General features: G+C 34.1%; 5 protein-coding genes across 5 annotated transcripts; 2 read left to right on the plus strand and 3 right to left on the minus strand.

The window, feature by feature from the left end:
* Positions 1 to 6,370: 6,370 nt before the first annotated feature.
* LOC133306341 (NDR1/HIN1-like protein 3) lies at positions 6,371 to 6,994 on the minus strand. Its single transcript, XM_061506643.1, has one exon. It carries the CDS (start codon positions 6,992 to 6,994, stop codon positions 6,371 to 6,373), a length of 624 nt encoding a protein of 207 aa, XP_061362627.1.
* Positions 6,995 to 14,526: 7,532 nt separating this feature from the next.
* LOC133306357 (uncharacterized) lies at positions 14,527 to 21,921 on the plus strand. The gene is made up of 11 exons (XM_061506667.1): positions 14,527 to 14,882; positions 15,803 to 15,871; positions 16,185 to 16,277; positions 16,444 to 16,565; positions 18,158 to 18,353; positions 18,455 to 18,630; positions 19,300 to 19,429; positions 19,895 to 20,055; positions 20,612 to 20,694; positions 20,809 to 20,923; positions 21,185 to 21,921. Exons 1-11 carry the CDS (start codon positions 14,571 to 14,573, stop codon positions 21,396 to 21,398), a joined length of 1,671 nt encoding a protein of 556 aa, XP_061362651.1. The 5' UTR covers positions 14,527 to 14,570; the 3' UTR covers positions 21,399 to 21,921.
* An 11,561-nt stretch (positions 21,922 to 33,482) lies between these two features.
* On the plus strand, positions 33,483 to 36,309 carry LOC133306349 (probable inactive receptor kinase At1g48480). The gene is made up of 2 exons (XM_061506651.1): positions 33,483 to 35,046; positions 35,517 to 36,309. Exons 1-2 carry the CDS (start codon positions 33,681 to 33,683, stop codon positions 36,149 to 36,151), a joined length of 2,001 nt encoding a protein of 666 aa, XP_061362635.1. The 5' UTR covers positions 33,483 to 33,680; the 3' UTR covers positions 36,152 to 36,309.
* Positions 36,310 to 42,061: 5,752 nt separating this feature from the next.
* LOC133306346 (probable serine/threonine protein kinase IREH1) lies at positions 42,062 to 54,950 on the minus strand. Its single transcript, XM_061506648.1, is given in 18 exon segments — positions 42,062 to 42,177; positions 42,179 to 42,238; positions 42,578 to 42,655; positions 42,752 to 42,922; positions 43,060 to 43,116; positions 43,226 to 43,277; positions 44,137 to 44,225; positions 44,348 to 44,433; positions 44,779 to 44,983; positions 46,357 to 46,449; positions 46,535 to 46,675; positions 46,759 to 46,851; positions 47,515 to 47,761; positions 48,986 to 49,158; positions 50,302 to 51,660; positions 51,753 to 51,926; positions 52,092 to 52,156; positions 53,887 to 54,950. Coding segments are annotated over 18 exon segments (3,945 nt in total). The 5' UTR covers positions 54,620 to 54,950; the 3' UTR covers positions 42,062 to 42,108.
* A 1,559-nt stretch (positions 54,951 to 56,509) lies between these two features.
* LOC133306342 (uncharacterized) lies at positions 56,510 to 57,175 on the minus strand. The gene is made up of 2 exons (XM_061506644.1): positions 56,902 to 57,175; positions 56,510 to 56,814 (listed from the first exon to the last, which is right to left on the minus strand). The coding sequence occupies exons 1-2, from the start codon at positions 57,173 to 57,175 to the stop codon at positions 56,510 to 56,512; spliced, it is 579 nt and encodes a 192-aa protein (XP_061362628.1).
* Between the last annotated feature and the right edge of the window lie 14,914 nt (positions 57,176 to 72,089).

Raw genomic sequence — 72,089 nt, forward strand, 5'->3', positions numbered from 1 at the left:
AAAAGAATCACTACGCGAAATTTGTGATTTGCTGGCGGTTGATTTAGGTCAATTATAGATAACGCCACTGATTAAGTTTATATAAGGATGAAAACATGAGTTAACACCACAAGAAAAGCGGTCAATTTATATGCTTTAAAAATTTTAATTTTTTTATTATGCAATTAAAAATGAATAGCATCGCTAAAGGACGGAACACTTATTCTCTCGCTCTTCCTCTCTCAAATTCTCAACCCTCTTTCTTCATTCTCAAATTTTCATACAACGCATTAGCCTTTTTTAATTCTGATTTCTTCATTTTTTTTTCTTCTAGGATTCAAATTAATGTTTGATTCTAATTTCTTCATTTCTTCATCTTTCTTTCCTGCTAGGTTTGGATCTGCAGGAAGCTGAGGTGGTGGCCGCGGCACCGGTTAGGGTTGAGTTGCATGAGGCGCGTGGAGAGGCACAGAAGTTGGTTGTGTCGAGGGAGGAACTGATTTCGAAGGGTCAGGAATTGAGTCATAAGCTTCAAAGGGTTCATGTGGATGTGCAACACATTCCTGCTCTCATCTCTGAACTTGATTGTCTCAAACAGGAGTATCAACATTGCAGGTAATCTTTTTCCCCCCCTTTTATTTAGCTTTGGAATGAGGAAGGAACGGTTTCTGTTGTTGCTGTTGTATTTAATCTTTACTCTCTTCTTGTGATATTTGTTCTTCTATCAAAAAGTGAAAAAGAGAGAGGGAAATATCTTATAGTGTTTGTTTGGTTTTGCAGCTCTTTGGTGTTTTTGGTTGGAGTGAAGTGCTTTTTGTTTTTCATGGTGCTTTATTATCCCGACGACTGTTATTATGGGATAAATAATTTTTTTTATGGATTTTCTTTGCTTTCTGTCCTTGGCTTCTTTAAATGATAAGCTTGAGAGAAAAATGAAAAAAAATATGTGAAGGGACAACAATAATGCCTAAGAGATTGTACCAACAATATTTTTGTCCATATTATGCAATTTGGGCACCGTAATCGATTGATTTTGAATGCAAATTTAATTTGGTCAAATTGGGAAGAAGAAATAGAAATGCTATTGTATACATAATATAAAGAGCTTGTCTTTCAGTACTTGAAATGTAAGATCTTCTCATTCCCCTTGCCCGCCTCTATCAGTCTTGAGATCAATGTCTGCAACTACGATCCTTGGGATTTTCCAGGTACCTAACAACACCCAAAATTCACATAATATAAAAGGTTATTTATTTTATTTCAAAAATTTCAAAAAAATATTTGAAATCATAGTATAGACAAAAATGATGTTAGTAACTAATGATGGTGACATTGCAATTTGTCTCTATCAAAAGATTCTTTATTTGCTTTGTTTAAAATCATAGTATAGATAAAGCATTGGAATCTGATTGCTAATTGAAGTTAATATCTGAAGTTAGTATAGTTAAGAGTCTATTAAGTGTTGCTTCAGATGGGAGTCCGTAGGTGAGGGCAAATGTAGCAGTGGGTAGGTGATTAAGTATCTGAATTTATATATTTTTTTAGTGTTTATTGTGAAAAGATTTTATGTTCGTATGATTAATACATGAGAAACTATCTGATGTAAGTAAATCTTTTCAAATTTTGATAAAGCTTTAAATGTCCCTGTTGTCTTTCTCAGTTTCTCTTACTAGCTTTTAGATCATCTCAGGTGTGCTACTCATAGTGGGTTCTTTCTAGCCTGATTCATCTTCGAGTTAGTTGAGTGTGTTTTTGTTCCTTTTTTTCTTCAGATTTTGCAATTTTTTTAATTTATTTATATTCTTTCCTTATCCTTGCGTAATTTTGATATTGTTTCTAAATTTTACTACTTCTTTTTAATATTATAATTTTGTTCTAATTTATCTATTTGTTTCTCCTTGGATGTAGCTAATGCCTCTTCTTCATAGTTTAACTATAGCAGTGCCTTGCGGTTGGTGCGTTCTATGGTGAGTACATTATTTTTTGTAATTTTTCAATTATATAAACTCAAGGATTTTAGTGAGGTCCGTTTTCCTTTCCTTATTGAGGGGCTGAAGCTGTGAATGGTTATTGAGTTACATTACAGTATCTTTGTTTTAGTATTTTGAGAAAGTGGGTTGGGAGTTTGAATAGGAATTTGGGTTAGTGGTCTCTCTTTCTCTTATTGGAGAAGCTAGTATATTCGGTTACTTTGGATGGGTGGGATTTTTTTATAGGAATTTGGGGTAGTAGGATTTTTTTATAAAACCCATCCACGAAGATTGGTTTTTAAGTATATATATATTAATTGAGTAGCTATTGTTGTTTATTAGTCTTGGTGTCCGATAAACTCAGGTCCAGGATGCGTATCAAGATTATAGATTGCATACACCGTTCTTGGCCTTTTGTTAAACAAGTTGTTTTTGGAATATATCACTGCTACAATGAACCATTACAAACTATAATCTAGAACAGTCTTTCTGATCTCTTACAAAAGACAATATTTAGTTAAACCAATCATAGCATCTTTATGACAAAACCATGCTCACTGGCCTTGTTCATCAAAACGAATAAACTAACGAAGGTAGTGGCTAAACAAGCTGAAGAAGGGAAGGTACATTTGCTAAGTTTTTTACACTTGAGATAGTGGACTTGCTGCTGTTTCTTACTAATTTAAGGGGTTTACTTCTCCTTGGAACTTTGATGGGTCTAGCACAGGGCAAGCTCCAGGGGAAGACACTGAAGTCATCCTATAGTATGATGCCCTTCTTGCTCTTATTTGTTTTCTTAATTTTACAAATAAAATTAAAAAATTAAAAAACCAAAAGCCCACAGGCTATTTTCAGGGACCCATTTAGGAGAGGCAGAAATATTCTTGTAAGTTTTTTCATTATGATTAACTGGCTTCTAATTAAGCAAGCATTTATTAATGAGTCATCAAAATCCACTATTGTGGTTCAGCAATTCATTTTATAGTAAAAATCTATAGGTGATATGCGATACTTACACCCCTGCTGGAGAGCCAATTCCAACCAACAATAGGTACCGTGCAGCCAAAGTTTTCAGTCACCCTGAAGTAGTTGCTGAGGAACCATGGTATGCTGAATTTCTGGTTTCCTGCTTTGGTTTTTTTAACCTTTCCTCATACGCTTCCAAAGTTTTTTAAAACCATGGTAGTTTTTTGTATATTCATTTATTTGCAACAGGTTGGCATCAAAGCAGAATGGAGAGCTCATCATGGGCATCTTGTTCTTTTCTTGGGGAACAAGAATACTTATCCTCTTGTCTCTGTTCAAGCTGTAATATTGCCTCCCAATCATTTGAAGATTGAGCTCTCACTAGTACCAGAAACTATACCTCCCCGGGAACAGGTGAGAAACCATTGCTACTGTAAAGTATTTTTTTCTAATTATGTTAGATTTATATATATTTTTCCTCTCATGGTTGCATAGGTGCAATGCCCACTTGAAATCATTAATCTCCACCCGAGCAGGGATGTGGCTGTTCTTGACTTCTTCTACAAGTTTGGTAACGCTATGGTACTTCAATTTAAACCTGTGTTTTATGTTCCTAATTTGACAAATCATTGAGAGATGATGCCCAACACAGTTAATCATGTACTGCATAAAAACAAATGTATGAAAATAAAGAGTTTGGTTAATTGCAACATTATTACTTCCATAAAAACAAATTATCTTGAGAGATGTCTCTAATTAAGTCCAACATGGAATCTTAAACCTTATCATGTTGATTTTGCTTCAAAGTTCAATTGGATAGTGGGAATTATTATCGAAGTTGTGATTTAGTGCAATTTTTTAGTTTATAGAAAACATGTTCCTTATATTAAACTGATCCTTGTTATTGAAGAAATCGAAATATCACAAAAATGATTGTAATAATAAGATTTTGAATTTCAATTGTAAGTTTGGGAAAATAGAGTTAAATTTTCAACGTGCAACAATTATGATCCCTGGTACTCAATGTGTGACTGCATACTCATCTGTGTCATTTCATAGGTCAATGCCAGACTTCGCCTTCCGGCTGTCCTGAATAAATTTCTTCAATCTATATTAGTATCTGTTGTGGAGTTTTTCCCTCAATGAAGATCACTTACTGGACCACCTTTAAAGGTTCAAGAAGTCGTATGCATTCTGAATTATGTACACCTAACATGCTATTAGGTGAAGTTTGTATATTTTCCAATTAGGCTGTGTTAATTTCAGCCAAGTTAAATTCAACCCTGCACATATCTTTCGTTGATTGACTGTCCTGTTTCTGATCATTGCAGTCATGGGTTCATTTTGTTTATTTTGCAGGTTAGAGGTGTTAGACCACTTCAACTGCTTGAATTGGCAAACTTTTTCAATAGTTACTGTTTGACCATTTGCCCAGGGCTTGTATGATATTGAAGTCCCACTTTTTTGCTTTTGTTCATTTTCCTGTTAATTCGTTAACACCTATATTTATTTATAATTTTTTTCTGCTTTCTATATGCCATAGGACCCCAATCCAAACAATCTTGTTGCAACTACAACATTCTATTCAGAAAGTACAAAGGCCATGCTCTGTTTGATAAGTATATATGTTGAACAACATATCTCATTGCAGTTCCTGCTAAGAGTATAATCTAGAATTCTTTAAGTAATCTTTTAAACGAAAATGAGGGGAAATGAAAGAAGCTATTTATCGCCTGCTCCAACTTCAGGATCATAAATGATTATTTTCTTTAACTGTCAGTTTTAGTAAGTACCTACGTGCAGACAGGGATGGAGTGGGGGAACTTTTTCTTTAAAAAGCTGTTATGTTGATTGATTGTCAACACTAAACTGTGATTAAACTCTGGTTTTATTACATTTGCCATGCATTCATTATTGAACTTATGCAATTATTCTGCATTTCTAAAATCATGGAAATGATACAATTGATTATTGAAATTTGAGATAGTTGCTTTAACATTTTATTTAAATGATGTTCAGGTAAGAATTGAAATCGATCCAGCAGACAGAACCCAGCTGCAAATGATAATAGAGCATTTTTGTCATATGCAGAGGAATAGTGCAAGCATGAGAACCTTTAATGGCTAGCAAAGTTGAAAACAAAGTTTTGAATGGCTCAGGTAGCAACTTTAAAGAAGGAAGTAACACATCCATGCCTGAATTTAGAAGGAGCAGGTCTACCCCACGTGGAAAGTTTTTTGGTTTATCTTGAGGATTTCATGTTAAACAAACAGCAACAGTTTTTTTTTAATATAAATTATTTATTTTTGTATAGGAACTACCTCTAATGCTGGAGTTCCATCTCACGTAGTTTTATACAAACTTTTGAGGTCTTGAGGTTAATTTGTGCGACCATTCTCTTGTATTTAAGCATGTTTTGTAATTTAAAACTTCGTTTATCAATATATATTTCTTAAATCATTGAGTTTTCTAAGGTATTTACCATATTTTCCAAAGAAGTTGCCAGTTAAAAAATTATATTAATTGAAACCACCAAAAAAATTAATTAAAAAAAAGGGGCTATCAAAAAAGAAAGAAAAAGAATTACATGATTTAGCGGCGGTTCTAAACCGTCGCTATCAATGAAAAATTATTTATTATTTTTTTTAATTGGTGGCGGTTTCTATACATTCAGCGTCGGTTGTATATTTCGCATCGGTTATTCCGACGGTTGCAGTAAATCGTCGCTAAATTATTCTACGTCGCCAGTTTCTGAGTCGGTTTTCAATTGGCCACTGATTATTTTAGTGGCGGTCCAAACCGTCGCTAAATCCAAAAAAAACCGCCGCTAAATCCCGCTTAATGTAGTGAATAAATTATCAATAAGGGCGACTATTCATTATAAGTTCTAAAAATAAACAATTAACGTTAAACAGTTACCTTATGCTGTAATGTCATTTCAAATTGTCGATCCTTATCATGCGGAGGGTTCTCTAGTCTTATTGACGAAAATAGAACAATAATTAATTATAAAATTCAAATGAAATCATTCCAAACGATTTATAAATCCCAATTGCAAATAAATTAGTTATTTCATTTTGAGTTTTGACTTTCCAATAAATTAATGTCAACATCAAATGTTCCTCTAGCTTTGAAAACGATTCATTCTCGTACAAGGGTTGACCCGTAAATATAGCTATCAAGCACAAGAACCGCAACTTAGAATCAGCAGTATCGGGGAATATTTAGATAGATAGTGAATTGGTAGATATATAAATAAATCTTTTTTTCTTTGAATTTTCTTTTCACTAATTGCACTGAACAACAAACTGAAATAAAATAAAAACATGAGCAAATATTCCAAGTGATACATAACATGAATAGTTGTTTTTATTATACGCATATAGCCATATCCTTGTGTATAAATTCATATTTGTGAACTCACATTTCGTAAGGTACAAAGATTCATATTAGACTCATAAATTACGATATGTAAAGAAATAAGGGGTGCTACATTTGGTGACATTGAAAGGAGATGCTGATTTACCATTTGAAATCAAAGGAACACTCAATTGACGACATTGCACAGTGGGTGGATTGAAACTTTTACTCTTGAACATTCCAACATACTTGAATATAACTTCAAAATCCAAATCCACATCCAAGTCATTGTATATCCCAACACGTGTCTCCTCATTGTACTCACCAAGTTGTTTAGGTTTGAGATTGAATACTTTGTTTCCATCAAACATTGTAGTTTGAAGGAAGCTAGTCTTCTTTTTGCCTTGGTCAAAGGGTGCCAAGCTAATATTATTAGCAAAGTAGTTATGTTTGTACCAAACACTTGCTCTCATCACCCTATAATACACTATGACATTGTTGTTGGGGTTTCTCACTGTGATGTTGAGTTTGAAGTTGTAATATAAGGTGGTGTTGTTGTTGAGGTTGAACTGTGTGAGAGAGGCTTCAGTTACATAGAAATTGAGGTTTGAGGGGGCAATGATTATGAAGAAGAAGATGACAAAAATGATTGATATGAACGAAAGAGCATAGGGTGTCCAAAAGATGCAGCCGAAGTTGAAGTGGAATCTGCAACGCATGGTGAGAGGCTCTATTTGTGAGTGTGTGATAGTTGGTAGGAGAAGCTCAAGCTGTTTGATAGAATATGGTGTAACATGTATGTTTATGCCTATTTGTAGGGGTGTAAACATTTTCTTGAGGCATTGACTTTTGAAGCCAAGAACTATTCAATGGTTTGAGTAAACATGGAAAGTCAAATTTGGTTGTAGAGATAAAGAGCAAAATATTAGATTTGAAGATTTTAGAAATTATTATAATCATTGTACTCCCTTTAAAAAACTATTTGACTTCTTTCTAAAATTATTGGTTTGAGTAATAAAGGTCACAAATTTAACAATAAAAGTTATAGATTTAGTAATAAAAATCTGTAACTTTTATTGTCTAATTAGTAGTTTTTTTTAAACCTAATTTTAGTATTTGACATAAAATTTATAGTTTAAAACAAATATGACAATTTTTTATTTTTATTTTTGGAAAAGAATTACGTACCTTAGTACATCCTAATGTTTTTGTGTTGCTTTACTTCTTTCTTAAAATACTCTTCAAGCTTTGTTCAAATATGACAAATGAAATTCACATGTTTAAATTAAGAACATAAAAATTCAGTTTTGTTATAAGAAAATGGTTATATTTACAAATTTTTTGTTTACAAAGTACATTATGTACTCTTGGATGTACACTAGGTTATATACTATATACTTCCAGGAGTACGTAATGTAATTTGTAAAAGTTTATAAAAAATATTATAAACGGATCATTCCCCTTGTTATAATATATGGAGAAAGTTATACTTATAAACTTTTTGTTTACAAACTCTTATAAATTACATTATATACTACCCCTAATACATAGTGTAGTTTGTAAGAATTTGTTAAAAAAAATATAAATATAACATTTTCCATAATATATATATAACATATATTTTGGAGAAATATGCTTCCAACGGAATTCAAATCCTCTCGATACCTGTAACACCCCATTACCGGACCGGTGTGTTATCATCAAATATGATATTAAGCGCAGTTACAATCACAGTGATCAATTAAAACTACGGATAAACTTTTTCACAAAAACATTGTTGATTTACTTTTTAAAACAAAATCGTACTTAATATAACCAAAACCGTAATTGCAACCATGTAACATTCTCTAAACTGAGACCACTACACTTAACCAATAACTTTAACCTTTTCATTATGTAACAAATGGATATTACAATAACCATTTGGCTAGGTATAGCCGGAGTTATTAAACTCGCAACGTAGTTGACAAAATTGAACTTCAGGAATTGGAGCATCAACATTAATCCTAAACTGACATTGATATACTCATCCAATGGCTCTAAGATTTTACAGGGTTATAGCTCTATGTGTTAGCTTCACATAAATTCAAACCTCACTCAATTTGGAGCTCGATAGCTCGAGTTATGCCGATTTTACTAACCTACATTCGTGTTGAAAACAAGTTGCGTGCTTAAGCGCGCTCTTCGAACATTTATTTTGCCCGGTAGAGCGCTTAGCGCACTCCAATGCGCTTAAGCGCGCACAGGAAGAAGAAATTGGTCATCTACAGGTCTTTAGCACGCTTTAGCGCCATACTGGGTGCTTAAGCGCCCAGAGGCAGAGAAGTTTACTTATTTCTCGCACAAAGCGCGCTTAAGCACTCAGATCAACGCGTAAGCGCCCTCCACCTGGGGCAAACTTGGTTTTCCCTGTTTTTGGTGATTTTCTTCGGGAAGTTTCATTCCCCCTTCATTCTCCAAGGGTCATAACACCTAATTGACAAGGAAAGGCCAACCATGGTCACACACCATGTGGCACCTACATCCCACAATCACTTCACCAAATCATCATGCAAATGAGAATGATAAACATAACTTCATATTCATCAATATATTAAAGTTTCAATTACATCAATGCTCTTCCAAATTTCACATACATGCCAAAGGACTTAGCTACCAAAATAAGCATGATCAAAGCAATTAGCCATATACCAAATACCAATTACTACTACAATGATCATGCACTAAGTCCTCCGAAATACATCATATGGCCTTAAAATAAATACATATAAAACAATTCTAAATGGCATGTAACTCAAAATGTCCAACTATCAAGTACAACCTACTCCTGCTTCTTGCCTTGTTCAGTCTCACCTCTATCAATACCAGAAATGATACCCCACAACATGAGGTGAGATATACAAATATATCACAGTAAACCAGGGATCCTTGGAGATAACTCCACCATAAGGTTCACTTTCGGTGTACACATAATCATAACAGCTTAACACATTCTTATCCATACACATCACATGGACTTCCAAGAGATATCCACGAAGGGTTGTTTCTCTTAGGCTCTTACCACATAGAGATCCACATAGGGCTGTTTCTAAGGGAAGTCCCTAACCTCAATCTAAGAACCTCCAAGAGAGATCCACATAGGGCTGTTTCTCTTGGGCTCTGACCATATGGGGATCCACATAAGGCTGTTTCCAAGGGAAGTTCATACCAATCATCCTCATCATAATACTATCAATCATAACCTCAATCAATATTTACAGTCAAATGTCACCATAACAATTAATAATCAATCCGATCATTAAGAAATCATAACATTTATCAATGCATGAGCATATATTTACTATTATCATTACATATCACACCTATAAACCATTCCTCCTCCATGGAGTATGGTGGATTACTCAAGGGGATCAACCCCAAGATCCGAAGGTTTACCTTGCACTTGAACTTTCCTCAAAGCTTTCCTTTCCTCAATTGAACACAACCACAAGGATTGGTCACTCCACTTGGTCCATTTGCCTCAATCCTATCAATACCAGGGACACCATCAAACATACAACCAACCAAGGCTAATAATGCAAGAAAATCCTTAATTTCAAGTATAGATTTCTTCAAATATCAAAGTATACTAAAATGACAATCTAAACTTATTTCTATCGTTTATTTATTATTCCTAACAACATTTTCAAAGGAATTTAGCCTTAATCTTACTCAAACTCATAAAACCCACAAAACACTAATCATTGTCTTCAACCTCTAGAAAACTCCAGGAAAACTAGGTTGGAGAAGTGGAAACTTACCACAATAGGTGATAAGTCTCCAATTTACTATGTATTAAGGGTCAATATGAGCATGAAATTGATTTAAAAGTAGTTAAAAGTTATGAGAATTATAATTAAATTGTTATTTTATTCTCAATAATATTCTCATAAGATTTCTAATATTTTGCAGTAATTTCAGCTCAATAAAAAGATAAACTGGAGATATCAAGGAGAGTTGCTTTGGATTTCTGAATCATTCAAGATCTTATCAAATCTTTGTTGAATATTTTTAAGTAAAATTTTTCATTAAATAAAAGGGGAAGATTTGAAGGATTTAATCAAAGATATGATTAGAGATTCTAGTGAAGATTCTATTGAAGATATGATCAAGATTTCTAAGCAAGGGTACAAACTCTATAAATAGAGACTCAGACCCCAGAAGAAACAATCTTTGGCTGAAGAGAATTCTTGGAGGCTCACGCTGGAGATCAGGATTCCGACGGAGTTGAAGAACGAAGACCATTGATCCTTCATCTTCTTTTTCTTCTTTTTCTTTATTGTTTTATGACTACTTTTTATTTCTTTAATTGGTTTAAGCCAGCTATGTCTGGCTAGTTTGTTTTTGTAGTTGGGATCACGGACCCAATGTGAATCCTTTATAATTTCTATATTGTTTTTATAAGTTAATTAGTTAGTTTGTTTTATTCTGCCTGTGTTAATTTTTTCATATCCTTGTTAGAACTGATCACTCTAATTATAAGACTTTGAGGGTTAGGACTCACAATAGACATATTGAGGTTTTAATCTAGACAAGGGTATAATAACAATTTGTGCATGACCTAGACACAGGCTTATATAGATTGCAGACTTTTAATTCATTTTCTTAATGCTTAATTCAAGATGGATTACTAAGACATTAGAATTCTGATTGGGTTAAAGGGTTGAAATCACTAAGATATTAGGGTTCAACTATTTTATAGGGAAATAATGAATTGTTTGAGCAAACCAATTAGTTAATTATAAAATACAATATAGGAATATAAGGGAGGATCGGAGGTGAAGTGCATCCTGGCTACAACCTTTTTACAAATTTTTCACCAAGATTTTCTTAACGTTCTTGATACTCTTGCATGCGTTCAAATTTAATTGTTTTTAAATTTTCTGTTTTAAATTTAATTGTTTTAAATTCTGTTTTAAAATCTCAAACTCAATTACTTTCACAATACAAACAAATTTTCTTTTCCAACTTAAGGAGAATAGTTGAATTAATACTTGGTGCATTAATCCTCGAGGGAACGATCTTTACTTATCACTTTTATTACTTGAAACGAACGGTATACTTGCCGATTTCGCAACAATAGGTCACACAACCATGGAATAGGGATCTACTAAGCTCCCATAGATGAAAATATCCTCAAACTCCTCCAATCTCCAAAGAACTCGAAATCTTTGGAGGAAAAAATCTCTCTCCACAAGGCTTCCCACCCAAAATCAAGCTAGGATTTGCAATGAGTGAAGGATTCTCTACGTTTTTGGCTTTGGAATGGATGCATTTGGTTGAGAAATGGGGAAGCTAGGGTTTGCTCCTCAAATGATTTCGATCCTTCTCCCTCTCTCTGTTTCACGCATGGAAGAAGAAGAAATGAGGAAAGTGGGGCTGATTTTTCAACTTACATATGTTAATTAAGTTATTTTAACCGAGTATAAGCTTATCTATCTATTCACCTCCATTCACTTCCAAACTTTACTCTATGGACTAGAATATTTTTCTAGTTATGTTCCTATTTTTACTTTTACCTTTTGGGTAATTTTGTCTACACACATTTTTACCCCATAATTCTCACTGATTGCACTTTTTACCTCGAAGTGCCCTTAACTCATTAATTTTAGCTTCTTACTTAATTCTTCCCAGTTATATATGCTTAATTACTTAATTACAAGTAATTAATTAAATTCTTAAGTTAGGGATATTATAATACCGATTCCTCTTGTCTATAAATAAAATAATGTCAGCTAAAGTTCTATTTTATTTTGTGACTTAATTTATATTAATCTTAAATTAATATAAATTTGTAAAAAAAAGTTGATCTCAATCTATTCGATACAGGATTTGAGACCCAAGCCAGGAAGGATACAAAGGGTCCAACATTTAGGGATGTGTAAAATAACCAAAAAAATTGAACCGAGTCGTGAATTGAACTCAACTGTACTTAAAATAATCGGTTTTGTTTTGCCAAAAAATAAATAATAACCGATTAAAAATAATCAGTTCATAAACCGAATTGGTTTTTGAAACCAGTTCAAGAATCGAACCAAACCAAACTTTTTTCGAACTGAACTGAATTGATTTGTATTACTTTATTTCTTTAATTTTTTAATTATTTTCTTTTCAGAATAAGTTCGACTCGAACCGGTTCCGAACCGAATCGAACAATTTTCGAACTGAACTAAATCGATTTCGAATTGAATCGTTTAAAACAATTCGGTTCGATTTTTAAAAAAATTTGATTCAATTTGATCCATGCACACCCCTACCAACACCTAAGACTTGAGACTGCATACTTTGGTAATTCCGCAAGTATTTACACATGACATGAGTAGCTCAGTCCATTGTGGTTACACAACATCAACAACTCAAGATTCTCTATACATTGGTAATTACACAAGTATTGACACATGACATGAGTAGCTTAGTCCATTGCGGTTACACGACATTAACAACTCAAGATTCTACAACCTCCCTGCACATGCTTCTAGCTACATCTATAAGGTGTAGACTACCAGTAGACATCTTAAAAACGGGATCACTTGCATAATCCACATACGTGCACCAATGAAATTAAGTATCACCATATCAAGGCAACATAAGCAAAACAATTAAAAACTATATAAATAAAGACTTAAAGCCCAATTATGAGCATATTTCCCATCTTGATTGAAGCTTATCCTACACTTATTGACTTGACTATCAGAGTACTTTGCATGTGCCTCCCTCAGTCTCTCAAATCAACTCAGAGATCTAATCTCAAACACTACATCCTGCAGAGCATCTCGCAGAATTGTTAAGGTATCCCTCAAAGATTTCATCTCAAAACACCAATCATGGCAAGACTTAGAGCTCCAGTGAATTAGGATCAGCCATATGCGATCCAACCCAATTGTTATTGGAGTGATCAAAAATTAAATTAACTTATAAAATTATTTACTTTGTTAGATTTTATAGAATTTTTAATTTAAATTTTTTTGAACAAATCCTGATAATTTAAAACACTTTTTATTAAATTTATGTAAGTAGCTAAGTTCATTAAGATAAAATTTTAAAATTATAAAGAATCATTAATGAATTTTAAACTACTAAAATTTATATTATAAAATTCAAAAAATAAAAGCCCTACATATTAACCTAATAAAAAAAGGGGGAATGGTCCATTTACAAAAAAAAAATAATAAATTTTTGCAAATTATACTGTGTACTCTCGGAAGTACATAGTGTACCTAGTATACTTACGGGAGTACATAGTGTAATTTGTAAGAGTTTGTAAACAAAAAGTTTGTAAATAGAACCATGGATTTAATGTTTCTATAGTGAATATGGATAAGTTATCGACATTCGCTCCCAAAATGACGTCGTTTTGAGTTAAAAAATTAAAAAATTATAATAAAAAAGACTATTATAACCCTCAAATAAATAATAATTACAAAAATACCTTGAGTTTTGCCTCAAAACGACGTCGTTTTTGGCTAAATGTAGATAAGTTATCTACATTGACCGTAGAAAAAACAAACCCTATAACCATCCCAATAAAAAAATTGTTGTATACCCCAAAATAAAAACATTTCTTCCATATTTCGTAGTTTACATCTTTTATAGACTATGAGTTTGATTTTATTTCCTATCCATATATAAAAATATGTGGGACTGATATGGGCATATGTAAAGCGAAAAGAAAGAAAAAGAAAATATGAGCCTCACGCACTTTTATAAATGTACAGGAGATAAAATTATTTCTAATAATATGAGAAATATTAATCCTCACTATAAAATAAAAATAAAGAGAAAAAAAGGAATAAGAAAATATGATTCTCTCGTATATTTATAGGGTAAAAGATTTATCTGGTCAATGAAGATAAATTATCTATGGTGAGCTCAAAATAACATCGTTTTGTGGCTGAAATCAAAGTGTTTTTTGTAATTCTAATTTATTGCAGGTTATATTAATTTTTATTATTATAATTTTTTAATCTTAAAATTCTAAAATAATGTCATTTTAAGTTCATTGAGAAGAATTTTTTTTTTTTTTCATTTTTATATATGTATATCTCATATAAGATACGATACATCAATCCCTTGATTTTAATATGCAAAAAAAATATATATATATATATATAAAATTATAAAATTACTTGAACCCTTCTAAAACCCTTATATTCCCATTAATCGTTCATTATCAGCAACTTAGTTTTCTCTTCTCTTGTGAATATGATGTTGTATCAAATTCCTTCTCGTGCATTTCAGAACCAAAACCTATTATCCATGCCATTGATTCACACACCACCAACCTGCTATGCTAACCTCGACCCACTCACCAATTATTCCTTTCCCTCCAATGCATCATCTTCCACTGTTACTTTTGCTACCTTTGGATTCAGTGTCACTGGCACCAGGTTTATGCACAAAATGGGTCATACCCACAACCCAAGTTTTGTTCCTTCCACTGCCAGGAATCGGTCGCGTGCTTCAGTAATCAGAGCTAAAGCGGGAACCGATTACTATTCCACCTTGAATGTTAGCAGCAATGCTACGCTGCAAGAAATCAAGAGCTCCTATCGGAAACTAGCTCGCAAGGTTCCATTTTTTTATTTTTTATTTTTTACTGGGTTCTGGAATTTTTCGTGTATTTTGATGAATTTAGTGGTAATTTTAATGGGTAATGTTTGGTTTCTGTGGAAATGGAGCAAAAGGAGGGAAATTGGAATCTGGGGTGTCAGGTTTCTAGGTCATTTCTGTGGAATTTATGCTTAACATTTTTCTTTTCAAGTTAATTTCTAGCTTCTCGATGTCAATGATCTGCAAAAATTGCAGATGAAGTCTTTTTTTCCCTATATTTCAAGGGGTATGCTTGGTTGAGTGGAAAATGATAAGATGAAAAAATTGTAATGAAAATCACTTTATAGTTTGAACTTTGAACTATGAGGCATAGCTTTGTCTGAAAATCGATTTCATTTGGCTTCTATTTTCTACTTACCATTTTCAAACCTACTCTCAACCAATTAGACCTTTTTGGCATGAAGATGACGAAGCATCCTTTTTGTAAGATGTAGGCATGTAGCTTTCTGAGAATCCTTTTATTGGTTTTTCTGTTCTTTTTGTAGCCAAAATATGTTTCCTTAAGAAACTACTATCTTCATCTCAACTATGTTTGCTATCTTGTCTTAGCCTATAGTAGTTTGTAATATACAACTTCGGGTCTTGTTTGTTAGTTATTGAACCATTCATGTGTCTTTACCCAACAACTTTATATGAGAATGTTGGTTCATGACATGTTATTAGAGCTTCTATGACCATGTGGTCTAGAATTCAAATTCAATCCTTGTTGTCCCCATTCTTCTAAATAATAGTTAAATTTCAGCACAATCCACACTTCAAGACCAAAAGGCTTTTGCATGAGGGGACATGTTAGATATAAAACCATTAACATGCCTTTACCAAACAATTTAACTTTTGGAAAAGTTTGTTCACAATAGTGTTTTTATTTTTGGGATCAGTACCATCCAGATATGAACAAAAGCCCTGGGGCAGAGGAGAAGTTCAAGGAGATAAGTGCTGCATATGAGGTAATTCTTCTTCCCCCTAGAATGATACTTTTTCTATTGTCAGCAACATATGCTCTGGCAGGACATATTTTGGAATCATTTAAGGGGCTTCTTCTACATTCTTGGCACCATGCATAATCTTATTTTATCTTCTTTTTTACTATTGTATTTGCTTATGATCTGAGCATTGGCATTGTAATCTTTTCTCTGTTGGATATAAGGATGGATTAGAGTAATTTATGGATAATTGTATTACTTCGTGGATGATAACTGCTTATGTACTATATGTGTATCTGTCCCATTTTATTCACATGGTGACAAAGCATGCGTATAGGTCCTATCAGATGATGAGAAAAGATCTTTATATGATCGCTTTGGTGAGTCAGGTCTACAAGGAGAAAACGGAGTGTCAGCCAGTGCTTCAGGGGTATGTGTATATTCCAATCATCTGCTTTCTGCAATGTCAAAATGAAATAAAGACTCTTTGATATGATGATATAGTTCTGCGGAATTATCATCTGTTTCTTTCTTTTCTTTTCTAGCCTCAACACTTCTTATTTTATTTTACTGCTGATGCCTTTTGAAATGATCAGGTTGATCCTTTTGACTTATTCGATGCATTCTTTGGTCGTTCGGATGGACTATTTGGAGATAGTGATGGAGGGGGCATCAACTTCGATTTGAGAAATAATAGAAACCATGTTCATGATGTTCGGTAACTATCTTCACAATTTGATTTTGTCTCTTGTTACAGGGATAGGCAGTTGACCGCAGCATACGCATATGCTTACTATGACTAATTTCTTTGAGAATTAACTGAATGATTATAGGATACTGCCTTAATGACTGTGAGTTGTGAAGAGTTTTTTTTCTCTCTCTCTCTCCTGCCCAAAGGAATTTTTTTTACATGTGTGTAAAAAGAAGAAAATTATCTAACAACAGATAAAAGAACTCCAGGGAGGAGAATAAGGTAAGATCTAGAAACAAAATTAAATAAACAAAGAAGAAAGGAGAACTAAAACAATGAAGCTCTCCAATCTCTTTGAATGATAATTGATACCTATAAAAGACCATGAGCCAAGCACCAAAACGCAGCCAGAGGAACTTATCTGCTGTGTAATAAATTTGCAAGAAAGCATATCAAGTCTACGAAGTTTTACTATTTCTACCATAACAATCAATAACTCAATCACTGAAAGAGCCTCAATAGTTGCAAGAAAAAAACATGTTAACCAGTAAGTGTAAGCACTAAATAGTGGTTACCTATATTCCAAACCTCCATATGATGCATGAACAAGTAGTGGTTTTGTGTATCTGAATTACTAAATCTCCTGATACAGATTCCAACAGAGTTTTGTGGGGTGTACTATTCTCTAACAGGTTACTAGTGTTGATCTTATTATGGAATATGGATTATGGGCCAGGGAAAAAACTTTAGCATTCACTGAGGCCTCAGAAAGAGGAAAATGAGTTGCAGTCAGAATAAAAATAACATAATTGAGAAGAGAATTACAGCGGAGGGATGGAACTCATCCAAAAGTCGGACTCTACTCTAAAATATGGTTTACTAGAGAAAAAAATTACGAAAGAAACAAAATGATGACAGAAGAGGATACTGTTATACATAATTACATACTCATCTTGTATGTGTCTTGTTTCACTTTGTTGTGCTGTTCTTTGAATTAATTACACTTTACTCTAGAACGAAGGAATAAAAGCAAGAATAAGAATGTTCTTTTTATTATGTTTATGCTCAATTCAATTTGTTAAATAGAGATTATTTTAACCATCTATTAGAAACAAGTTGTCAGTGAAAGACCCAGTATGATTTTAGTCTAGTATATTATGAGTTTATGAGAGGGCAAGCCTTGGATTAGCGGTAAGGTTGTTCCTTTGCGACCAGAAAGTCACAAGTTCGAATTTGGGAACAGTTTCTTTGCAAAATAGTTCAAGGATAAGGTTATGTACAATCGACTCTTATCTCTACCCTCACAGAGTTGTGGAGTCTTATGCACCGGGATTTGCCCTTTGCCCTTTTATATCATGAATTTATGATATACACCTAATTTGATTGATATATGGATACTTAGTGAATTATCAGAATCTTTACATATTGTGCATTAAACCATTAATGCATTAAACCATTAATGCATTAAGCTAGAATTCACTAAGAAGCAAGAATATAGCCAGAGTTGCTCTTCGCCTCCAGAAGATATTTATGCATGTTATTTCAAATACCTGTGTGTAAAATGCCAACAAAATTGAATAAAATTTATGGCATTAACTTTATTTTATTCTATGATGTAGGTATGACCTTCATTTGAGCTTTGAAGAATCAATTTTTGGAGGAAAGAGGGAGATTGAAGTTTCTTGTTTTCAGACCTGTAATGGTTGTGAGGGTACAGGCGCTAAATCAAAGAATTGCATTAAACAATGCGCAAATTGTGGTGGCAGAGGAGGAGAAATGAAAAGTCAGAGAACACCCTTTGGAGTGATGTCTCAAGTAATTTAACTTAAAAAGATTTTATCAGTTAATGACTATATTGCCAATTATACCTAAATTACCTGAGTAACAAGGAGATATTTATATCATGTGATATTCAGGTTTCTACCTGCTCTAAGTGTGGTGGTCTTGGCAAGACAATCACTGATCACTGTCGAATGTGTGATGGCAGTGGTAAGGTGGAATCGAAACGAACAATGAAAGTGGTCATTCCTCCTGGCATCAGTGATGGAGACACAATGCAAATTCGAGGAGAAGGGAATTTTGATGAGAAGAGGTTAGCAGCTTGCCAATGGATGTTTTGCTTCCATCTATAGACCCCAATAGGATAATTGCTTGTTTGATTACTTAAAGCTTTGCTTAGAAAATTTGAACTATAGAATGTAACTGCAATACATGAACGTGCAGGATGTTTAAATTCTTTTGCTTAACATTGACTTGATTATACTGCGACCTCGGGGGTGAAATATAGTTGGGTATAATAAAAGGAAAATAGTTGTAACATAGACTGCAACGTAGAGCTTCTTCACCTTGTTTTTTATTAATTAAGTAAATATGAAAATTTTTCTACATATGGATGGTCAAGTTGCCAGGACAAATTTATGGTTTTCAGCTAATGCACCAAGTACCATGAGGTCACCATTCAAGGACCCAAAGATTTCCTATTATCAATATGAAGAACTGCCCCATTTCATTCCTTTATCATTAACTATCTATTTTACTGCTAAGTTAACAACCTGTGCTTAATACCATGATTATTTATTGATGACAAATTAGCGCAAAAGTGATATTACTTAATCTGAGACCCAAGAGAACTTGTTTATAAATAAAATTGGGTCTCATTTTCAAGATACTATTGATTTGCAACCAGAAGCAGAAATGTATTCATAAGCACTATGAATTCAACTCATCTAAGTGCTAAATAATAATTTGGTGCATTTTTCAGGCATATTACTGGGGATCTTTTTGTTGTTCTCCATGTAGATAAAAAACAAGGAATTTGGAGAGAGGGTCTTCATTTGTACTCAAAGATTAACATTGACTTCACAGATGCAATACTGGGGTCTGTTAAAAAGGTAATATTAGTTAACCCAAAAAAACAAGTAGCATTGGTGGTACAAAATGTAGAAGCATTGTGATCTAGATATAAAACCATCTCATGTGCTTTCACCCAATAGCTTCAGCTTTTGGGAGAGTTGGGTCATGACAAATAATTGTAAATCATCCATGTGGTTATGGACACACATGGTCATGATTCGATAGGCATTTTTGGTGATTTCCAATAGTATATTCCCAATATTTTATGTTTGCAGATTCTTTTCTAACACAGAGAAGCCCATGATATTTATCCAATTTCTTATATGCGCTATATAGGCAGCACATATAAAGTTTAATCATTGTAGACTACCCAAAAAAAAAAAGTTTAATCGTTGTCTATGTCTTTTCCCATAATTTGGTTCTTCAACCATTCATAATATTAAGGAATGTCCTGCGGCTTTGCCTTTGAAGGTTTTTTTTACTTCAAACTTTGGTAACTTCAGGTAGAAACTGTTGAAGGTTTAAGGGATCTCCAAATTCCTTCCGGGATTCAGCCTGGAGATTCAGTGAAGTTGTCACGTTTGGGAGTTCCAGACATGAATAAACCATCTACTCGAGGGGATCATTACTTCATTGTGAATGTTCTCATTCCTAAAAATATCAGGTCTGTATTTTTCTTACCATCTTTTCTTCTTTCTAATATACCTAGAGAAACAGTTTATCATTGATTGTCTAGTTTAAGAGTTTCACGAGTATTGGAAACTTGTGAGTTTTGTGGGAGCTTCTGTGTAGAATACTTGTGTACTTTGATTGCGGTTCCCAAGAGCATCAATTTTAAGAAAATATTTTATTTACGTACTACTAGTTAAAAACCTGAGCCTTTATTGCCCTTTATACAGATTGTATTTAATGTTGCTGTTGGAGAACACATTATTCCTTGTCTATAGTCCCAGCAGTTGCTATTAGAATTTGAGTTTTCACTTAGCAGTAATCATTCACCTTGAAAGACGTCATGGGTTCTCTGAATAGAACTGCTGAGTTTGAATTTCCTTACATGGCAAAAGTTGGTTTAGTATCTTGAGTAACATATTGCTTCTCAGTTTACAATCTACCATATGCATGATGACTTCCTGATAAATGAATACTTTGTTACCTATTTATCCTGAAGTTTCTTATGGTTGTGATTTCTTTTCATTAACCTCAAATCCTGCTTGTTCTAGTGGCACCGAACGTGTACTTGTTGAGCAGTTAGCTTCGCTAAGAGCATCTAGCAAAGGCAATTCAGTGTCTTCTAATGACATTGGTAATAGTTCATTTTACTCAGATACTTTTGGATTAAAGTATAATAGGTTAAATTACGCTAACATAAATGAAAAAATAAAGAATATTCAGGATTTTTTGCGACTGTTCTTTCCAGGGAGACGTAAAGGAAAATTTAATGAATTCATAAAGAGGCATCCAAAAGATGAAGCTTCAAGCAAGGGAATAAAAAATGTTGGTTCTCTATGGAGATCAATCAAGAACTTCTTAAGGTATGTCTCGGTAGAGCTGTGCTAGATATGTGCTAATTGTTATTGAATATAAACAATCATGAATAGTTTCACATGAATGTTTAGAATTGCACTATTTTAGCAAGTAATTACACAACAGTTTCTTCTCTAGAACAAAGCAAGAAGGCTATACCATCATTCAGAATTACATGACATTAAGATTCTTGAAGTTCTAAAACTATCTTTTAAGCAGAAACCATTCATGAATAATGTAGATAAGACACTTGCCCTCTTGATGTGCAGGGGAGGACATTCTGAAGAAAGGTTTGCTTCAATTAGCCTGGATACATCAGTGTCATTGTGGAGATTTGGCCACGAAAATCATTCAGTCTCAAATTCCTTTTTTGTTGTTTTCATTATAACTTGGATTTTTGCGTCTATAGCAAAATCTGAGTACTCGTTATTTCAGAAAAGAACCCAGTCCTTCATAAATAGAACACACGGTGAAAAAAATTAAGGGTATGCTTAGCTTGGTAAGAAAAGTGGAAAATAAGAAGGGGAGTGAAGGTGGAATGGGATGGAAAGGTTTTTATTTTCACTGCTTGGTGCTTGGTAGAGGATGTATTGGCATAAAGTGGTTGAAAAATCAATTTTTGGCTTATTTTCTAGCTATAAGATACCAATTGAGAGAGTAGAGTGAAAACGAGTTCCACTCCAGTCCACTTTGAAAGGCCCCAGATTTTTGTTATACCGAGCAAGTGTTAGTGATTTCCTTCCAAAATTACCACCTGTCTACATCTAGCTCAAGTACACCCTAAAACATTCTGTTTGAGCTAAGATGAGTGAGTACAACTCACCTTCTTTTATGCTCTTACCTCACCACATGGTAGACTGGGCACGATTATTCATTTGAGCTGTTTGCTCCAATGTGAGGAACTATGTTGAGGATTAAATTGTAATCTCTAACAATCTTTGGCGGCTTATGTTGAGACATATTCCTGTCTTCTACTTTTAAGATGAGAATCCTGAACATTTGTAAAGTTGCTAGAGAAAGTGAAGAGATAGAGTTATTTGTTGTGAAGTTTTCAAATATGATGTTTGTTCCCATTGCTATCATATTTCCCCTGAACTGAATTTGTTGGGGGAAGACTTGCTATGACAAAAAACTAAAAAAATAAATAAATAAATCACTCTCTATTAAACTCCGACTAAAGAGGGTGGGGCGAGAGTAATTCTTGTACGCAGCCTTACCCTTGCACGTTTTCAAAGAGGTTATTTTCTCATGAACAACAGCAATGTATTTATCATGTTAATTATAAGTGCATATATGGTTGACTCTTATTTTTTCTGATCGAAGTATTAAGATTGGAGAAATCTGCATAAGCAATTGAAGGCAGCACAAAAAATGTGATTTTGGTGTCCAACTAGTAAGGCAAAAATGAAAACTACCTTAAATAAGTGGTAGTTAGTAGTTACTACTACTAATAAGGAACATTTCCAACTCATCATTTGCTTGTGAAGAATATGCAATCCATGCTAAATATGGTTGAGGTGTTCCCCTCCCCCTCCCCTCCTGGACATTTTATTTTATTCATGTTAAGAGACCATGTGTCATGCATTGATGGGAAATGGCATATTGAACTTGCAAATGTAATGCAATGGTTACAAAGAAGCTATAATTTCTGTTGTTTTCGTGTGAAAATTGAAACTGGATAAACTCTTTATGGAAGTAATCGAAGTGATGGTTTTAAGTCTCATTCATGATAATGCCGTATAAAACGAAATTGATCTTTCTCGGACCCTTGCTGCAAAACTATAAATTTCTCATGGGATTTAGCAAAAGTTGAGTCTTTATTGATCTTAAATATTTCAGTGAGATGTTATATGACCATGGTTGAGAAAAAAGTTGCGGTTTTGATGAGTACTTTGATAATCTAAAATAAAATATACACAAGTAATCAGGGTGGTTCTATTATCTCTGACCTAACCCAGGTTTCTTTACAATCTGGCACATGTATGTTGGCAAGCATCTAATGGCCTCTGGTCTACAAGGTGTTGTGGTACACAACTCATTATTAAATAATGGTTTGGCCATGTCCTATGCTTAACTTTCCTTGAAATATAAGCTGCATCTGAATCTGTCCACACAAAACTTGTTAGTATTCTAGTATCTTTGTGCATTTGACAATATAGTATCAATATATGAGTCCTGAAGAAAATCTCCATTAATAATTGCTGTGTGAACCAAGCTGTTTAACAAATGGAATCACTGGCTCTAACATGAAGAAATCATCAAAGCAGAAAAAGCTTAGATGGCCAGATAACGGTTGAACAAGTCCAAATGCAATGGTTTCCACCTCAATTGATATGAGTCAGATACGGCTTAAAGTCTTCAACCCCATTTGTTGGCTCAAAAGCTACAACTTTGTCATTTCTTGCAATCATTAGGAACCTTCACCAAATTACCAATTTTTTAGCACAAGTGGTGGTGGCATGTTACTTTTCATATTTTTATTTCATCTATGTGTTCTGTAAATATAAGAGACTTATCAATTATATATATAAGCTGGCAAGTGATCAACCAAAAAGTAATTCTCCACTCTTCTTTTCTTTTTTTAATAATTCTCCACTCTTTGTTCCTATCTCACCATTATTCATCCAATTTCTTGTCTACCTGTTTTGTTCCTATTCCTTGACTGTAGGCTTATGTGAGAAATCCGAAATTATATATATATATATATTTGTAAAGTATACTACAAATTTAAGTCTATAACACTAAAGAATTAAGTCTGTTTCAATAAATTCAAAATTGTAAGAGAAATTGGTTGTTTAGATTTTTTATTTTAAATTTAATATATTAACTAATAAGAAAATGACTACAAAGTAAAATTATATACATTATTAAGGATAATTTTATAATTTTACGAGCATAGTAGCCTCAGTCCTCTCTCCGCATCTATTTTTGAGGTGTTTTTTATTCTCGTTCATTTTACTGTGAAAATAATAATAATAATAATAATAATAATGATGATAAATTATCCAAATTTGAGATCCCCAATGAAAGAGTTTAATCCGTAAATCCTAAAGTAAAGAGGAATTACAGGATCAGGAGGTACGTGGCCCATAGGTTATTTATGGTGAGTCCAAATCCAATTCCCATTATCAGGTCACATTAAGAAATAATCTGGCATCATTTTTCTATTGAAAAAATTGTGTGTCATTTTAAAAGATGTAAAGTTATATTATTTTAAGTGAGAGAAAAAGATAGATCATGGAAAGGAAGAGTGGACAAACAAAATTGTGAGTCTCACCTTTTTGTGAGAGTAAAATGACACAAATTATATCATTTAGAAGCACAAATACTTTTCCCATTTTCTATTGGTCTTTACGTAATCAAATGTAATGATATTTTGCATGTTATATGATCCGATCGGATTTCATTTCAATTCAAGTTGAAATTTCAAACCGCTTTAATGATTCCAATGCCAAAAACCATGTTCAATCATATCAAAACCGATAGTTTCTGTTTCTCCAGTAAGCTAAAATATGGATATAGCTGTGTCAAATATAAATTCAGTTGTCAACTTTTATATTTTGTTAATTTCAATTTGTATGTACGACTTAAAATTATTTATAATTATGAAAATTAGTTAAAGAGAAATAAAAAAATACTTCAAATTTGTAATGCTCATTCTCTTTCAATTTATCGTATATAATTTGTGTTGTTTATTTTTAATGTATTTATAACATCATTTCGAAAATTAATTAGTTATATCATAAATCATTCTCTTTGTTAATTATCTGATCAAATTAGTCTTTAAAATTTTATTATTTTGTAAAAGTTTTAAGAGTTGCTGTTCTAGAATCCCTTGTGCAATATTTCATTACTAATGGGCAGATTATACCCAATAAGAATGTTGTGTTTTTTTAATGAGAGAAACGGGGTTCGAATCCTGAGAAAAAAATTTAGATCAAAATTGGATAATTATTATGTCGCTTGGGAGTTGGGATTGGTGATTAGTCTTATATCTATGCGTCTTTTTTCCGCCTGGGTTATGAGATATGTAACAAAATCTAATTCGCTTCAAAGAAATAATTAAAATCATGGAATGGAATGAAAAAATAAATAATAATAATAATAATTCCTATTACACATTAACTTATATGTGATAAAACATCCAATAATTTTCACAATAACACTAATCAAAACAAGGAAGGGATGAAACTCAAACCTAATTTTTAACTTCTTATGTCTAACTTATATTGCCATTAGTTTGGTGGGCAGTGATGTTTACTTTAAAATAAAATAAAATAAATAATTGCTTAATAGGAACATTTGCTTGCTAGAGTTACAAAATAAGTGTCGTTTATCAATGTCAAGTAAACATGTGTCGTTACAAAATAAGTTGTACAATTGTGGCTAAAAATTAAAATAAATAATTTCTTAATAAGAACATTTGCTTGCTAAAGTTACAAAATAAGTGTCGTTTATCAATGTAAAGTAAACAATAGATAACTGCCGTTCTATGCTTCTGCAATATGCACACGTTAATCTCCCCAATAGGCCAACACTTTCTTTTCTTGTAAACCACATCCTTCCCCATAAGAGGAGGCAATAACAGTTCAAGTGTCACTTCACTTATTTTACAATCTTCGTATCTTACTAACACCCATCAATTATTAAATCAAACTCCTGCAAATAACCACAAATCTTTGGAGTGATTAAGAAGACAATGCTTTCTTAAGATCAACCACCATATCTAATTACAAGTTTTCTTAACAAAAGGAGATAGAAGAAACTTCTATCCATGGAGCACAAGAAATATGAAATGTAGTTGGCCTCCCTGACTAATATAAATAAGGTATGCAACCCAAAATTGTTTGAGAGCTTTGAAACTTGGGTTTAATTAAGCGGTTGAAAAAGTAGGTCTAGGTGAGTTATATTGGTCATCACATGGGTAACCAAATAGAAAGTTATTGCCTTATCTTTTCTTTGTGATCTAAAGTGTGTGTAGAAAAGCATCCAAGACTAGCTTTCCAACCACATAGTCATTAAAAACAGCTAAGTTTGTGTTGATGTTGCACTTGTGTGTTGTTACTATCAAACCCTTAAGAAAGTCTACAAAAAAATCCCACCTACACTTTCCTTTCTATTTTTGATTTTTCATTCTAGCTTCAACCCTTTGAAATGGCTTGTAGTGTAGGTTACATAGTTTTCCTTTTTCTATGATCTCATTGCTCATTTGCTTTCTAAACTTGAAGTTATTATTAATGCTGTGAAATGGTCGTTGTTTGTTGGATGGTCTTACATCTATCTTCTTATAATGACTAATCAATTATTTATAACGTCTAAAATTTCTACACCAACTATAGATATACCTCATATATATATATATATATATATATATATATATATATAGGAGAGAGATCATTTGACTCAAGAGTAAGACTTATAAGTCTTACTCTCCATCTTAATCGTTGATTTTCGTCCATCCAACGGTTATAATTTAGGAAGTTATATTAATTAATTAATTATTAATTATACTATTATTGACAACCGTTGATTTCCGTCCATCAACGGCTGGGATTTGGAGTAAGACTTAAAAGTCTTACTCTGGAGTAAGACATCAGTGTCAAATTTGAAGTTTGACACCTTATCTAAGAGCCGTTAGATCAAAAAAGATCAACAACTCTGATTTGTAAATATGTGACACCATTAATCTTTTTTTATCTAACGGTTATCAGATGAGGTGTCAAACTTCAAATTTGACATCGGTGTTAAAGGATCCTACCTTATATATATATATATATAAGGGTTCGCTTTTTCTGCAGTTACTGCAGATAAGTTATCTGCAGTAAGCCCAATACGACGTCGTTTTGGACGGAAATCATGATTTTTTTGTAATTTTAATTTATTTCAAGGTTATAATAGTCTTTATAATTATAATTTTTAAATATTTCAATCTCAAAACGACTTTGTTTTGAGAGTAAATGCAGATAATTTATCTGCAGTAATTACAGAAATATTTTGCTATATATATAAAAGTTAAGATTATTTTACATCGGTATAAGTTACACTCTCAATTGATACTATTTATATTTAAGAGTTCTGATTTAATAAATATTTGAGCCGTTAAATACAAACAAATTAATGATCTAGATTTGGTGTAAAACTTCTTATTCTTATGCCGGTATAAGAATAATTTTTCCCCCATATATATATATATATATATATATATATATATATATATATATATATATATATATATATATGAGATAGGATCCTTTAACACCGGTGTTAAACTAAAAAGTTTAGAGTTTAGGGTTTATCCTTTGACACCAAATCTTAACTATTGATTTCTATATATCTGACAGTTATAATTTATTAAAATTAATAATTAATTAATAAGTATGACTGAATAAATTATAACCGTTATAATCACACTGATGTCAAAGGATATTTCCTCCATATATAATATATATATATATATATATATATATATATATATATATATATTAGAAAAACACTTATTGCTGCAGAAATGTTCCCCTCATGTGACAAACCTATCAACATTTTCTATTTATTTTTTAAAACATGGTGGGCCCCACCATCTTTTTGGGTCAGCGGGAGAAGTTGTGGAGTAACAGCAGAGATACAAACCTCATATATATATATATATACACACACACACACACACACACAAAATTGGGTGTCCAATCACTAGATATAAGGTTTTGTCTAGTCCCAATCACTAGATATAAGGTTTTGTCCAGTCACCACATTATAACTATGTACTTCGGGAAATACATAGTTGTATTTTTTTTCTCCCTCTTTATAAACTTGTCTGCTGACGTAGAAAGTGAAAAAAAATGTAATTTTAATATTATAATTATTTATTCCTCAAAGTACATAGTTATAATGCAGTGACTGAACAAAACTATATATCCAGTGAATGAACACCAGATGGACCCATACATGTGTGTGTGTGTGTTAGCACGCGCGCGCGAGCGCTCGCTTTTGGGTCTGTTTAGTGTAATATATAAGACTTGATAGTATAAGTTTATATTTTTAGTTGTTTGGTATAATATATATATGTGTGTGTGTTAGCACGCGCGCGCGAGCGCTCACTTTTGGGTCTGTTTAGTGTAAGACTTGATAATATAAGCTTATATTTTTAGTTGTTTGGTATGACTATCGTATAGTACAAACTTATATAGTAGAATCTCTTAATACGTCAAAATGATGTATAACTTAATCAGACCTAAGGAGATGGGATTAAGCCTGATAAGGAATTAATATATTAACATTGTTGACCAATGCAATTTTAAAGAGTTAATATCTTATTTTAATATTAATATATTAAAATAAAAATAATTTTTTTAATATATTAATTTTAAAATATTGGATATTTTTATTTTTATAAAAATTAATATATTTTTTAGACACATTGATCAATATATTTTTATAAAAATTAATATCATATTACATATTTGAAAAAATTATATAAATTCTTTATTAAAAGATATTTTTATCAGAAATATTTATTTTTGATAATGATAAATATCAAAAATATTTATTTTTGATAATAATAAATAGTGCATTAACAAAATTGGATGATATCATATCAAATACTAGATAGTAATAAAATTTAATCAAATCTTATACAATCAAATTTTATACTATCATGTATTATACTATCAAGCATTAAATTTTAGAATTATCATATCAAAATTGTGAAATTTTCGCTAATACCAAAATTTTTGGGAAGAAAGAATTATAACGTTACGTGTGTCTCATAAGTCATAACTAACATTTATTTGGCAAAGTTCATCTTTCGATGGAACATAATTTATGTAAGGATGACAAATTTTACTCTACAAGTTGGTGATATCGAGAGTCAAAACGGTACAATATATTGGTATAACTATAACTTTTGCAAACATCCACCGAATTTTTAATGTGTTCTTTGTCTTATCGGATTGCTCATTTTCCTAGGCGATGCTAATAAGATGCATTGTTTTCTTTTTTCCCAGAAAAAAGTGTAAACAACATAGATATTGTGACCACGCAATTTTTTTTATTTTTAAATTGTTCCCTAATATTAGTATATTTTCATTTCCATTCTTGCTATCGTTCCTTTCACACATTGATCCAAGTGAAATAGGACTTAAGTCCCTTAAGTATAAGTAATTGATATATACAGAAACAATATTATATTTAGACAGATTTTTAGTTAAAATGATTATGGAAAATAGTATATATATCGAGAAAACAATTTTTAGTGAAAAAAAATACATAGCATGCATGTTATGGAACGATTAATCATATCAATTAATAAAAAAAAAAAGATAAAAAAAATATATTTGAAATAGTGTCGTCTAAATCAGGATATCTCTGTTGGGGTTTCTATTTGTCATTTAATATGACACAACAAATTTTCCTACACACACAATATTTTGTGAGGCTCACATTTTTTGAAGAAAAAAGAAAAAAAGAAAATTATGACACGCAAAACAAATCTCTATAATATTACACAATTACTTTTCCTATACCATAACTCTTATAAAAGTCATCTATGTTATATGTCAAAATTATAAAAATTGCAGCCCACGAAGCAGATAGAGAGATATTTCCTCCATTTTGTTTTTCGTATGTAATAACTTAAATTTAATATTTTATGTAATTAATAGCAAAGTGGTAGACAAGTAGGGGAAATCCTGATTTGAGATATATACTTATTTTTATTTATTTTTTGGTAAATAAGATATATACTTATTAATTGATGAAATTGGTCAAGCATGAACTCTTTCTTTCTTTTTTCTTCATTTTAAAAAATAGAGGAAGGATTCGTTTACAAATTTTTTTAAATTTTTTTTACAAATTACACTATATTCTCCCGAGAAAATATAGTGTAACTAGTGTTCTCCCGAGAGAACATAATATAGTTTGTAAGAGTTTATAAAAAAAAAAATTATAAATATAAACTGTCCCTAAACAAAAATAATACTAAGTTTGACTGATTCAATTTATTTATTGATGAACGTTAAAAAATCACAAATTGGGGGAATGCACAGCTGTTGGAATTAATTAGCAATTCCTAACTTTAACACAACCTAATCTTGTATTTAATGCTTTCCACCATATGTTTTGGCAAGAAGGTACCAAACACAAAAACAAAACTTAGCACCACAAGGGCCAACACCGCAAGAAACTCAATTTATCATTTTCATGTTACTAAATAGAAGTGGTAATATAGGTTGAATTCAACATGTTAACCTATCAACCCGTTAAAACGGAGCGCATTGGGTTATACATCTCAATTTACCAACCCGCCATGTCTGGTTGTGGGTCAAAACAGTTGGCAACGGGTTAATTTTTGTTTTTTACTATTAAATAGTATTTTATTTGTCACTAACTTTTGTGATATAATTTTTTTTTTATCTTAGTATTCCGTTAAAAAAATAAATAAGAAAAACTTTATTTAGGACAAAAGTTAATCACATATGGAGGTAAGAATAAGTTCCTAAAAAATGTCTGACTAAATATTAACATACATTTAAATTTGAGATTAAAAAAAAAACTAAGATATTGTGAAATAAAAATAAATAATATTATAAAATTAATAATAAAAGAAAAATTATGTCATTTTAAAAGAGAGATAGATACAAATAATATTTTTTTATTTAAAATTTAAATTAAAAAAATCACTCACTTTCTCCCCATGATTTTCATTTCTTGTGTCTATCTCTCTTCTAAAATGACATAATTTATGTTATTTAAAATGACAAACATCAAACCCTACATAAAATATAATTTATTTTAAATTTTAATTTTTTTTTAGACAAATTGATCCGTCAACCCACATAAAATGAGATGAGTTAGATTTTTCGACCTATATTCAAGAAGTGAAATAGGACAGATCAGTCCATTTTATCACATTTATTACTAAATAAGAGAAAAAGTATTTTTATTTTTTTTAAATCGAATTTTAGTATGGTTCAAACTTTAATTTATTATCAGCCTCCAATGCGCATCCATTAATGAATGCAATATTATCAAACTCGGATTGGTTATCAAGTGAATGAGTTATTAGTTTAATTAATGAAGTTGCAGTTTCTGCATATAAGTTATCTGCAGTAAGTTTAATAGGGTGAAAATTATAGTGTTTTTGTAATTTTAATTTATTTCAGAGTTATTATATTCTTTATAATTATAATTTTCTAATTTCTCAATCTCAAAACGATGTCGTTTTAGAAATAAATGTAGATAAATTTTTTTTCTTTTGGTAGTCAAGTGCAGATAATTTATCTGCATTAACAGCAGAAATATTTTTTTTATTTAATTAATTAACCACTGATTGAACCGATTAAATTATGTTAATATAAAAATATGTAATAAATATATAAATAGAAATAATATAATAATCGAAATTATGTGTCCCTTTCCTTTATGTGATTCAAATCCTAAGAATTCAATCATGATGAAATATTTTGTCGCAATTTTTAAGAACCGCTCAAGAAAGAAATCAGTATCAGATTAGCACCGCTGAACTTGGTTTATGGCTAGTTCATAAATTCTTGACCGAGTTGTATATATGATATCAATAAGTGACTTAGTTCAATCGATCAGAACGGCAGGATTAAACCGATTTTAATAGTACTGATTAAACCGATTTTAATAGTACTGATTAAATGCATAAAGTAACCCAAAAATAAAGTTTTAGAGAAATGATAATTATCCATATAAAGTTACAATTCATTGAGATATATTTACCTAATATTCCCCACCCACTATATAGCATTTCTTATCCTAATAATCTATACATGTAACATGTGATACCAGGTCAAATAGACAATGTAGCTGTTGTCTGTTGGTATGACATCATTAGTCTTTATAAATCAGCGTGCGCTTGTCCTTTCTTAACGTAATAAAATATATAACATTTTGATTCTAAAACTCATATTTATTTACAAACTATTATGTTTATTTAAGAACAATCATAAACTAAGAGGATTAATGTTTTTCATACTGTGAAAGATAATTTTATTTTGTACGCAAATCTAGTAATCTACATATTTATGGATTTTATTAATCTTCTTCTACATAAGATAATTATCTTATGTTGTAGAGAGAAAATGGGTGGGTCCCATCATTATAAGAAAAAAAAGAAAAAGATGGAGTGCGAAAATCGAAGTGAGAGAAGTTATCTTATTTGAAAGGAGGGTAATATTTTCCCACATTTATACGTATAAATAAAGATATTAGTGTTTCTAATGTTATAAAAGATGATTTTTTTCTTACATATATATAAAGGAAAAAGCTATTCTCATGTCGCATGAGGTAAGTTTTCTTCCTACACATCATTCGATAACCGTGTAACATTTTTTTTCTTTCTTTTTTATTTTTTAGATAGTGGATCCCACCACTATGTATCTACAACATAAGATTTCTTTTCTTATGCAACATAAAACTAGATAAACCCATATATAAAAGTGTGCAAAACTCATGTGAAGAAAAAAGAGAAAAAAATATACGTTTCATATATTTTTATAAGGATGTAAAAAATAAAATTATCTTCTATAATATAAAAATATCAATCCCATAAATAAAAAGTTAAAATTTTCCAATATAACAAAGCATTACTATGTTTTTAAATAATAAAAATGATTAAAAAAAATAAAATCAGTTGACCGCTGCCTTTAATGTACACATACTGACATACATACAGCTAGGGTTTCTTTTTGGCAGTGTGTCTTCCCAACACAAGTAAGCATATATCTCGCTCTCTCTCTCCCGACTTAAAAACGTTACTAACAAAACTCATTTGACACATGTGATAAGGTGACTAGATCTCTTAATTAGAGGTTTCGAATTCGAGTAATGGAAAATTTTTTTTTTGAAAGAGCTGTCTTCGAAAGAGTTTGACAATGCTCAATTGGGAATTAGTGTTCGTTTACAGCCCGAAGAATACCTTCATATTACTAAAAAAACAGTTACTACAGAAAGAAAAAATCAATAAAATAAAATGTCCAAAAAAAATTCAAATTTTTTTATAAGATTAATATTTCTTTTGTTGATACACGCAAAAATATGCAAAGCCCATACGAGTCATATAACGATAGGAGAAAGAAAGAAAAAAATCACATACATAAAAAATGATTTTTCTCCTATAATATGTGAAATATATATATATATATATATATATATATATATATATCCGCTTAAACTTTATCTATTAAAGACCAAAAATATAATATAATAAAATAAAATAAAAATTTTATCTTCAAAATAAACAAATAAAGAAAAGGTATATTAATCTAAAATAAAAAATTTTATAATCTCATATTAAAAGAGATAGTTATCTGAGATAAATTTATAGGTTCTACCACTTGAAAAATAAAAATAACATAATTATTGAAAAATGTGTAAAAAAAAAAATTATCTTATATAAAATGAAAATAATTTTTTTGTTGAAATGAATGCACCCTTGCAAACAAAGTCTGATAAGTCATGTGGAAAGACAAGTCTCATACGTGAAAGATATAAATTGAAAAGCAATGCCCTTTAACTCTCACTTCACTTCCACTCATCACTCCTCTTCCTAAGACTCTCTCTCTCTCTCTCTCCAAAACAATGTTCATCATCAAACTCAACCATAAACCATAACTGTTATGCTTTTTTTATTTCATTTTTATCTGTTAACAAAAAAAACACTATTCTGCTGAAACAACAAACAAACAAACAAACAAAGAACCAACAAAAAAAAAACCAAAGACACAGAGCATTGCATTGCAGAAAATGGTAATGAAGAAGGTTCACAAGGTTTCAACTTTCTTCTTCTTCTTCACTACCATCTTCTTTGTTTGTGTTCCTCCGGCAAAACCAGATCTGGGTTCGGAGCGCGCCGCCCTGTTAACACTCCGTTCAGCGGTGGGTGGCCGAACCCTTCTCTGGAACGCCACCTTCGCCACCCCATGCAACTGGGGTGGCGTCAAATGCAACTCTAACAACACTCACGTCGTTGAGCTTCACCTTCCCGGAGTTGCACTTTCCGGTGAACTTCCCGGCGGTGTTTTCTCTAACCTTGTCCACCTCCGCACCCTCAGCCTCCGGTTCAACGCCCTCTCCGGCAACCTCCCCGCCGACCTCGCCGCCTGCGTTGGCCTCCGGAACCTGTACTTGCAGCAGAACCTTCTCTCCGGCGAGGTTCCTCAGTTTTTGTTCCGGTTGAACGGTTTGGTTCGGCTCAATTTGGGTTATAATAATTTTTCCGGTCCGGTTCCGGTCGGGTTCAGGAACTTGACCCGGTTGAGGACACTCTTTCTGGAGAACAACCGGTTAACCGGTTCGTTGCCTGAGTTGGACCTAACCGAGTTGGCTCAGTTCAATGTGTCTAACAACATGTTGAATGGTTCTGTTCCTGAAAAGTTGCAAGCTTTTTCAAAGGACTCGTTTTTGGGTAATTCCCTTTGTGGGAAGCCACTAAGTCTTTGTCCTGGGGATGCTAATGTTGGGAATGGTGCAAATGGGACTTCAAGTGTGGTTGGAGATAATGGAGGGAAGGTGGTTGGAAAGAAGAAGAAGAGCAAGTTGTCTGGTGGTGCCATTGCTGGGATTGTTATTGGGTGTGTGGTGGTTCTTTTGTTGGTTGTTTTTGCTTTGATTCTTTTGTGTAGGAAGAATAGTAGTAAGAAGACTAGTTCTGTTGAAAATTTTGCAACTTTGAAGCATCGTGAGGTGGAAATTCAAGGTGACAAGGCTGTTTCTGATGTGGAGAATGGTTCGGCGGCCGCGGCGGTGGCCCGGACTAGGAATGGTGGTAAGAGTGAAGGGGTTGGTGGTGGAGACAAAAAATTGGTGTTTTTTGGTAATTCAAGTAAGGTGTTTGATCTTGAGGATTTGCTTAGGGCTTCTGCAGAGGTTTTGGGGAAAGGGACTTTTGGGACTGCATATAAGGCGGTTTTGGAGGTTGGTCCTGTGGTGGCTGTGAAGAGGTTGAGGGATGTGACCATTTCTGAGAGGGAATTCAAGGAGAAGATTGAAGGGGTTGGAACAATGGATCATGAAAATTTGGTCCCTCTTAGGGCTTACTATTATAGCAGGGATGAGAAGCTTCTTGTTCATGATTACTTTCCAATGGGAAGCTTATCTGCACTTTTGCATGGTGAGGGTTTGGATATCATCTGCTTCCTTTTTACCTTTGTTCATGATTTCTGTCTTTTAAAGATTTGTGGTTATGACTTCAGATTTTCTTTACTGATTTCATTATATTAGTTTTTTAATAGAATGATTACTGCAATTTGCATTCTCTTATGTTTTGTGCTTTATTTTTTCTGGAGAATGCATAATTGCTATTAATCACTGACTGTTGATTACATTGCATCTGACAAAAGAAGGGGAAAGAGAGTGTAGCATCCTTTAGGAATTACAATTTGTCTTGCATTGCATTTCCACTTCAGTTCACTTGTTTCCTCTTACATCTATCTGGGTTTGTTACTTTGTTAAGATGTGAATTGGCATCAACTTTTAAATCCCATTGACCTCTTTGTAACTATGTTAAGATGAAATAGAGCCTGACATCTCATTCATTAGCATGAACAATGGTAAAATGAGGTTTACAATTCTTTATCACAGGAAACAAAGGAGCGGGTAGGACACCACTGAATTGGGAATTGAGATCAGGCATTGCACTTGGAGCTGCTCGTGGCATTGAATACCTACATTCACAAGGGCCTAATGTTTCTCATGGAAACATAAAGTCATCAAACATCCTCCTAACCAAGTCCTATGATGCAAGAGTATCTGATTTTGGCCTTGCACACCTTGTTGGTCCTTCATCCACACCCAACAGGGTTGCCGGCTACCGTGCTCCGGAGGTAACTGATCCTCGGAAAGTATCTCAGAAAGCTGATATATACAGCTTTGGTGTATTGCTCTTGGAACTTCTTACCGGAAAGGCTCCTACTCATGCCCTCTTGAATGAGGAAGGAGTGGACCTTCCAAGATGGGTGCAATCAATTGTTAGAGAAGAATGGACTTCTGAGGTCTTCGATTTTGAGCTCCTTAGGCATCAGAATGTTGAAGAAGAAATGGTTCAGTTGTTGCAACTTGCAGTAGATTGTGCAGCACCATACCCTGATAAGCGCCCTTCAGTTTCTGAAGTGAGACAGCACATAGAAGAGTTACGTAGGTCAAGTTTGAAAGAGGATCAAGGCCAAATCCAACAACATGATTTGATCAATGATATAGATGATATATCTTCTAGATGAGTTTGGTCTTGGTTTGCCTCCATCTTACTACTTTTGATTCCAAAATCCTGTGCTTATGTTGTTGTAATTTTTTTCAGCATCCATTGTACTAGTTCACCCTTTTTTCTTCCCAATCAATACCTTGGGAGAGTGGATATCTTTTCTCATTAGTAAATTGACTGTGGATTCTGGTTGATGTAATTATTAGTTTTGCTTTACCATTTGGCTTTTGCTTTTGGTGCAACTTTTTCTCTGTTGAAACTGAGATGATATAATCACTATAATGGTTGGTTGTACTGTCTTGTAGGTGGGACATGTCCTCTCCTTAATTGTTGTGAACCTCCCCACCTTGGTAAAGAGGATGATTTATACTCAAAACCCACTTTGATTAACTCTTCCTCCTCTTGGCAGGTGAATTAAGAAATTTCCCACTTCCATACACATATCTTCTTTTTTATCAATATTTTAATAAAAATGAATTTTATGGGTTGATATACCTTTAACTTAAAAGTAAATTCCAAGAGATGTACAAGGATTTTGGATGAATTCTCGGAAAACTGAATTTTTCTAAATTTTAAATTTTCGGATATTATTGTAAATTGAATATAAAAATTATATTTTTAAAAATTAAGATTCTCGGATAAAAAAAAATTCTCCTCTACCAAAAACCTGCTCTTTCATCAAAAAGTGATTATATGCCAAGGTCAAACAGGTGTGCCCATGTGTAAAAAGTTTGATATGATGCCTCTATGGATTTCTCTATGGATTTATACATAATTCAATGGGGTATGTTTTTTTCTGGAGAAAAACATACCTTCTAGCATACACCATAAAAAGTCACGCCATCTTTGTTTTTTTATTAGGATAGGTTATTTTGTTTACCCTTGTTCTATTTACCTTTATCTAATTCTCTTAACACTTTTAGATTTTAATCTTATCCAACATTAAAGATTTGCAAGATAAAATAAACATCCCTTTTTTTCTTTCATTTTCTCCTATATCCTTTATCTCTCCTCCCCTTTCTCTCCCTCGCACCCCAATCTGAATCAACTGTCCTCACCGATGCACACAAACGAAGACAAAGACAAAGAATCACATAGAATCGAAATCAAAATGGTGAAGATGCTAGGTTTGAAGCGATTGAAATCATGATGTTCGTATCTCACAGATTCCATTGTGGCTTCACTATAGAGAACGTAACCCGAGAAGCTATTGGAAAGACACGTTTCAGGATAACATCTTTGAAATTTCTTTTCTTACTAAAAATTAAAGGAAAACAGGAACTCGTTTTTATGTTCAAATCATTTGCAAGGTTAAGTCTTTTGTGTAATCAGCTTCTTATTAGCCACTTTCCTATCTTTGGAATTTTTTCATCTCTGGACCAGGGTTTCAAAATATGAACTAGTTGGTTTTGCTACAATTCAAAATATTCATGGCTATACTTCTGGTTGTGTTAATCTTTGTTAAACATTTTCCAACTAGCATGATTATGCTACCGAGAAAGGGAAGCAGAGAGAAAAGACATGGGAGAAAACGAGGAGAACAAAAAAGATTTATTTTATTCCGCAAATCTCCATCGTTGAATGAAATTAAAATTTAACGGTATTGAGAATAGTAGGTAAAGATAAACAGAATAAGAGTAGGTAGAATAATCTATCCTTATTATTATTATTATTAATAATAAGTGGATTCCACAAATTTTTGAGTCAACAAGAGAGGACAAATTTCTCCAGTAACAGAAAAAACTAATACCCCTATTTCCCTTCAATAATATTAAAGAAAGAAGGAAAAAGTTTTTAAGCATGAGAATTGAATAATTCAACATTTACTTGGCATTATTTTTCAGTAAGTGGCTATTGTTGTAAACTTAGCCTATTTTGATTATTGAAATGGACATTAGGGTATTACAGTGTAAAATTGGAAGCTCAGCCAGCTATGTTAGTCCTTATAAGCCAATTATGGTATTGTGTGACTAAGTATGAGTTAATCAAATGCTTTCTTTTCCTTAATGTAGATTTTAAAATTCAAACATCAAACCATGACAGTGGCTGGCACTTGAAATAATTGCACTCAGGTGAGTACAAAATAAACTGATGAAAGTTCATATCACAAAGGTGATGTATTTGGGGGATGTGATGATAATTGTAACTTTTTGGTGGACCAAAATGGGGTACACATAAACGCATAGTGGAGGGGCAGTGCAGTTAAAGTGAGTGTTTCTGATACAGTGGTCCTATTTGTTAGTGACATTACCATCCTATTTTAGCAAGGTCCCGTGTCAATTGGAATCGGATTGAGTTACGGTGTTTGGGCTTATATATATATATATATATATATATATATATATATATATATATATAGGCAGGATCCTTTGATACCGGTGTCAAATTTTAATTTTGACACCTCATCTGAGAGCCGTTAGATAAAAAAAAATCAACGACTCTGATTTGCAAGCATGTGACACCATTGATCTAATGACTCTCAGATGAGGTGTCAAAATTAAAATTTGACACCGGTGTCAAAGGATCCTACATATATATATATATATATATATATATATATATATAGAGAGAGAGAGAGGTAGGATCCTTTGACATCAGTGTCAAATTTGAAATTTGACACCTCATCCTAAGACCATTAGATCAAAAAAGATCAACGACTCTGATTTGTAAACATATAACACCATTGATCTTTTTTTATCTAACGGCTCTCAGATGAGGTGTCAAAATTTGACACTGGTGTCAAAGGATCCTACCCCATATATATATATGAGTCAGGATCATTTTACACCAGTGTAAGTTACACTCTCAATCTTGACCATTGATCCCACTTATATCTAAGGGCTATAATTTTTTAGTAATGTGAGTAATTGGATACAAGTGAATCAATGATCAAGATTGAGTGTAAGACTCTTAATTCTTACACTGGTGTAAGAATATCCTGTCGATATATATTTATATATATATATATATATATATATGAGATTTTTTTTTATTCGAAAATTACAATTCTCTGGAATATAATGAGAACGTGAGTTTTTTGAGAATATTACCAAAAGTTATTTGGTAGACTAAAATATTTTAGGAAATGTTGGTTTAATTTTCCTTATACTATGTTTGGTTATTTTTGTTAGAAAAATTAATCCATATTTTTTCATCGTATGAGATTCTTGAAATACCACACCCTCTAGATGGTATTTTTCGGTGATATTTTGATTTAGAAAATATACACCAACTCGAAAAAGTTAATTTTCTCCAATGTGCTATCAAATATGGGATTATAGGAAACTCATCCTCACTTTTCCAAGCATCTAAAAATAATTCTCCTACCAAACACACCATAAATGTAAGTTGGGTGAAAATCATTTTACAGCAGTGTAAGTTGGAAATTGCAATATAAAATGATTCTCACACATATATATGGGCTTATATATTCTCATATTACATAAGAGGAAAATCTCATGTCATAAATACATAGTGATAGGCCCATCATCTAAAAAATAAAAAAGATTACACATTTATCGAATGGTGTGTACGAAAAAAAAACTAATCTCATATGACATGAGAATAATTTTTTTTCTATAATTTTTGGCCTAATGATAACCACTGGATTCATCAGTATCACCTCTTCATTGTTGGTAACTAATTCATGGTCATTTTTTGTTGGCATTTAGGGAGATCTAGACCCTCTTCTGATATTTTATTTTGTTAATATTTTGAAGGGCTGCATTCAAATAAGGGTTGAAATTTGAAAACATATGAAGAATGAAAAAGTGACGAGGGAAAAGCAAATATTGACATCCCACCAATTTACTACATGGGATGTTGTTGCCTCTTTGGCTATTGTCCTATCTTCTTTCAAAATTGGTGACAGACTTATAGTAGCACAAACACAAACCATTGGACCATTGACGATTCCTTTCTGACAAAATGACACTGACGGATTATGTTTGCTGCCAAACAGATTTCTCATTAAAATGACTGTAACTAATTTAATATTTTACTCAAGATGTCAACTCATGAATTTTTTTATAGTAAGTACAAAGATTTAAAATTAAATCTACATTGTATAAGAGGTGAAAGATTTAGACAAATGAAAAGGTTGTCTCATGTAAAAGAAAACTGATATTTTGAAAACTGAAAAGTCTTTATTTTAAAATTATTGCCAAGAAAGAATAGGTTTCGTGAATAAACCTAAGATACGGATCGGAATCCAATTTTAGAGGATATAATGATATATGTGCGTGTGTTTTTTTTTTTTTTTTTTTGTTTTTTTTGTGTGTGTGTGGGGGGGGGGGGGGGGGGTTAATTTCGCATATTACCCAACTTGATGTATAATTATTTTTTAATATTTTATAATTGTAATATATTTTTATATAGTTAAAGAAATGTTATTTAATTATTATATTAGAATATAATTAAGAGAGCATATCTGAAATAGTGGTTAAGTTATTGCTTTGAGTCTGAAAGGTCGTATGTGTAGCAATTATCCTCACTCCTATTCTCTCTAATTCAGTTTAATGGGAAGTATTTTTTTTTTTTGGGAGATGTTATATTTTTTTTATTTTTTTTTGTAGATGGAAGATGTTATTTTACCACTAATTAAGTTTATCACTTTTTTATAACCGTTGGTTGGAATCAAATCAACGGTTATTATTTGATATAAATTTTTTTTTTTCTCTTCCATTATCTCCTTCGCTCTCTTTCTCTTTTAATCTTAGTTGGTCTCTCTCTCTTAATCTTAGTTGGTGATAAATATAATCTTTCTCGTCTTTTTATCATATTAGAATGTAATTGAAAAAATATATAACTTAATACTTTTTTTATTCTTCATGAAAAACTATTTTTTTTTAGAATTAAAATTTTAATTTACTATAAACAAATTCTATAAATAAATTGTTAGGGCTCAATGTGTTTTTAATAATTTACTTATTTATTTTGGTGCATCTTAATGTTTCTCACATTGTTGTTAAAATCTCGATTTAGCAGTACGATTTTATGTTTTTACGATTTTTTTTTTATCAAAATAATTTTACTAATATTCCAAACGCTTTACATTTTTATGATTTTTTACATTACAATTTTACGTTTTATGATGTCTTCATCCCCTTTCTATTTTATTAAAATCTCGATTTTAACAACGGTTTCTCAAGCGCCCCCCTCTTTTTTTACTTCTTTTACTTTCGTTTTGTAGAAAAGTGTCTTTAATGTATAAAATCGGAAGTGACTTTCTTCATTGTGCTGTTTGACTTCAGTAATATTTACATGCCTCTCCCCCCTCAAATAAGAATAATGACATTGGAATTTGACAGATTAAAAAACTACATTATATTCTCCACTATTTGAGACTATACCAAATTACATTTTTAGCACCAACTAATGAAATCCAGTAACTTTTGTCCACTTAGCATAACCTTCTAATTACGCACTAAGCTGCGAGAAGTGGGAGTCCAAAGTGATGTTTCCTTAACATAACCAACGAAGTTAATAAAACCAACAGAAACCAAGCGAACAAGTTAATTACTTTATAGATATGGCTAAATGGTCATTATAGTCAAGAAGTTCCGAAAATGCTCGAGGGGGCCTCAAGAAGAGACTTCATATCAATTTTATAAGTAAATAATGTTACAGTGGCCCGGACAAAAAGGGATGTGTTCTCATTGCTAGAATATTAAGGAAATTACACCACAGAACAATGTGAGCAACTGTATATGAATTTTTGAATTCAGAGTACTCAACTCATACACAATAAACCGAAAGATTGAAACCCCCAACTGTTGTCCTGTAACCTAATAAGCACAGAGTACATCCTGAACCACTTTCTTTCAGCCTCTAAATCTCTGCAAATTCCAGCAATTCAAATTAGATGAGCAAGAATACATATAAATAAGACATGATGAAATGACATTGTTTTGCAGAATCATACATGTACAAGGTATACAAACAACGAAGGTGCTTATGCCCCCAAAATTGCCTGGATCATAGGTCGAAAACCAAATTCTGGACTATATGACAAAGGATGAGACAGCTATGCACCGGAATTTGTTGATGGATCATCTTTCCATCCCTTGGTGAGATCGTAATTTATTGATGCAAGTTGGGATAGATTCTGAAAACAAATGGAAACACTAAGCACATAATATAAGAAAATATTTAGGCATAAAGTGGAAAAGTACAGCATAAGCCCAAGAACAAAACATCTTCAAAAAATTTATCAAACTATATCAACAAAACACAAACTGCTATGCTGGCAGGGGAAAAAGTATTAGGTTACTGCTGAATATTATATTAAGCTCGAAGAGAAGCCATTCTTCCTATTCATCACAATATTGTACCCCAGTCTAAGTGACAAGAAAACAAGGGCAATAGACTGTGCATCATTCATGAAATTTAATTTTAACTAATTGGTTAAATTATAAAGAAATAGATTATAATTAGAGAGAATTACCTTAAAGGAGAAATTACTAAAAGAGTAATTGACAGATAAGCCAGAATCAAACTCAGCAAGACCCCCACATTCATCTCCCTGTTTATAGATGTTCCCAAGAGGAAGTCAGCCCATAATACTTCAAATTGATTTCAGTTAGTATTTTACATTTAGTTTATAAAAATGCAGTACCACTTCATCTTGGCGATTGCTCAAGCAACTACTGCTGCCACTTAAGCTATCAGCATCACTATAATCCTCAACATCACTTGCTGGATATGCAAAGCCATCGGAAGTATTCCATGAGTAGCGACTAGTGAAGTAACTGGTATCTAGAGCACTCTCAGAAGCAGGAACAAATGCAGCCTGCAAAACCAACAAATATATTATGTTCAGCAATTGACATCTACATCAAGAGATAGGCAGTATATGTATCCAAAAAAAAAAAAAAAGAGATAGGCAGTAAAATTAACAATAACATTTAGGACAAGTAGAATACACACTTTCTGCCTGGCAAGTGTGTCCCAGTTTATATCCTTGAAGAAAACATGTTGCTTAACCTGGGATCATTAAGTGTCTATCAGTTTGACATTTAAAAGAAATCAATAAAGAAATTTTATCATAAAAATTGAAAACAAGCATCCATAGGATTATAGGAAATTAGATCACCTCTGATGCCCCTCTGGCTCCCAGTCTTTGATTAGGATCTTCAGTCAATAATCTGAAAATTGAACATCTCAGACACTAAAAGAAGAAAACATCCAGCTATCTTAATTATATGAGTGCTTAACTGAGAATAACACCCCATGACAAGAAATCATAATATAAAATGTTTGTTGTTATTATTACTGGACAAAACCATCAATCTCAAAAGCCTTTATGCAATTTATATAATGTCTACTTCAGTGAGGCATGAACTTTTAGGCACCTCTCACCTCAAGGGTGCCTTTTTGCCTTTGACTCACTTGACTTCAAGGTTTTAAAATGTCCTAGATTAACCTTTTTTTATCACATCCTGAGTATCATGATCTAAGAATATTGCAATGTCAAGCATGAGACAGAATGGTTAATGTCATAAAAATCCATTAAAATAAAGCACACATTATGATAGGGTCAAAAAGTAGTTAGTTAAATAGGTAAGTGGTTAAAGTTGTAGAGGTAGGGAATTGACTTAAACAGGAGGCGAAGGTAGAGGAGTGGGGGATTCTGATTTGTTATCATTTGAAAACGGAGTATTAGATCTGTTGTAGAAAGGGGAAACTCTCAGAAGGAAAATTCTCTTCTTTTCTGTGTTTGTGTTTCAGTCATCAATAACAGATTTCCATTCAATCTTTCTCACTTCTCTACTACCTTTGCGCTCCTTTACTTGTCGTTTCCAAACAATTTGGCTTTCCTAAGCATCACAAAATGTAGGACCAAGATTGCTAAACAAAATATATAGCGAAGGTCATCTTTGCATTGATAAGCAGCAATAATAATCGAATGTGTTGAGAACAACATATAAAAGGTAGCCATGTTCTAAAATATGTTCAAAATAATAAGAGCAGTGATGTATAATAATAACATAACATATCTATTACCGATCAATAAGATCCTGTGCTTCAGGACTCATTTCTTCAGGAACTGTGGGCCAAGGTATCTTACGATTAAGAATATTATCAAATATAGTCTACAAACACAAAAATAACATCATCTGTCAGTGAGAACTCAACCATGTAAAGGCAAAATTAACAAAAACAGAAACTTAAAGTCATATATAAACATTAATACACAAAGTAGCAGGGTATAAACCTGAGGATGCTCTGCATTGAAGGGTGGAATACCAACAAGCAACTCAAATAAAATGACTCCAACAGACCACCAATCTGCGGTATACCCTGTAAAATTTGAACAGATATTTTGTTCATGTTATGTTTGCAATAGTAAGTACACAAAAAAAATAAATGAGAATATTCAACAGAATAAAATGTAGAACCACTAAATCAGCAGGCTACAATGATAAAAAAAAATTCATTTGATTTCATCATTTCACTATAAACATCCTTCCAGTTTTTCCAGCATCATAAATAACTTAATCATAAACAGCAGGAAAATAATGTTTTTGCCATTTTATTTTTAAAACAAATTACCCTAATATCGACAACTTTAATCTGTATTTTAAGAGATGGAAATGAAAACAGAAATCAAACCACCTTAAACATAAAGGGTGGGACTATACGAACCATGTCCAGTTCCCAAAAGTATCTCTGGTGCTAAGTAATCAGGCGTACCCACAGCCGAACGTTTCTTCCTCCGTTCCCTTTGATCCTCAGATGTAATTATGTCAGGTTCATCCTCCCCGAGTAGGGATGTCCCACTCACTGCTGGACCAGACAAATCATCAGTGCTGTTGATGAGACCAACTTTTGAAAGCCCAAAGTCTGTCAACTGCAGAAGTAGAAAGAAAAGAAAAAGAAAAAAAATCAAGTTGACTAGCAGAACATCAGTATGTATAAAATATATTCAAGAGAGCCAAAGGTTTACATGAATGTTGAAACTCAAAAGGAAAGGATACATTGTATACACTAAGAGGTGGAAAGACTTTGGGCTGGTTTGAATGAGCTTTTAAAAAGATATCTTTTAGGAAAGTTGAAGTTATTTTGTGTTTGGATGTAATATTTGAGTACTTCTTTTAATATTTGAAAAGCTTCTCTATGTTATAAAAAAAGTCTTCTTTAGAAGCACAAAAATCTAGCTAGAAAGGAAAAAGAAATTAACAGCACAAAATGTGTTTTTCTAGTGCTTCAGCTTTTTTAGAAAAACCTCATCCAAACACACAAAAATATAACAAAAAGTAATTTAGAAAAAAAATCTTTTTAACCAAGAAAAAAACATCCAAATGAGCACTTAATCTCTTTTATAACTTTTAACTGTAAAGGGAGAGAATATTCAAGTTCATAGATAATTCCCTCCCCAGGAAGTAGGAAGCAACACAGCTGTGTATATGCTGGCATAAAGCTTTTTCACCCATAGTTGTCAATAGCAGTTAGCGGCCGACCCCGAAAATGGTATAGCTGTGTAGCGGGTAGCGGTATTACCGCTACGGTGAAGTATTAATTACACATATATTATACTAACAGTCAAGAAACGAGGCAATACCGCTTTTAGTATTAATGCTCAAAAATAAGAAGTCACACAAAATCAAACGCATAATTCCACAATCAATGTCAAATACAAAGAACATAAAGGAAGGATCCAAAATTAAACACAACTGAACAATAACATTGTCAAATAGTCAAGTACAAGAAGTGAACTAATAAAGAAAATCATCATCATCTCCGGATTCTCCATTAAATTCCAACATGGGAGTGGTGTAGCGGGTAGAGGTATTGCTGCTATGCTACGCCGCTACCTTCCGCTACGGCCAATGTCGCGTAGCGTCGCGGTTTGTAGCGTCCGACCGCGGCTACCCGCTATGGTAGCGGTTTAGCGGCGCTACGGGCCACTACTGACAACCTAGTTTTCACCATTATCTTATGAGGAAAATAAATAGTGTTTTGTATCTTGATATAAAACATAAATTACAAGGATGATATTGTTAGTATAGTAATGTTGAAAGAAGCTAATGGTAAAGATGTAAAGTCAATGAACCATTATAGATATAGGCCCCCAAAAAATTCCAAATCACCACCAGATCACCTAAACAGGCTAGCCCAACCAAAAATCGTAAAGTTAATATTAAATTGTACTAAAATACAAGACTGTTGAAATTTATCCCAAGAGTAAAAGGAAAATAAATAAATAAATTAGTCAGTCAATACCTTGATGTGACCATCATGTGCAATCAATAAATTGTCGGGCTTCAAGTCACGATGAACCACACGCAGCGAATGCAAATACTCTAATGCAAGAACCTACCATTGCACAGAAACTTATATTTAGACAACATAATAAAAGATCATTTTCCTAGATTACCAGAGAGAGAGAGCCAATAATTACCACTTCAGCAATATATACACGGGCAACTTCCTCATCTAGGCACCCTAAATTCCTTAATAATGAATAGAGGTCACCTCCATTCAGATACTCCATGACAAGATATAAGTTCTCACGACATGTAAAAGAATAGAAGAATCGAACCTGATTAAGTTCAAACTAAAGTTAGAACAAAGTTACCATTTCTCAGAGCAATATAGAATAATTAGCAAGTTAGACCTGCTCACCACAAAAGGATTGCGCACTGTAATTAAGATATCACGTTCTGCTAATATACTTTCCACAGCATTCTTCCGGATCATATCTGCCTTCTTGAGAACCTGTTACAAAATAGTTCAATATGGTAAAGAACTAAAGAGTAAAACTATAAAACAAGAAATAGAAACAAATTTAAAACACAATAGATTAGTGATATACCAAAAAAGCCATGTCACTAAAATTCATTGCATTAACATCACCTCGGAAGCATAGAACCATTAAAAGATGAAAACAGGACAAAGTAATAAACAATACAAGGAAAATAATGTAAAAGAAAAATTCAATGCCGATATTTTTCCAGATAAGAAAGAAAAGTTATTAAATAAAATGAAGGAAATACAAGGTCAGACAGAGTGTATAGAAGAAATTCAATGTAGATTTTAATTTTCATATGTTAACACTGGCTGCAGCATGTTATGAGAGATACAACAATTGGTGAAATATAAAATCAAATACACAGTTATATGTGAAACCCATAAGGTTTAATAAAACTTCACCCAGATAATTCAGCCTTGGGTAATCCAACATTTTTAAACAACTCTTCTACAAATCACATAAATGAACATGCACAAAACCGACATATAGAGGACGAAATGTGAGGACTAAGGGATCTTCAGATTTAGAGATGATACAATAAATGCCATCACAGCCAAACATGACATGAGGAAAAGGGAGGGGGGAGTTTAAGCAGTAACCAGCAAGTCAGCTGCATAAAGTATAATTACCTTTATTGCAAAAAGATCACCTGTCGTTCTCTTTTTTGCCAAGAAAACCCGTCCAAATGCCCCACGACTGATAGGTTTTATAATCTCAAAGTCATCAATAGAGGTACGATCCCTTGAAGAATGGACTGGGCTTGTTCTCAAGCTACGAACCACATCATCTTCCAAGAGAACATCATCATCAATTAAAGTGCCCCCTATTTCTATCTTATCGACATCCACCATTTCAGTAAGCTGCAGATACTTCTCCCTACCAAACCAAATTACAACTTAATAAGAATAATCACCTAAAGATTGCAAAGGACAATTTGAAAAGTCTATGGCATTAAATTGAGGCAATGGCACCACAATGGTGGATTGCAGTGGCAGGTTATATAGAAAAAGCCATATGAAAAGCTTGGCGTTGTGGTTTTGCAATAACAGCACCATGGCAGCTGCCATACCAATGGCGGCGTGGTGTTATGGTGACCACAAGAATGAAATGACAGATAAATTTGGGGATTGCCCTGTTTCACATCTTTGGTTCAGTCTGTCTTTGGTTTCTCCTCTCCATCTCCAGTAAGTAACCCGCCTCCATATCAAGTGTTTTTGTGTTCTTTTTTATGTGTTCTGTTTTCTAATTTTCTTTTACTTTTGATTGGAACCCAGTCCCTCTTCTCTCACTTTATTAGTCAGATACCTCCGCAATGTTTTCCTTCACCAATACAGAGCATGTTCTTGTCCGTTATCATGTCCTTTTTATTTATTAAATTCAATAGCAGCAGTTATAGAACAGAAGCAACACATACTCCTTTTTTCATGCTTTTTCATTCACCAGAAGTTCATAACAGTATCTAGACATCAACATGATAGAAACATGCATACAGAGACCAATTTGAGTTTTTTATAGCCATATGACATTCATTCATTATTTTATGTTTCGGGTATTTGTCTGTGTTTTCTTTCCTTTGGATTGCTTTTGTATTAGACTTTGTGGATATGCTAGAACACGTTTGAATTATGTACATCATTTTTCATATAAGTTATCAGATTTTTATTTTATATATTATGAAGAGTATTTTTATAGATTTTTAACAAGGGCAACTTGTCCGCCATTTGCCACTACGCCACCCACCATAATTCCATGGCAGATTCTTGGCTTGTCTTGTCTCCATCATAATAACACTAGGAAAGTCAAAAGTACAGAAAATTGAAAAAATATTTTAGGTGAGTTTAAGGAAATTTTTGATTAGTAACGCCACAGAAAGATATTGGACAGATAATCACATACATAGAAGCAGTACTATCATTATGGTACTTGGTATTCTGTATTTAGTTATAAAGTTATGATTCTTCTGTGGCAAAAGTGTCTTTGACAAGAATTTGCAATAAATTGTATTCTGTACGAATCCATCCACTTAAGTTCAATGTTTGCTTTAACTGCTTTCCTTATTATAGAGATGTATTACAACATATACACCAGAAAAGTACTAACCGGATCAGCTTCTCAATGCGGGTTCCAAAGGTCTCCACAGTAAGGGCATCAAATTTCCTTCGTTCTACAACAATCCGCAAGTCATCAAGACAAGATAATAAATACGATGTTGTGCGATCATCATCCAGAGGTGCGTTTGCCACACATCGTGCTATATCAGCAAGTTCATTCATCTACAAGATTCCATGAAAAAAATAGTTTGACACGATAAGTGATAAGCTTAAATGGCTCAAAGATAAGTATGAGAATGCATGAAATAACAAATTTCTTTACTGTGTATTCCAACATTTTCAATATAGTGATAATATCAACCATGCAAAATGAAACAGAATAGTTCTTTCTTTTGTTTTGGGACATAACAATTTTATCATACTAATTTACAAATCAAACTGTTAATGTAGTAATTTTGTCATAACAACCAACAGAGACATCATTTTGCTGATCATTATCCCTTCAATATCCAGCAAAATGCCCCTTTTGTATAGCACACAGCTGGTAATTGATCTCTAAAAAATAATTACAAAAACAAAACTACCACCAAAGTGGAACAGAGTGGCTCACATGACCACCTAACCAACTTAATCCCCTAATGACACCCAATCATTCCCTTTTTATCCAGGTTCAAATTTGACATACTTCCCCCATTCCTTGAATTTTTTTTTTCCCCATGTGCACTTAAATTTCAAAGAAAGAATCAATTCCTAACACATGTAAGGCGTGCCGTTCATTGCTGTTTGTTCAGCAGAGGACTATTTTCAGGTTGCTTAAAATAATCTATAAACCCACGAAGAATCACAATGCTACTTGAGGTTGATAAGATTCAATTAATTTTGTAGTTTTACTATTTCAATTATTTCTCATAAAAATCATTTCAAAAACCAAATGATCCTTATAACTCAATTTTTCACAAATGTAATTCAAAATGCACTTTTTAAAACAAAAACAACACCTAGATCAATAAATGCAACCTAAGATTTTCCTTTTTTATATATTTCTTCTACAAAGTGTGCTCAGCAAGTTGGTGTGTGGCAGTAAGAAAGTCTGAAATACACACAGAAAATCATCATATAATTTTCAATCAAATGTCAAGTATCAGACGATGTCCAATCAACTAAATAATCTGAAAAAAGAAGCCTAATATTAAAAGTCAAAGCACACTACAACCAAACATACAAGTTCATACTGGAACACATGGGGAAGCCCATTTGATATCAAATGCTAAATTGAATAAACAATCTCAGCCATGACATAATTAGTATAGGACAATATATCACAAATAAAAGTATTTCATATAAGAGGTTAAAAAAAGTGCATGCCTGTGGCAGATCATCATGTTCGGAATAAGCACCCTTCCCCGCCAAGAGCAAGTCAATCTGACTTGTCCTTGGTGTCATTAAAGGAGACCTAGGAGTCATGCTCCCTGCAGATGATGTTGTCATACCTTGGTCAGACTTTGGACCAAAACGAGTTTTACATGATATAAGTGGTAATCCCTTTAGGTCATCCATAACAACGGAATTATCAGTTTCAGGGAAACAGTCTAGCATATCCTCTGAGCCTCTGCGAGACCAATCACTAAGTTTAGGGGAAAGAACATCAGATTCTTCGGTCATACTCGAATTTGACACTTTTGCAACATCAGGACTTCCCACTATTTGTTGGGTATCCTTCTGCGTACATATCTTTTCAAGTGTGTCAGCAATTCTGAAAAGACGATCATTTACCCTCAGACCCTTCTGGTCACATCTATCAGCAATTGCACAAATTCTTGAATGCTCTTCAACATGTGAAGTAGGTACTTCCTCTTCACATATACGACAAATTATCGAACTCTCCTCACTATTATTCTGCTGATTATCCCAGTAGCCCCAAGAAACTTTGTGTTGGTGCTTTGAAGCATGGTCATGTGAATCTTTGTTAGGAAGAAGCTCCGACGGTTTAGCAGCAGAAAGATCCACATCAGAAGTGAATCTCTTATTATTTGATGTCTTTGAAGGTTCAACCCTCCCATAATTTTGGTCCTTCAACTGAGATGTTTCTTTTGGGCTTTTTCCTGATCGAGATGGGAATTTCTTCCAGGAAGCCATCCGATCCCTGCCTGAAGGAGACTCAAAGTGTTTTGAAGTATCATCATCAACAGGAAGCAATACATTTTCTGGTTGCATAACATCTTTCTTCCAACCCAAGGTACTCTGCTCCTGACTAAAAGCTTTTTTCATCGAAGCCTTTGAGGCCTTTGCGGCACTAGAACTTTTAGTATCCCTTCCCACACCAGGAGGAATACATTTTTCCACAGAATGCATGGATTCACGGATATTGAAAACATGTTCATCTGCCAAACCACTTTCCTTGTGGAATTGCAACAATCTGGTACACCTTGTGAGAATGAAAAGCATTCGAGTGTGAAGCTGCTTTAGCGTTCCCGGAGGAAGCTCTTGACGCTTATCATCCAACTCCTGAACTATGCCTTCACACTGAAGCCAAAACTCCCCAGGTGAAGTCATAGCACAACTCTTAGCCAAAACTAGCAAGTCTTCAATTTTCTCTTGCCATTCAGGATGAGTATCTGCATTTTTTTCAAGAATTCCAACCAGGTCTGCAGCAAAAATAGCCAGATCAGAGTTCACCTCTTCCTTTTCTTTATGAAATTTTGCCCTAATAACAACCAAGATATCCTGCACAACAAAGTAAAGCAATTTTAAAGTAATACGTCCAACAACAAAAATCATCAACTCCACAATATAATGTGAAATGGAAACTAAAGTACCTCAAGGTTATTTAACCCTCGACGCTTAAAAAATGGAAAAGGCCGGGAATTCAACTCATGGGAAAAACTCTTGATGTCTGCTGGAAACCTCTTTCTGGGTGCACTCGTGACACGTAATATAGCTTGAAAACGAGGAGATTCAGACTCCTTTGGGTTTTCAAAATCATATGCTGTCTGAAAAGGAAACAATCAGTTTTTCTGCCATAATAAATGAATAAACATAAAATAACAACCAATTAAGACAAAATTTAAGTTAATCGGAGTAATAATAGAAGATACCACATGCATATATATACACATATACACACACACAGACACACTCTCCACACTCAGCGGTACCTCTGGAGTGCAAACATCTGCACTTCTTAAGCCTCCATTCTGAGCCCATGATGATGCCTGCTTCCCTGTTTAAAGTGATACCATGATCAAAAAGTAACATTCCGTGATATAAAACAACATAGTTTTGCCGGACAGTTAAGTATAAATAAACACAGAAACAGTTAGCACAAATTTGTTGAATGGAAGTGGGTAAAATGGAACAATAATGACATCAACCCAAAACCTACCCCTCAAACACCGCCCAAGCATTCACACATGACAAAAAGCCTGAGGGCACATAGCATATATAAAACTTTACCAATACAACTATTCTGCTAATTACAGAAACCAATAACAGATGAGCTTGCAAGATAGAGAAGCAGAAAGGTGAAAAATGGTTGATTGGCTCCTACAGCCAGCCACTTTCACTGTGCAAAGCAGTAACCAATATGATGCATGCAGCAGTAAATCTAGCAGTAAATCTAGAATAAGTCCTATGTTTAAAGATCCACAAACCTCACTTGTTTGGTATAATGTTGATATTGGGGTTAATAGTAATATTTAGTCATAAGGATATCAGCAATTCACATGAGGGTCTAAGAGTCAAGATATTTATTTGTGTATTTGTACAGGACTACAGGCTATAGCTCTGTGGGATTTTCCTTCAGTTATTATTGTTACTTAGATATTAATTAATGTTTATTAGAGGATGGTTACTTCACTAGGGTGTTAAGTTGTGAACTACACCTACTTAACTAGTCCTATATGAGTGATTTAAACAGCTAACAAAATATATACAGTGCATGAAGAAATTATTTTCAGAGAAAATTTCAGCCTCCCTGAGTTTGATGCATCATCTCTTTCTCCAGGGTGTGATGCCTAGCTCTAACTGCTTTTTAGTCAAATATGGTCAAAGCTCGGGGAAACAGATAAAAACCAGCCTGTTTGAGCCAGGTAAAAACTGGTAAACCCAGTGGACTTTCATGAAATCACAAAAACCGGGTGCTTTTTATTATTTTCTTTTTTATAGTTCTGCCTGAGAGTTTTTCCATTCAGACTGGTGGTCGAATCAGTAACACGGCCATTTGATCAAGTCATACAAACCGATTTTTACAACTTACAACTATGGTTCCAAACCTACAGAAAGTAGTTCCAAAATTTTGAGTCCCAGTGTTTTCAGTTACGGTAGCCAACCCCACCTGTTGGGAAAAGGCTTTTGTTGTTGTAGTGTAGTCAGTGTTTTTTTATTATTAAGTGTAGTGTTTTCAGTTGTTTGTGTATTTTCCCAACAACTTTACAAAAATGTGCCATTTGGTTAATTAAATGATATTACAAAATAGTAGCAATATGGTCCCCGTCAATATATACATTGTAATATGGAGAATATATGAAAATAGTTAACTTTGTCAATTGAGCTACAAATTTTTTTTCTTTTCTTAAAGAAGGCTGGTTATATTGTATGCTTAATCATTCTAATCTGCCCATTGAGCTATATCCTATTGATAATGTCTTCAAATGTATAAATCAATTCTTATAATTCCTCATTTCCATTCCTATTAAAGTATATAATGTAGGTATAGTAATGGCAGGAACTATAGGCCCTTAATGAGACTTCTAGACCAAAATTTTAATCAAATTTTCCAAACTATGATCATGTACTTAACTCAGTAAAAAAAAAAAAAACTGAAACAATACCATCAATTTTATTAAATATATCCATAGTTCTATCATGCCCATGCCAATGCTCACACACAACATACCATTACAGAAGTGGGAAACTTGGACTACAAATTGACAGCTAGATTTGTACTGATACCTGCTTCGGAGGATGATTCTCCGTTCTGTAGCCGCGACTTAGCCAACACAATCGGACTCTGTTCCCTGGACGGCCCACTCCCCGTCGACATGCTATCCGAATTGCTCCCATTATCAACCCAAGCTCCGGTCCCAGCGCCTAAACCCTCGTGAAACCCTACTCTGTTCTGGTTCACCAGCTCCTTCTTCTTCCCATCACCACCACGGCTACCACCTTTGGAGAGGTTACTGCCACCGAGCGCCGCCGTCATCGCCGTCGCCTTATCTCCCCTAAACCCGAAGAAGCTCTCCTGCGGCAACGGCCCCGATCTCGTCTTTATCCTGTTCAGCCCAAGCGACGATGCCAGAATCGGCGAAACCGAAGACGACGACGACGACGGCGATTCCTTTCCCTCAGCCGCCGCCGCCGCCGTCAACTTCTTCGACGGTGAGTCCTTGTTGCCGTAACGAGACTCCGGCGGTGGAGTTTGGGTCTCTTTGCCCTTGACGACAGCATCCTTCTTCCTGGTTCCGTCCTTCACCTGCGTCTGGCGGCACGCGGCGGCGGCGGCGCCGAATCCTCCGCCGCCACCGGTGGCGGCGGCTAGGGATGGATTGGCAGCGGATTTGGGCTTTTTCTTGTCGGATCTGGAAGGGGAATTGGAGGTGAATGATCGAGGACTATTGGAAGAAGCATCAGGGCTAGAAGAATCGGATTTCTTGGAAGAGGAGAAGAACCTTCCTTTGAAGACCATGTTTGATGCAGCCCTAGCAACATGGTGCTGTGAACTGCGACATTGAAAGAGAGAGTGTGTGAACAGAGAGAGAGAGAGAGGGTTTTTGATTGTAGAGAGAGAAAAGGTTGAAATGGTTGGTTAGTGGATTTGTTCAAAGGTATTGATTGTTGAATTGAATGTGGACTTTGTATTTGGCGAAAGAGAAGAACCAAGAAAGAACTAAAGAGTAAAGAAGAACGAAGAACGAAGAAGCAGAGAAAGTTTTATGACTTTCACGGACAAACACGACAAGTTATAAAATTAAAAATTAAAAAAAAAATCAGCTTAACTTGATTCAATCTCAATTTTCAGTTCATACTTTGAAGATTTTGTATGAACAAGTTCAAATATTTTTAATTTAATCGAGTTTTGGAATGATCTCTTATTTTGTTTTTTGTTTTTTTTAATCCCAATGGAGTGATTGTTTCTCTTGATAAATCATTTCTTGCAAATTTTTTTGTGGAATAAGTCTCTAGTCTCATGTGTGTATATATATATATATATGTTTGGTGTTTGTCATTTTAAATGACATAAGTTTGTCATTTTAGGAGAGAGATAGATACAGAAAAACGGAAATCATGGGAGAGAGAAAGTGAGTGATTTTTTAATTTAAAATTTAAATTTGTTGTGTATGTATCTCTCTTAAAATGACATAATTTTCTGTCATTTAAAATGACAAACACTTTTCCATACATATATATATATGGAAAAAATATTTCTGCAGTTAATGCAGATAAGTTATCTGTATTTCTTTCCAAAACGACGTCATTTTGGGATTAAAATCGTAAAAAATTATAAATATAAAGACTATTATAACCCTGAAATAAATTAAAATTATAAAAATACTATGATTTTCGCCCCAAAACGACATCATATTGGGCTTACTGCAAATAATTATCTGCAGAGTAACTGCAGAAGAAACGAGAAAATAAAAGAAAGTAAATCTCACTTATTTTTTTAATTTGTGCGTTAGACAAAATTATGTAGAGAAATATATTTTCTTTTTTATATATATAAGAAGATATTTTAGATAATATTTTAAGGGTTCGTTTTTTCTGCAATTACTACAGATAAGTTATCTGCAGTAAGCTCAACATGATGTTGTTTTGTGGTAAAAATCATGATATTTTTGTAATTTTAATTTATTTCAGAATTATTATAATTTTTATAATTATAATTTTCTAATCTTTCAAACTCAAAATGATATCGTTTTGAAAGTAAGTGCGGATAATCTTTCAACATAAATATTTTTCTGATATTTTAATAATAAATTGTCAAGATAGGTATAATGTGAATGCAGTTATTTTGAATGAATGCGTAATTATTATTACGATAAATATATTTATTTAAAAAAAATAATATATTAGGAATTAACTTCTTAAAATAACAATATGAAATAGTCATGATGACGTAGAAATACGTGATATTAAACATTTAAGGAATTTAATAAGTGTGAACGGTGGTCACGAATTAAAATAGTTCGCATGTAACTCAAAATTTAAGGAATATTATAATATATAGAGGAAGGTTATACTTACAACTTATTTTTGTTTTTAACTTTTTACAACCATAATCTTAACCGTTGATTTCCGTCAATCAATGGTTATCGTTTATTGCTAATTAATAATTAATTAATAAATTTAATTTACGAAAATAATAAATGTTGATTGGCGGAAATCAACGGTTAAGATTGTGATTGTAAATAAAAATAAGTTGTAAGTATAATTTTCCTCTAATATATATATATATATATATATATGGAAAAATTGTTTATCAATTTTATTTTATTTTGGTACAAAAGAGGGGCTAGGCCCCAAACGCAAAGAAAAAACAAACAAAAGAAACAACAAAGGAAAAAAAATAGAAAGCTTAAGTAAATATAACAGAAGTTATATCTCCAGGATCAAGACAGTCAGCGGGGAGAAGGTTCTTCAGATCTGGCTGAGGAGATGAAAAAGAAGATAGGCCATAGTTGTTGTTGAATGCTTCTTTGGCTAGCCAATCCGCACAATTATTACAAGCTCTAGGCACATGAGATATACAAACACTCCAATCTCTATCAAATAAAACTCGAATCTTATTTACCAATGGAAACTTTTGAGTATCATTACCAGTATAGGTAAGAGAATTAACCACTAAAAAGGAGTCACTTTCTACTTCACTCTTCCTTCTACCTTTGTTCCAAGCAAAATGTAAACCATGAAAGACAGCCCAGAATTCAGATTGCAGAGGAGAATAGGATCCTAAAAAAAATTAAAAACCACCAAGCCAGGATCCATTGAAGTCTCTAAGAAGACCACCACAAGTAGCCTTTTCGTTCATAACGGCTCCATCTACTTTAAGTTTAACAATACCAGGTTCCGGACGGGTCCAAGAAGAAGCATGAGTTTTGCTCAAAATGATCTGGTTCATCAAGGAAACAATGCAGATTTTTGGATTCGCTGGCCTGGAGAAATCCACATCATGAATTTCAGAATTTCTCCAATTCCATAAGAAGTTGCAAGCCAGGAAGAAAAAGTTCCTCCAGTCATCCATATTTCTTTTGTTGAAACATAAGTTCTGATTTAGCCAATCCTGAAAAGAAGAGCAAACAAAAAAGTTAGGGGGAAGGGGTTAAAGAAGCTTGAGGTTCCAAATGGCCCGAGCTTTAGGACAGTCACGGAAAGCATGCAATAATGTTTCCACTTTATCATAACAAAAGGGACATCTATCTGAGGTATTTCCCCACTTGGCAGTTCTTTCCTTGGTAAGCAATCTGCCATGTTTCATTTTCCATATAAGGAACTTTATTATTTCCGGTCCTTTCCACTTCTGAATTTTGTCCCAATCGTTATTAGGAATATCATATTCAGATCTCATGAGATTTTTATAGGCAATATTCACTAAAGATTGGCTAGGATTCCAATTTTTCCAAGTCATACAGTCAGTACCTATATCAGGATCTGGGGGGGAGATAGCCATAATTTTATTAAAAACTTCTACATGAAAAAAGCTACTGATTAAAGAATAATTCCATCCACCATTAGGAAGAACATACTCCTCAACCTTTCTAATCAAAACATCAAGATTGGGAGTAAAAGTAGCCAAGGAGAACAGATTCTGATCCAGACCTGTCCAGCTATCAAACCAAAAGCTCACAGATTTACCATCACCAATCTTCCAGATCAAAGATTTTATTGCATTTGGCCAGATTTTACAAATACTTTTCCATAAATGAAAGTCATATGGGTTACAAGTAACTTCCATAGTGAGGTATAGCTTCCTACCATACTTAGAGATCAAAACACGGGCCCACAAATGAGTAGGAGACTGGAGCAAGTTCCAGAATAATTTATGCAGAAAAGCTTCATTATGCTTCTTTAAGTTTATAATTCCCAACCCACCAAGCTCCTTAGGCAGTCTCAAATTTTCCCAAGATATGAGATGATGCTTCCTATGATTATCTGAGTCACCCCAAATGAATTGCTTTGCAATTTTTCTATATCTTCACAAATACCAATTGGGAGTAAGTTGTTATGCATTTTGAACATAGGAATAGCAGAGATAACTGACTTTGCAAGAATGACTCTCCCAGCCATGGATAAACACTATCTTTGCCACCCTTGAAGCCTATTGTGGACTCTATCCATAATATCATTGTAGTGGCTTTTGTTTATTCTTCCATGTTTCAACATATAACCAAGGTATCTACCAAGGTTTTTAGTTTGCTTAAAATCAGATATATTCACTATATCACTGGCAAGATTCTTCGGAACATATTTAGAGAGAAAAAATGTTAGATTTTAAGGAACTAACATTCTGCCAGAGATATCAACAAACAAAGAAAGAGTAGCCATGATGGTGGAAATTTTCTCCATATTAGCTTCAGCAAAGAGCATAAGATCTTCTGCAAACAAAAGATAGAAAATTTTAGGACCCCTTTTACCTGCTGTCATAGGCTTCCATCTCTTGTTGTCAACTGCATACGCAATTAAATGAGTAATTTCTCCATACAAAGGACAAAAATGTAAGGAGATATAAGATCTCCTTATCTTAGGCCCCTACTAGGAGACAACGAACCAGCTTTGGAGCCAGTCCAAAGAATTTTCAGATTTGAAGAGGATATACAATGCATGATAATATTGATCAAGGAGGCAAGAAGCTTTAGATCCATGAGAACATTGTGGATAAAGGACCGAGATATCCGATCATATGCCTTCTCAAGGTCAATTTTTATTGCAAGAAAACCTCTATTACCCCTTATTTTACTCATAGAATGAACCATCTCTTGGGCAATCACAATGTTGTCTTGTATTTGTCTATTAAGAACGAAGCTTACCTAATGAGGAGATATAAGCATTTTAAGGAGAGGTTTTAACTTGTTAACAATGATCTTGGTAATCCCTTTATAGGGCACCGAACATAATGCTATAGGTCTGAACTGGGCAATTTTCTCCGATTTTTTCAGCTTCGAAATCAAAACTAGAAAAGTCTGATTAATCTCTTTGATACTAACCGAAATATTCCATAAAAACTAAATAAATTCATAGGTTTGTTGACCAACTAAATTTCAATTCCTCTGGAAAAATAAAGCTGGAAAACTATCTGGTCCAGGGACTTTAAGGATCCCCATATTAAAAAAAACAACTTTGATATCACTATAGGAAATTCTCTGCTCCAATGTTTTGAGCTCAAAATCAGGCCATCTAGTGCAGGTGTTATGCCACGGCCTCAGGGGCACTTCTTCAGTGAAAAGATTAGCATAGAAGGAATGGATTAAATTAATAAGATTAGCTTCATCCCTTACAAAGTGCCCCTCATCGTTCTTTAGCTCCACAATTCTGTTCCTAGCTCTTCTAATGATAGTGGTAGTATGATAGAATTTTGTATTCTTATCCCCATCATTTACCCACTTGCATCTAGCTTATTGAAACCACAACACTTCTTTCTCAAGAATTAAATTCAGCTCATCTTGAATACTGTTCTCCCAGCTAGACAAATCTTCATCATTTAAATTCAAAATATTCTGCTGGGTATCAAAAAGCTTTTTCAAAAGAAAATCTTTCTTAGCTTGGATACAGCCAAAGACTTGCTTATTCCAACTTTTAATATGAGGAACAATATTAGAGAGGCAGGTGGTAATTTTAGAATTAGGACACAAAGTATTGTTGAGGAAAGGGGGAAAGGATTTGTGATCTTGCCAAGAAGCCAAAAACTTGAATGGTCTTTTTCTCCAAGTCTTATCAAAAGGGAGAAGAGAGAGCAGGATGAGGTTATGATCAGAATTGAGCCTAGGTAAAGTTCTCACAATGGCTTCATCAAAAGTAGTTCTCCAATCAGCATTAGCACAAACCCGGTCCAGTCTCTTATAAACACTCTCCAAGTGCAGCCATTTTGACCTTCTCCAAGTAAATTTAGAGCCCAAACAACCAAGGTCCATAACCTTACTATCATTAAGAATAGAAGCAAACTTGTTATATCTAGTTATGTTAACATGAACACCTCGTTTCTTTTCTTTAGAGAAGAAATTTCATTAAAGTCACCTATCATCACCTAAGGCCCATTCACAGTGTTACTGATTCTAATAAGATCAGTCCAAAGAATATCTCGAGCTTCTTCTTTAGGATTTGCATAAATAATAGTAAAGAGGAAGCTCTCACCAAAGGAAAAGGAACAAGAATAATGAATAAATTGGTTACTTTTTTCAACTAAGGAGATAGAACATCACTCCTCTTTCCATATAACCCAGATGCCTCCAGCAAAGCCAACAGATTCCTCAACCAAGAAATTCTTGAAGCTAAGCAGTTTTATTTTCTTCAAAGCCATGTTTCCACTAATTACAGGTTCAAGAATGGCAACAAGGCCAATCTTATACTTCTTAATGAAATTACAAAGGGTGATTTTTGTAACAGTCTGTTGTACTCCGTGTTAGTATATGGATGTCCTAGAGACAATCTTTTAATTAGATTAGGACATATGTGGACCTTTTATATTGTCGCAAATAAATAAAAGCACTCTTTATCTTGTTTCATATTTTGTCTCAATATTATTGTTAATATTTTATATGAGTAACTGGATAAACCCCTTGGAATAGAACATGTATCTCTTGAGTATCTGTGATGAGATCACGATCATGAGGATTCAAGGATACCGCAAGTTTATTCCTAATTTTATGTTCCTAGTCTAGAGACACTGGGAATGGGGATCAGTGATTTCGGGTAAGACTAGCACGACTTATCTACTTGTATTTGGATACAAGGTAAAGACCTCATCTGCTACAGATATGGAGATGTCTTAGCTAAAGTCGTGGGTGGACCTATAAGGGTATAGCTCGCACTGAACAAACCCACAAAGAGACTCAATGAGGAAATCTCACAAAGAGTATCATTAGAGTAGTCTCTTTATATTTGGGTATGTCTTTCCTTAGACCAGAAGTTATTACCTAGACTATATTCTAGAAGGCACGCTTTGACTGTATACCTCGTCTGCCTGAAACATGGAGACTCATAGGTATACTGTTGGGCTTGTCCTGAAAGAGCACAGGGCTAGGGTGATAAGCTAAAAGAATTCGTCAAATCTCTGTGAGAGATTAGGTTATCTGTAAACCGGAGAAACCGGGATGACATTTACAGGGACTCGGGAATCTATGCATAGTAAAAGAGATCATGAGATTATCTACCTTTAGAGTCAGTAAATTGAAGATTCCCTATTTCGAATAAAGCTTACCCTACACCGCAAGGGTTGATACGCTTCCTTATCCTAGGTTTTATGGGAAGGTAACCGAGACGAAAACAAATACATACGGCAACCAAATATGTGTAATAGGATGATCAAGTCATTAATCTAACTAGCTCTGGGGCAACAAAGCATTGCTAGTGCTCTGTGTTGTCATTAAATGGGTTGTGGGCTTGTTGGGCCCGAGCCCATTTATGTCAGTGGCTATGTTGGACCTAATGGGTCACACACTAACACCTGAATGTCATGATGTTATAGCATTAAAGGTATTGGGCCTAATAATGGTTGTTAGCCAGTGATGAAGTTTGGAAGCCCACCTAAGAGGGAGAGGGCGCATGGTATTGTTAATGGGCTTGGATGACCCAAGACATTATTAATTAATTTAATTAGTTAAATTAATTATCAAATATTTAAATTTTGAATTTTGAATTTGAATTTTGAATTTTGAAATTTGAATTTGAATTTTAAATTTGAAATTTGAATTTTGAATTTTGAATTTTGAATTTTGAATTTGAATTTTGAAATTTGAAATTTGAATTTCAATTTGAATTTAGAATTTAAATGTTTGAACGTTTGAATTTAAATGTTTGAATTCGAATTTGAATTGGCTATGAAAAGTTGTTTCATAACAAAAGGATAAGATGAGATCTTGTTGGAACAAATCTCTTGTATCAAGAGAAGATCTATGGAGATCTCCAAGGGCTGATTTGGGGCGCCATTTTGGTGGGAGATGATTGTCATCTTGTCAAACCAACAAGCTCCAATCAGATTTGGTTGTTGAGAGAATCAGCGAGCTAGTTGGTTCAAACTTGAATGCAACAGCTCAAATGTATCTGGACCCTTTTTGGGCTGAATAGGGGCGCATGAATTGGTGGTCATATGATGACCATTGGTTCAGAATTTTGACTAGATAAAAGACCTAGTCTTATGAGGATTCAAAGGGAAGCTTGTTGGGATTTTTGAATTGCAACAACTCCACCTTTGTCTCACTCACTTGTGCGCCACTTTCATTATAAGTAAAGTAAAAATTCTGATTTGATACACTAATTCTCTCCCTCTCTTGTGCGCCTAGTTGGTGAGTTCCTCCTTAAGGTCTTTCAAATGAACCTAGCCAATTCTTCTATATACCATTCCCACTCTTGTGAAGTTTTCATGCTGGAGACTTCACTCTTCTAAACACATATACCTAGCCTCCTTCTTCACCTATTGAGCGCATAGCAAGCCTCTCTGTGGTGGTCAATTGGTGGCTTTCAAGAAAGCGTTCTTGCATCTTGACGTGGGTGGTGTGGATCAACGTTAAAGGGTTTGAACCCTTCAAACCTAACACTGATCGTCATGGAGTTTTGAACTCACAAACAAAGGTAACATCACATGCCATAAAGCATGATTCTTGATTGCATGTGTAATTCTGCATATGAAAAATTTTGTTTTTCCCTCTCACATGCTACGACCTTCAAGGCCATTTTACTTTCAAGTGGTATCAGAGCCCGGTCGCTTTACCATCGGCGGGTGATGGTACTTTGTTTGTGAAATTAATTTTCTCAAGGTCAAAAGGTCTTTTTGTTAAAGATTAATCCTTTGCATGTGGATTTTTTTTTGTGAACATGTTTAATATGATTATGGTGTTCATATATCTACATGACCTCATGGTTTTTTTTTTTATTCTTTGTGAAAGTTTTCAAAAGAAACATTTTTTTTTGAAAAGGGAATATGACTCTGCCATGATATGAATATTCAAATGCATTATTTTCTCCATGATTTTATCTAATAAAATTTTTGTATATGATGATGTATGGTTCGACCATACGAGTTATGGTTGAATAAATGGTTTAATTTTTGTGTTCTTTGAGAAAGATTTGACAAAGATTTGAATTATGCATAAAGATGCAAAATTCGACCATTGGGAGAAAATTGGAAAATTTTTGAATTTTGATTCTTGTTTTGATATTTTAATTGTTAAATTATCAAAATATATGTGAGGAAATATTTATATATATTTGATATTATGTGCTTGCAAGCTATTTAAATTTTCAGGTGCAATTTGGAAGGGGATGGTCATGGTGCCCGAAATTCGAATTTTAAATTTTAAATTAATGTGTAATTTTGCTCTATTTTAATTAGAGTTGTAATTTGAATTTTGTATTTTGTATTTTTATTATTTGTCCCTCCAAATATGTTTGGAGTTTCTTTAATTATATGTAATTGGAGAATTAGGCTAGTGGTGTATAAACGACGAGGAGCCGATGCTTGAGAAGCAAATGCACGAGCACTATGACCATCTCAAATAAAGCTGTTTTATATGCATGTATGCTTTTATGTTTTGAACGACTAGTATGCATGGATTGGACAAATCGCGTTTTTTATGTATTATTATGCATGTCCAATTACGACTAGTGTAATCCGATAGATGTTTGACATAGGATAACGACTAGCATGATAATAATATAAATGCATTTGATGAGACCTAATAAACCCCAAATAAAAGGAACCCTTAAAGGAATAAATTATTAAGCATATGATTACCTCCCACCACCAATATTACTCGAACCTCCTCTACATAGTGGTGCTCCACAACTCAGTTGAGACCCACTGTTTCGTTGAGTAAGAGTAGTATTAGAAGTGTTAGACACTTAGGGTGCTGGTTAATACTTAACTGAGACATAAGTTGCAGGCTCAGCCGGGCTTATGTGCTTAGGGTAATAATGCTAGGTTGGTTGCATGAGATGCACCACTAAGTGACAAGGAGTTGTCAACCTAATGTTAAGAGAGGGTATGAGATACTGTTGATGAGGATCAACCCATTATTTAAATTAATCTTGCGGTCACAGACGGGGGTTAAAATAGATAATCGCACTCTTAATCTCACTAAGGTAAAATCTAAAAGTAGATTAACCCTAAGTCAAATGGGAAGGGTCATTGACTTAGATAAAATAGTGGGAGGGGCAAATTATTTAAAGTCTTTAATAATTTGTTTATACAACATGTCTAAATATATTAATTAAATTATCTTTACATCTTTTTCAGTTTTTAGTATGACTAATCCACTGTCACTGCGCTCAATACTCGATACGAACAAACTGACCGGTTCAAACTTTATGGACTGGTATCGGAACTGAAGAATTGTTCTTAGGGCCGAAAAAATAGCTTATGTCCTGGATGCTGCATTACCCGTAGCTCCTAGGGAAGAGGAAGATGGGTTCGCGGAATTTGATTTCGAGGCCCACAAACAGCACATAGATGACAATGTGTTGAATGTCTGCATCATGTTGGCATCCATGTCGCCTGAACTGCAAAAGCAGCATGAGCATATGGATGCTCCCTCTATTGTCTTACATCTCAAGGAGTTGTATGACATTAAAGGCAGGCATGAGAAGTATGAGGCCTCTAGAGAATTGTTCTCATGCAGGACGTCTGAGAAGATGTCTGTGAGCAGTCATGTTCTTAAGATGATCGGGCTCATTGAGAAGCTAGAAAATCTAGGCTTCGTGATGGATGCCGAGCTAAGTAATGACTTAGTCCTGACCTCGCTTCAGTCAATTCATTATGAATTACAACATGCATGGGATGCTTGTGAGCTTGCCTAAATTGTTAAGCATGTTAACAACTGCTGAAGTGTCTATCAAGAAGGATAGGACACATGCTCTTCTGATTAGTGGGCCTAGCAAGGCAAAGGGTTAAGGGCAAGGAGCCTGCGAAAGGAGACTCCCTTAAACCCAAAGGAAAACCCAAGAAGAAAAAAGACAAAAAGAAGGGTAAGAGTGCATCCAAGGACAAAAGCGATGCTGAGTGCTTCCATTGTGGCAAGAAAGGCCATTGGAAGAAGAATTGTCCAGACTACCTGAAGAGTGTGAAGGACAAGAAGCATGGTGATGCTTCTACCTCAGGTACTTTCATGATTGAGATAAATTATTCTTGTGCTAATCCTACCTCATGGGTATTGGATACCGGTTGTGGTTCTCATATCTGCAATATGTTGCAGGTGCTTAGGAGCCCAAGGAGATTGGAGAGAAATGAGGTGGACCTCCGCGTTGGCAATAGAGCAAGGGTTGCTACTCATTCTGTTGGAGATGCCGACCTTATTTTGCCTACGCGCCTTTTATTGCATTTGAATAATTGTCTTTATGTTCCAAACATTTCTAGAAACATTATTTCTATTTCTTGTTTAGAACAAGATGGTTTTACTTTTAGTATTAAGAATGATACATTTTCTATCATTTCAAATGATATTGTTTATGGTACTGCTTCTTTAATAAATGGATTGTAGACTAGGGCACATAAACAAAACAAGATTGTCTAGGATGCATCCAAATGGATACCTAGATTCCATGGATTTGGAATCCTATGGACAACGTGAATCTTGTCTAGCTGGGAAAATGACTTGTCACAAGCCCAAAGGGCTTGAGAGTCATAGGGCTAGTGAGTTATTAGAACTCATTCACACTAATGTTTGTGGGCCAATGTCTATAGAGGCTAGAGGAGGATACTCCTATTTCATCACCTTTACTGATGACAAATCAAGATTTGGGTATGTGTACCTAATGAGATATAAATCTGAAGCCTTTGAAAAGTTCAAGGAGTTTAGGAATGAAGTAGAGAAACAGCGTGACAAGATGATTAAGACATTACGATCAGATCGTGGTGGTGAATATCTGAGCCATGAGTTTCAGGATAATCTGAGAGAAAATGAAATTCTCTCGCAGTTTACTGCACCTTACACACCACACCAAAATGGTGTCTCCGAAAGGAGAAACGGGACCTTGCTAGACATGGTCAGGTCTATGATGAGTGGGACTTAACTTCCAAAATCGTTTTGGGGATATGCCTTAGACACAGCGGCATACCTTCTAAATATTGTACCGTCTAAATCTGTTCAGACCACACCATATGAGATATGGAATGGTAAAAGACCCAACCTGAGTTACCTCAGGGTATGTGGATCGCCAGCTTATGTCAAAGCGTTGGCATCAGACAAGCTTAGTGCTAAGAGTACTAAATGTCTATTTGTGGGGTATCCCAAAGGTACTAAGGGATACTACTTTTACTCCATGGATGAACACAAGGAGTTTGTGTCAAAGAATGCTGAGTTCCTTGAGAAGGATTTGATCTCTCAAGGAGCCAGTGGGAGTAAGATTGATCTTGAAGAAGTTCAAGAACCACATGAACAGATTGAGGAACCCGAGTCTGCTCCACAGGCGACGTTCTCCAATGGAGAAGTAAACACACAACTCTGTAGGTCAACGAGGGTCATCCATCCACCTGAGAGGTATGGGTTTGTGATTGAGAATCAGCAAACCGTCGAGGATGATGAACCAAGTAACTACGAAGAGGCAGTCAAGGATGTTGACTCTTCTAGATGGCTTGAAGCCATGGAATCTGAAATGGATTCGATGTATCAAAACAAGGTATGGACCTTGATTCCTAAACCGCAAGGAATAGTTCCTATCGGTAACAAATGGGTCTTCAAAAGAAAGACTGGTGCAGATGGCAACGTTCAGACCTACAAAGCTAGGTTGGTTGCGAAAGGGTATCGTCAAAGACAAGGAGTTGACTATGATGAGACTTTCTCGCCTGTTGCCATGATCAATTCTATTAGGATCATTCTTGTAATAGCGGCATATCACGACTATGAAATTTGGCAAATGGATGTCAAGACCACCTTCTTGAATGAGTTCTTGAAGGAGGAAGTGTACATGACACAACCTGAGGGCTTTGAAATCAAAGATCGGGAGCATATGGTATGCAAACTTCAAAGGTCGATATATAGGCTAAAGCAAGCATAAAGGAGTTGGAATATTCGTTTTGATGAAGTCGTTAAGAGTAACAGTTTTATCAAGAACGAGGATGAACCTTGTGTTTACAAGAAGGTTAGTGGGAGTAATGTCGTCTTCCTGGTACTTTATGTAGATGACATATTGTTAATAGGAAATGACATCCCCACATTACAAATAATGAAAGAGTGGATTTCAAAAAGCTTCACCATGTAGGATTTGGGAAAAACGACCTTTATACTTGGTATAAAGATCTATAGAGATAGATCCAAGAGGCTGCTGGGTTTATCTCAATCCATGTATGTTGACAAGATGCTAAAGAGGTTTAGCATGGAAGGGTCGAAATTGGGTTTTCTTCCCGTCAGTCATGGGGTACATCTTTCAAAGGCTATGTGTCCTAAGTCACAGCCTGAGAAGGATCGCATGAGTGGAATTCCATACGCTTTGGCTATTGGATCCATCATGTATGCCATGATATGTACGAGACCAGATGTCTCATATGCTTTGAGCATTACGAGCAGATACCAGTCGGACCCTGGAGAGGGAGTCAAGACCATCCTTAAATACTTAAGAAGAACTAAGCATGCGTTTTTGGTCTATGGTGGGGTTGATGAGCTAACAGTGAAAGGGTTCACTGATGCCAGCTTTCAGAGTGACAAAGATGACTGCAAGTCACAGTCAGGGTTCGTATTCACCTTAAATGGTGGGGCAGTATCTTGGAAGAGTTCCAAGCAAGAGACAACAACAGATTCAACGACAGAAGCTAAATATATAGCTGCTGCAGAAGCAGCTAAGGAGGCCGTGTGGATCAAGAAGTTCATATCTGAACTTAGGGTGGTTCCAAGCGTGGATAAGCCCATACAGTTGCTTTGCGACAACACTGGAGCCATTGCGCAGTCAAAGGAACCTAGGTCTCATCAAAGATCTAAGCACGTGCTCTGCGGATATCACCTGATTAGAGAAATCATTGATAGGATGGATGTAAAGATGGATTATATTCCCACAAATGATAACCTAGCCGATTCTCTAACAAAGACTGTTTCTCAGAGAAAACATGATAGTCATTATGAGGCTTTGGGTATATGACTTAGGTCTGATTGGCTCTAGGCCAAGTGGGAGCTTGTTAGTATATGGATGTCCTAGAGACAATCTTTTAATTAGATTAGGACATATGTGGACCTTTTATATTGTCGCAAATAAATAAAAGCACTCTTTATCCTGTTTCATATTTTGTCTCAATATTATTGTTAATATTTTATATGAGTAACTGGATAAACCCCTTGGAATAGAACATGTATCTATTGAGTATCTGTGATGAGATCACGATCATGAGGATTCAAGGATACTGCACGTTTATTCCTAATTTTATGTTCCTAGTCTAGAGACACTGAGAATGGGGATCAGTGATCTCGGGTAAGACTAGCACGACTTATCTACTTGTATTTGGATACAAGGTAAAGACCTCACCTGCTACAGATATGGTGATGTCTTAGCTAAAGTCGTGGGTGGACCTATAAAGGATAAGATGAATTGGCTATGGAAAGTTGTTTCAAAACAAAAAGATAAGATGATATCTTGTTGGAAAAAATCCCTTGTATCAAGAGAAGATCTATGGAGATCTCCAAGGGCTGATTTACGACGCCATTTTGGTGGGAGATGATTGTCATCTTGTCAAACCAACAAGCTCCAATCAGATTTGGTTGTTGTGAGAATCAATGAGCTAGTTGGTTCAAACTTGAATGCAACAACTCAAATGTATCTGTACCCTTTTTGGGCTAAATAGGGCGCATGAATTGGTGGTCATATGATGACCATTGGTTCAGAATTTTGACCAGATAAAGACCTAGTCTTATGAGGATTCAAAGGGGAGGTTGTTGGGATTTTTGAATTGCAACAACTCCACCTTTGTCTCACTGACTTGTGCGCCACTTTCATTATAAGTAAAGTAAAAATTCTGATTTGATACACTAATTCTCTCCCTCTCTTGTGCGCCTAGTTGGTGAGTTCCTCCTTAAGGTATTTCAAAAGAACCTAGCCAATTCTTCTATATACCATTCCCACTCTTGTGAAGTTTTCATGCTGCAGACTTCACTCTTCTAAACACATATACCTAGCCTCCTTCTTCACCTATTGAGCACATAGCAAGCCTCTCTGTGGTGGTCAATTGGTGGCTTTCAAGAAAGCGTTCTTGCATCTTGACGTGGGTGGTGTGGATCAACGTTAGAGGGTTTGAACCCTTCAAACCTAACACTGATCGTCTTAGAGTTTTGAACTCACAAACAAAGGTAACATCACATGCCATAAAGCGTGATTCTTGATTGCATGTGTAATTCTGCATATGAAAAATTTTGTTTTTCCCTCTCATATGCTATGACCTTCAAGGCCATTTTACTTTCACATTGGTATAGTTAACATTAATTATGATATTAAGCACAGTTACAATCACAACAATTCATTTATAAAAATACGAATAAACGTTTTCCGTTATTACGCGAGTATTTAAACAATAAAAAGCGTAATAATTAAAAGCTGTGACTATAACTGTAAACTCTTGTGGAATACTTGTTTAAACTATTTTTATATCGTATTTTACTCAATACAAGACACTAAGGGGTTCCCATAAACCCACTTAGCTAATTTATCGATTTTACGTTTTCCACCCAACCGAACATGGTTCGGTTATTATTTTTCTGCGGACACACTGCACAAAACTAGTCCTTCATCTTTAGCTATCTTTTTTTCTTACTTAATTACCTTTCCAATGAGCCATCACACGAGTCATTTCGACCTCGTTTGCTCCGGATATAGCCGTTTGAAGTTGGACAAGCAAAACTGCCAACCAACCCCAAAACAGCTCCAAACATCATTCACTTCACGAATTACTGCGGAAAATCCACTCTACCAATTGCTCTCAAATTTTTATACAACAAACTAGACACCTCAAGATTCAATTAGATATATCATACACTTAGTTTGACCAAGAAAGGAAGCGAGAATTAATTTCCAAAAACTGGTCTAGATCGGCCACAAGTGCAGTGAGCAATTGGGAAGTCTTCACTCTCTGCCTTCTACAGGCCGGCTTCCAACCCAGAATTCTCTCAAATTTTACCACAAGATAGAGGACATCTCAATATTAAAAATGGCATATGGCACGTCCCTATCGGACCTCTATGGAGGGAGATATGCTCTCCCGAAGTTCGCCTAAATTCTGTCAATTCTACAGAAAATTCGCCAGAGTTTCCTTTGTTTTTACAAAAATCCCAAAGTTTGTAAATGCTTTCTAATACCTCAAATGTACCTAATAACCAATAGGTGGCACACACAAGGACCAATAATACCTTGGAGCACTTACAACCCAACTCAGTTTATAGTTATTACACAATTCATATTATATTGCTCACTTTATTAATCCTTGACTTATTTCAATCACCAATGTCCATTTACATGCATTTTCGAAACATACACATAATCATAATCCTAGAATAGGCCTAAAGTCCTTCCATCATATTACATCAAGTATTCATTGTACAATTACAACATCTCAACTACATATTACAACTTACGAATTCATAACTTTAAATTACAACTTGAAACATAAAGCTTAAAATGACATATACAACATGTACCTAGACTTAGGCAAAAATAGCATGAACAAATATGATATGAAACTCATCCTACATACATATGGGATGTTCATGCCCTAAGTCTATCATAGGCCCAATGGCCATCAAAATGCAAAAAGTAGAAATGCTCTCCAACACTCATCCTACGGGCTTCTTGCCCGCTGCTCTTGTGCCACTGCTAACTCCTGAAATAAAGCCCCCAAGATGGGGTGAGATATACGAATATATCTCAGTAACCCAGAGGTTCTGGAGAAAACTCCGCCCAATGGCTCACTTTGATGCATATAAATAATATAAAATAATCCCTTTTCAAAATGGGATAAAGCAAGGGATTTAGAGAAACTGGAGAATATAGGAATACAAAATACGACGAAGCGGGAATGGTAGCTACCAATACCACGCAGCGTCCTCGGCATATAAGCCTATGAGTCTCATCCAAGGCGTGTTCCTAGAACAACTAACCAAGGTACCCCTCCCATCCGCATACACCCGAGACTTCCTAGTGTGCTCCTATCCGGATCACACACCACGACCCTGGGTCAACTGAAACTCCCTCCCGGAAACCTATCCAGTGGAAGTCTGAAACGCCCGAAGAAAAAACTGTCTACTGGCCAGAGACTCGGTACCTATGTACCAACATACATACTATATGCATGATTATGTTATTCTACACTACTCATATACATTTCCTACCATCACCCTCAACGAGTATGGTGGAACACACAAGGGGAACAAGCCCCAGTACCAAGAGGTTACCTCAATGAGCCTCTTCCCTTAGCTCCACAGAATATACTCTCCGAGCTCGCTACTCTACAGAATGCCTACACAGAGGACATTCTCAATTACTTAAAACTCATATGAATACATGCAATTATCAATTATACAGCAATCCACCGACTCACGGTTCGGGGTTCAAATCGACATACGACAACCTACAACACCATGTACGAATCATCAGTACACGATAATTCGATCAAAATACGAAAAAGACCAAAAATCACTCATACACCTTGTAGGTTCGGCCTTCTTAGGCTTATTTCACAATTTATTTTTCTAAATTTTCCTTCTCATTTTATTATACCTCCTTAGGTTGCTACAAGGCTATACCAAGTGCCGTTTTTCCATTTTACGTCTTTTAAACATCGTTTTGCTTAATATTTCACTGTAGGATCCTTTATGACTCTCAACACCATTTATTATTTTTCATTGATTCTTCCACTTTTCAACCACCACATAATCCATCTAAATACCATTTAATACATGTTACATTATCCAAGTCATGCAACCTATAACACCTCACAATTTTAAATTAAGTATTTAAAATATTAAATGAGTAATTAAGCG

The sequence above is a fragment of the Gastrolobium bilobum genome, unplaced genomic scaffold (genome assembly GCF_033153095.1).
Source record: "Gastrolobium bilobum isolate Gb01-03AN ecotype WA unplaced genomic scaffold, APGP_CSIRO_Gbil_v1 utg3672, whole genome shotgun sequence".
NCBI lineage: Eukaryota > Viridiplantae > Streptophyta > Magnoliopsida > Fabales > Fabaceae > Gastrolobium > Gastrolobium bilobum.

Coding starts and splice junctions, on each gene's coding strand:
- LOC133306341 (XM_061506643.1), bottom strand. CDS start 6,994: ATGCGTTGCAGATTCCACTTCAACTTCGGCTGCATCTTTTGGACACCC.
- LOC133306357 (XM_061506667.1), top strand. CDS start 14,571: ATGCCATTGATTCACACACCACCAACCTGCTATGCTAACCTCGACCCA. Junction 18,631..19,299: donor GGGAATTTTGATGAGAAGAG/GTTAGCAGCTTG, acceptor TGCATTTTTCAG/GCATATTACTGGGGATCTTT. Junction 20,056..20,611: donor CTCATTCCTAAAAATATCAG/GTCTGTATTTTT, acceptor TGCTTGTTCTAG/TGGCACCGAACGTGTACTTG.
- LOC133306349 (XM_061506651.1), top strand. CDS start 33,681: ATGGTAATGAAGAAGGTTCACAAGGTTTCAACTTTCTTCTTCTTCTTC. Junction 35,047..35,516: donor CTTATCTGCACTTTTGCATG/GTGAGGGTTTGG, acceptor TCTTTATCACAG/GAAACAAAGGAGCGGGTAGG.
- LOC133306342 (XM_061506644.1), bottom strand. CDS start 57,175: ATGGATGACTGGAGGAACTTTTTCTTCCTGGCTTGCAACTTCTTATGG. Junction 56,815..56,901: donor CAATGGATCCTGGCTTGGTG/GTTTTTAATTTT, acceptor CTTGGAACAAAG/GTAGAAGGAAGAGTGAAGTA.